This window comes from Schistocerca cancellata, chromosome 9 (assembly GCF_023864275.1).
Source record: "Schistocerca cancellata isolate TAMUIC-IGC-003103 chromosome 9, iqSchCanc2.1, whole genome shotgun sequence".
Classification (NCBI taxonomy): Eukaryota; Metazoa; Arthropoda; class Insecta; order Orthoptera; family Acrididae; genus Schistocerca; species Schistocerca cancellata.
In genome coordinates this window covers 36,123,535-36,195,623 of record NC_064634.1, presented here as the reverse complement: position 1 = coordinate 36,195,623, position 72,089 = coordinate 36,123,535, and the positions used below count along the sequence as shown (strand labels likewise).

Below are 72,089 nucleotides of genomic sequence, written 5' to 3'. Positions count from 1 at the left end.
ATTCACTTTTGGGGTGGGGAAGGGGAAGTGGGGATGGGAAGGCCGGCCTGAGTGGCCGAGCGGTTCTAGGCGCTACAGTCCGGAACCGCGCTACCACCACGGTCGCAGATTCGAATCCTGCCTCGGACATGGATGTGTGTGATGTCCTTAGGTTAGTTAGGTTTAAGTAGTCCTAAGTTCTAGGGGACTGATGACCTCAGAAGTTAAGTCCCATAGTGCTCAGAGCCATTTGAACCATATTTTTTTTTGGGGGGTGGGGAGGGGAAGGAGTGGGGCTGGCGATGTCTATAATGCGACATTCCCACTTCTACCCCCATGAGGAAGACGTGGGGGGGGGGGGGGGGCGGGACCGCCACCATCGTTGATAAATATGGTAACAATGTAGACTGGTGTCACTTTGGCTTTGTTCCACTGCTGAGGTATAATGATTGAGAACTTAATTGCTGAGTAATGGGAGGGTGGGACAGTTATCCATAAAACGCATTCATTAATAATTGATGTTAGGGAACCGCCACAGCCTAGATCACGATGGAATTATTCATTCAACTTTTAAAAATCAACGACCGATTGAGGTTTCTTCTTCACTGATATTTACGCAAACTGCCACGGTTTTCCAGAAAAATCAAGCGGAAAGTAATACCAGCGGAGTTGGTGTTCCTCTCCGCAGGTTCTCCAAGCGCTTTGCATTACATGTCAGTGAGTGTTCATAGAAATCGTACTCCAGCAGTCAAAGTATTGGTGAGGATAATTACCTGGTAATTAAGTCTGAGCTGGGTAGTAGACCTAGAATCGAACAAAATTTTCAAGTAACCATAGTCTGAAATGCACTATTGTAAAGTAGCAATGGCCAGTCAGCGAAGGGGCGGGTGGTAAACTAACGGGTGTAGGTGTGTCAAACAGTACTGCTCTGCGGTACAATTTCTTGTCTTACACATTAGTGTCCTTACAGCACCTTTAGTTCAGCTGATTTGATAGTCAAGTTTTAAACAGTAAACATCACAGAAAATTCTCGTCTAACTTAACCAACCACGGAAAGGAAATGAAAAGTAACGTAGGATTTATTCGGTCTTTCGCGACTGTTGATGGTCGTATCTGGAACGGATTCATTATGCTTTATTTAAAGCACCTTCAGTGGTCACTATGACGATTGTGGTTTGGTTTGTAAGTCAGTTTAACGATATCGTAAACACACACACACACACACACACACACACACACACACACACACACACATACAGGCACATGGAAACCTACAGACATAGCAACATAAGGCGGAATATGTGGCAGACGCTGCCCCAACAACAATAACAAAACAAAAGACGATCGCGTTCCACTCGATGTAAATTAAGAACACGGGGTGAATGTAGATACATAAGAACATCCAAACGAGGAAATACTTTCTGTTAGTGCAGTTCAAAGTGTTTGAAATCGAAAGACTGTGTAGAAGAATGCATCGAAGTAATATAGGAGCTATGTAACGTAAGTAATGAAAGCGGTTTTAAACATGAGAACGGTCTGAGGTCTCGTTAAACCGATGTGTAAACAAAATCGCAATTATTATAGTCAGCATTAAAGATGTTTAAAATAAGTGAAACGCTTCTGGCCCAAATAACATCTTGTGTTGTTGTTGTCATCTTCAGTTCCCAGACTGGTTGGGTTCAGCTCTCCATGATACTCTATCCTGCTTCTTCATGTCTGAATAACAATATCCTTCTGAAAATACTTATTGTATTCGTCTGTTGATCTCCCTCTACGATCCAATCAACTGATACCTTCTTTTAGTCAAGTTATGGCACAATTTTCTTTTCTCCCCAATTCTATTCAGCACCTCGTCATTAGTTATGCGATCTACTCATCTAATCTTCAGCGTTTTTCTGTAGCACCACATTCGAAAAACCTCCTTTCTCTTCTTATCTAAACCGTTTATCGTCCATGTTTCGCTTTCATATATGGCTAAACGCTACACTCCAGGCAAATACCTTCAGAAAAGACTTCCTAACAAGATTGTATTCGATGTTAACAAATTTCTCTTCTTCAGAAACGATTTTCTTGTGTTTACCAGTCTACATTTTATATCCTCTCTACTTCAGCCCTCATCAGTTACATTTGCTGCCCAATTAAGAAAACTCCTATACTACTATCCTAACCTAATTCCATCACAATCATCTGATTTAATTCGACCATATTCAGTTATTGTTGTTTTGCTGTGTTGATTTTCGTCTTAGATCTTCCTTTCAAGACGATGTCTGTTTCGTTCAACTGTTCTTCGCAAGTCCTTTGCTGTCTCTAACAGAATTACAGAGTCATTGCCAAAACTCGCAGTTCTCATTTCTTCTCCATGAACTTTAATTTCTACTCCTAATTTTTCTTTGGTTTCTTTTACTGCGTGCTCAATGTACAGAATGGATAATATAAGAAAAATACCTTAACCTGTCTCAAAAAACTAGGGACCTCATTGCTTGTAAAACTGTAACTGTCTAATCGAGGCCTCAAAAACGAAAAGACAACATATACAGCAATTTGAAGTTTAGTTCACATTGATTGTTCAGCTGAAAATATTATCGTCAGGTAATTTCATTACTAACTATGCTGTTTAGCGTAACGGGTATTAGCTAGGGCAAGTTAATTTAAATTGATACATTTCAGCACACATGGCGCTGATTTGCGGTCGTTTTACGGCCATTTGGAGTATTTTGCTCTATTCGATACCCTTACCTTGTTCTGACCTTATTGTCAGCTTGTTTTCCTCCAGGCTTTATTAAAGAAAGTTGCAGGTTATCCCTACACTTGTCAACAGTGACCGTAAAACAGGGGATGTGATACAAATTCTATTTTACGATACTTCTTTCTTAAAATGTCTGTAAGTAATCTGGTATGCTTTTAATTCTAAAATCAAATAAGGCGAAAGATAGCCTCAGCGACAGCTAACGTGAAGAAGTAGAAGTTATTTCAGTAGTATCAAGCACAAGAAAAAATTTCTTGGTGATAGTTTTGTACTCACGATATATACCTCCTTCTGATATCAGCTTCCTGTGATGTATTCCCTTAAACAGATCTGTAACGGCGAAATTATTCTTTTCTGTTTCGCCAGCTTGGTTAAGTGCCTCATTTTGTTAATCAGCGATCTATTTTTCTTCTTCTAGCTCCTTTGGAACTCATATCTGATATTACCACTATTACGGAAAAAACTTTCCATTGGTATTTCTTTTCTATTTCCTAATACATAAATCTGTCTGATCGCTATTGTACAGCTCCAAAACCTTATTTACTTTCTCATTCTATTTTTTATAGTTTCTAATATAACAGAGAAACAAAGTTTATTTCAGCAACACAATATAAGGTGATTTTAGTAAAATAACCAAGACCTATGAAATTCATTTTTCAGCCAAGTCTAATTGTCTGCAATCGTCATATACATTTGAAATTATTAAATAAAAATCTCTCGTTTATATACTAATAAGAAATTCCTAAAGTACCGGACATACGCTTCTAAGTATTACGTTTTCCGAGACTTAAAGTTTACACAGTTAACGCGACCATAATTTAGGATCGAAAACTACATCATTGCCTCTTAAATTACCTATGTTGCCTACTTGTGACTACTTTTTGTTGTTGTTCCGTCTTTGGCGGCAAGGCTTTCTGGCTGTGGCCTTCTAGGGTCATTGGGCTAGTTGTAGTCCTTCAGACGTTCATTCCTCTATTTTTGATTCAATTTTTACGTTAAGCAATGACTAAAAGTTAAATTCATCGTCTGTGTTACTTAGTTGCTGAGTGTGTTCTCTTATTGGTTATATGACACGGGAAATGTTCTGTTCTGCGTGCAGTTGTGCGGTCCTTGCCCATCATGGGTGTTTAGGTCGAAGATGTCTGTTTCGTAGCACTTGTAATATTTTCTTCTTTCTTATGCTTACCATTTCTCACGGTGTGCATCCACAAAGCTTCATAGAGGCGGCGTTTAGATCAGCTGATTAGGTCTCCGCTTTTGAGTAAGGGGTATAGAATGTGTATTGTTTATGTGATTTTCGTTTTCTTCATCACCACACACATTTACATCTACATACATATTCCGCAAGCCAAGTCCGGAATCTGGCCTTTAAATATTAACTTCTTGTCAGTTGTTGCTCCAAGGTATTCGGTTTTATCGGTCTAGTCAATTTCCTTACAAAAATTCGTCAGTTGTGTTCCCATTATTGACCTTCTGCTGAATATGATTGATTTAGTCTTATCTGCACCGACTTTAATTTTGATTTTTGTTAACCAACGTTCTAAGATGTCGATCTGGTCTTGCAGTTGCTTTGTTGTACAGCCACATCTTCTGATGGCGGTAAACAGTACTGTAAGTTCGGCGTATTGTGCTAACAGCATATGTTGTGCCGCGGTAAGATCGTTGACGCACACTGAAAACCAGGTTGATGACAGGACCAAGCCTTATGGTATACCTTCTTGAAACTGTTTTGTTTCAGATCTCTGTCCTTCGATATGCTTGATGAATTTTTTATCTACGATAAAGATGCAAACTGAAGAAATGAATTAAAATTTGTGCCGCGGCCGGAACTCGAACCTGGGTCTTGTTGCCTATTAGGCAGAAAAGCTGACCATACACCAGTGCAGCATTGTGGGCAACATTTCTGCTCGGACTACTGAAGTCGAGTACCCTCCCCAACACAAACTTCATATCTTAAGCTTATTTTCCCTCTAAATTGACACTATTTTCTATCTGCTAGATAACAGTCAAGGATCTTCAGGTAACAGTTTGGTATGTTGGCGGAATGTTCTATTTTCACTAGCATTTCATCTCTCCATACTCTTTCAGTCGCTTTTTACTCATCTACTCGTAGAAAGATTGCAGCTGTGTAGTACTTTTTGTTAATATTGTACGCTGTGAATTCAGTACGATCAAAAGTTCAAGGTTTTTTAGAAAGCAATTTGTTCGGTCAACTGATGTATCCCTCAAACTGTGGCAGCCAAATCCTCAGTAGTAACGATCTTCCTAGAATTATTGATAATTTGATAACAGTTTAATGAATCGAGAACATTCCATCCCCATCTCTTCCTGATTTCAGAAATGGGACAGTATTTGATATTTTTGAGGTTAATTGAAAATTATCGTTAGGTGAGCTGGGATGACCAGATGCAGACGTATAAAAAAAGAGGACAAACAATACGTTCAAGTTTCATGAATGAATGAATTAATAGGCATAACCTACATTCTTTGACTCTTATTGGCACTTCTATGAAGACCTAATTTTCTGTAGAAGTGTAGGCTTGCTTAGCAGATAGCTGTAAAAAGATGTACAGGAAACCTCTTTTAAATTTTACTGGAACATCAACATACGTTTAACAGATTCAAGGTACAACCTATTCCTGTAATCATTCTACTCTGATGTAATGACAGAAAATACTCTTTCTTAATTTGCGTTGTACCCTGATATACTGAAAAAGTATTAGGCAAGTTTTAACAATTTTGAATGACAATTTTCACAAAAATACTTGGCCCATTTTTACTACAATATAACCCACTAAATTCAGGATCGTTACTATTCTGTTTCAGAAATTGCCTAAAATTACAGAATTGGACAAATCGTTTTACATCTTCAGTTTAAAAAATGTACATTTATCTTTCAAATACAAAAAGGCTTCTTTCAGCATCTTTTTAAGAGACATCCATTTGAAACAGGAAGATTTGTCACATATACTGAGCCATAGTTTTAAATATTCATGGCAAGATTGATACAGCAACACAGCTACCTTCATAAAAAGTTTAACTTCTGTATCAAAGCCTTCCTTTGTTGTTTTCAGCTTCTGTTTAACCTTTGGGATGTAAATTTTTCATATAATCGGTCCTCTAGCACTTTACAGACAGAATCTAAAATTTCAGTTGCTTCAGGCACAGAATTGTCTTCCTTTTCTAGTTACAGAATATTTGAACTGAGCACAGACTTCAGTGAATGCAATTGTCATAAGTAGGCTTCACTTAACCTATTCTCAAAAAGCTGAAAGAAACCCAAACCTTCAGTGGCTTGCTTTCAGACAGCAAGTAAGATTTCAGAGCAGTATATATTTCCAGTGTCCTTTCAATGGTTGGGAAAAGCGACAACCATCAAGTTTTCGTATGAGACAGGAATTGTTTGTAATTTACCTCGAGAAACTCACAGAAAGAGTCTAACTGTTCCGTTCTAAAACTGTATGAATTTTCAGAATGACACACTTCGAATCAAGGGAAAAATATCTGCTTCATGGTGAACTGCGTTATGTGAAATGTTAGCTGGATACCTGACACCGATTAAATTCTCATTGTTCAGAGACATCTTTAATTTCCTGTATATAGCCGGCCGGTGTGGCCTTGCGGTTCTAGCGCTTCAGTTTAGAACCGCGTGACCGCTACGGTCGCAGGTTCGAATCCTGCCTCGGGCATGGATGTGTGTGATGTCCTTAGGTTAGTTAGGTTTAATTAGTTCTAAGTTCTAGGCGACTGATGACCTCAGCAGTTAAGTCGCATAGTGCTCAGAGCCATTTGAACCATTTGAACCTGTATATATTCTTGCCTTATTTGCGATTTGTACCCACAAGGTACGTGTTAGCATTATCACTGGTAAATGATACACACTTTTAGCAATATTCAAATGTTGTAGTATTTCTGTAATACACTGTGCAATAGTCTCAGATGTTTCATTTGGAGTAGATTTTAACTCATTTACTATTGTTTTTAAACCACAAATATTGATAATCAAAATATCCACGGGTATGCTGCCGGTCTATAGTGTCCAACGGGCACAATATTTCGGCGATCAAACATGTCGCCATCATCAGGTGAACTGACGGACTGAGCTCCTGTGAACGTACCGGCACGGAGATCCGTACGCTATGGCTGCTCAGAGGGAACTGGGTTCGGTCGCGGCGGCGGCCGATTTAAATACCCTCCGCCCGCGGCGCGCTCCCTCCGCCGTCCGCGCCCAGCGCCACGGTCGCGCGGTGGAACAGCTTGCGACGGCGTCTGAGATGACGTCGGTGTGATGGCTCTGTCCGCCGTGGTCGTCACAACTATACGTCTGCTCGATATACTCTTGATTAACCCGATCGCTGGTTCCCAAGCCTTGCTAAGATTATAGCCACAGTCCCGGTTTATGAGGTCGTCATTGGTGCGAATTTCGATGGCCTCTCTAACAACGCTGTCCCAGTATCTCGACGTCTGTACCAGAATCCTCGTGCGGTCATACTCCATGGCGTGATTTTCCGACAAACAAATATTGAAGTCAAAGTACTGAATAAGAGCGTGGAACATTTTTATAATGCCATGGTTATCTCCATCGGTCGACACCCCAAAACAATGTGGTGCCACTCAAAGCTTCCAGGGTTACAATCAAGGTATGAGGAGCAATTGCATTGTTTATAATGCTTCGAGTTTTTGTTCTGGCTGAGATCTTCCTAGCAACATCTGAATCAAAATAAATGGCTTCATTTAATTTTGGTGTGTAATCCGTTGACCTACATGATGCCTAACATAATCGAATGCTCGTGCACCTTCTCCAGCATGAACTCGTTGACTTAAAGCAGAAGTAGATTGCTGTTGGTGAAGTAATGTGTCTATCCTAGACCTATCTGCAATCCTGAAGATTGTTCTAATACTTCTGCGTGCTAACAAGCTGTTCGAAATTTTGGCCACCTAGTGCTAGAAATTTAAAATGTTTCAGTGCATTTCGTTTTATAACATTTAAATATATTAAATAATGTTTATGTAAGCTATGCAGAACTGGACACTTTTATCGCCAAATTTCCTCATACACTTTTCCGAATATAAATAAACTGAACGATTAAGAAACCATTAAATGAAACCACGACAATAGAACAATATGTCGAAAAACTCACTCGGTAACAGTGAACAACAAATCATGCTCACATATTAGTACTGAGTACTTGACATGAAACCCAAAATGCCAAGCCAAGACAATATGAATCCAGAGCTGAAAAAACGGAACGGAAATTTTAAATAACCGATATTTGAGCTCATGGATTTTCCTATGATTAGTAGTGAAAAATCGATAAAATTGATGATCCTGCTGTCATCTTGTAGATAAAGTATTTAAGAAAATAGTAATACAACGGGAATAAATGCAAATATAATTTTGTTACTTTCAGCCTTACGAAAAAGGAAGACAATACAAAAATCCGCCTGGTCCCCCGACAAAGAGATAAAAAGGAGGTCATGTTCGGATTTATTCGAACGTCTGTTCACTATAGGTAAACGGCTGCTATAGATTGTTGTTAAGAGGGGGATCGGTTTTTCTGGGTAGATGCTTCAGCTGTTCGTTGCTGATGTGATTCCTAATTCATTTATAGCGATTAGTTCTGGGTTATATTGTCTTCTGTTCATTCTTATTTGTTATGCGTAAGCCGGGTTCTCACACGCAACAGTAGTGTCACCACAGCCAAAGCTGTGGCATACTGCAGTTGCATGTGTGAAGTCCCAGTTTATAGTGGCGCAGCTTACGAGACGCAACTTTGTCAAGCCGCAAAAAGTTCAGCTTGGTTGTACCTTCTTGCGCCACCTTACCACCTGTGCTCTCTGGCGGGAGTAATACGAAACACGAGCATTCCGTCGCAGTTATCGTACAGTAATTGCTGATATGCTCCATTCGACGTGTTTTTATTTTATTTCTGAAAAAGTGGAAACAATGGCTGGCAGGCACACTTTCGCAGCTTCTAGAACTACAAGAGCAGCAACCTATGTTTGATTGTTTGCAGCAGTGTATGTGTGTGTGTGTGTGTGTGTGTGTGTATTGCAGACCAATGGCATATCCCAGGAAGGGATAAATAAATAAACTTAATATATGTAACCAAAAGAGCGAGTCGTATGAACTTCGTAATTTGTGAGGCCAGATATTGTATAAATTGTGGAAAGCAGGAGATAATTCCCGAGTGTGATCTGGCAGCTGTTAAACCTAAAATTAGTTCTTCAAATTGCCAATATCAACGAATTCAATACGATTCTGTAATCTTGGAATGCTGGTGTGCCTGCAGATGGAATTTACATGTCAGGCTGTTTGCTAGTTTTCCCTTACACGCAGCGTTTTCGTATCTGAGTGTTTTTGCTTTTACAAATCAGTTTGTTTATCTTGATGTATCCCTGTGCGAAGTCTATTTTCGGATCTAGCGTCTTCCTTTTATTTAATTCTTGTCACAGCTCTAACGCTCTATAATGGTCATATCCACTCAAACGATTTCAATTGACGTCATATTGAAAGCTGTGCAACTACGTAGAATTTGTGGTGTCCTGTGTGAACGGTAGCTCACGATGCCACTACAGCAAGCCATAACCTGTGACACCATTAAATGTGTCTGTGAAGCAGGCGTTAGGAGTGGATTCCACTGTTATTGTCGTTGTTTAATTCGAGCTTGTCCATCTTAAGAGTATTTTATTACTCGTACGTCTAGGTATATACCTCAAGTTTCGATAGAGCATCAATATCAGTACGTCACATATCTGAGATGGGTTTGTTATAATTCTGCAATCTTCTTTAGACTTTTGGTGAAGCTCACGCTATCGTCTTCCCGCTGCTCGGATCTCCATTCGATGGCTTGTTTCCTAAATTCCCTGGACGATCTTTTCGTACTACATCGATCTTCATGGTTTCTGTATGTTTCCTATCGTTTCCCTGCTACATTTTTTGATCTTTAATGTTTTGGACGAGTAGAGGAAGTACAGCATATCTCTCTTATTCGTATATTACCGTTGAGGTGGAGTTCTTATATACGCCGGTTATTTTGCCAGAAAGGGTTTTGATGACTTCATTCGTCTTCTCTGAAGATGTGAGGTAGATTGCTGGTTTAATCTTGTTTCGGAGCTACCTGACTGTTGCTCCCAGCCTGCCATCATAATGGTGCTAGGGTTTGGCTGTTTCATGGATTGAGTAATGTGATCAGTTATAGGCGAGTAGTCTGGTTTGAGATGATTTATTGCCTTCACGTGAAGATCAAAGTCCAGGTTTGTGACTGGAGTGATGCCGAGCACATCCGGTTGTCCATTTACAAAGTTTCAGATGTAAGTTGGTTCTGTTTGTCCCAACACCATTACCTGTATTCTGTCTTCGAGTAGGTGAAGTTTCTCTCACGTTTGGTTGTTCTGTCGGCTGTTCCAAATTTGGCAATTGGCATTTAGATCTCCACAAAGGAGAACATTACTGCTGTGATCGAAGATGTTGAAAAAGTCTTGCTCATCGAGGTCGTTTCCTCGGCAGATGTAGGTCGCTACTAGGATGATGTATCCTAATAGCGTTTCTACTGTTACCATTGTGGCTTCCAGAGAAATTAGTTGAGGTGTAGCTTCTAAATTGTGGACGATGTTTGCCCTGAGAAAGAAGACTGTGTCACCGCCTCTGTGTTGGCTGTATTGTCTATAAGCACCAAGTTTCTGAGCTTGAAGGCTTGAGTACTCCCTAGATGAGTTTCTATGAAAAATAAAATAGCCACACGATGTTTCTCCACAAATTCGTCGAGTTCTGCTCCTTTGTTCTTCAGTTCCTTTGCGTTTAGAATACTGGGTTTAACCTTAAATTTCACTAGAGGTTTGCCTGCCATTAAAAAGTGCAAATTGTTCCATTGCCCACCTGACTACGTTCATTAACTTCGATTGCGTTTCTTGTGCTTTGTTGAATATCTTTGCTGTTTCAGTTCTTATGCTGATAATATTGTTTCGTTTCAGAATCGTAATGACGTTTCCAATTTTGGTTATGAACTTTTTATAATCTTTGATGGAACAAATTTTTGTGAGGGGTGTTCATTTTCTTCTTCGTAGCTGGAGTGTCTCACTGTCACTATAGTTTCAATTGTGTGTTGTTTATTGATTAGTTTATTCTCTTCTTTCTGTTAATCGTTTTTGGGCTGGTGTTTGCTTCGATGCCGGCTGTACAATTTTGAGTGTTTCCGTGTGTCCACTGTTTATTTGATGCTTTCCGGTTAGCTGTTGTATTTGGTGAGCCTTTACAGCCTCTCCAAGAGGAAGGGCGTCTATCTTCTTCGCATTTTGCATATTAGAGGTGCGTTACACAAATGAGGGCAGTGTCTACAATGGTGGTGTCCTGCACATCTCACATATCTGGCAGGTACAGTGTGATTGTTGACACTCCATTGTCGAATTTTTGGTCTCTTTTTGCCACTCAACACCGCCGTCTTCATTCACGTAAACATCCATAGTAATTTTTGTATGGGGCAAGTATCGGACGTCGTAAATAGTTTCGTTGGATTTTCCTCGTGGGAAACTGGCACAGTAGAATGGCTGTGGGTTGGGTCACTGATGCATAGGTACTTCTAGTTTGTCAACACATAAAACGTTAGTTGAAGACAGAACTAGGAGAGAAACACCTCTCAAAAACAACGAAGATAAGGTAATCTCGATTTCTTTCTTGCATACTGTAATCCATCACTAACAATAATGGTAGCTGTCATCTCCTGTTGGCCTTTTTTACGAAAATATCAGAGTTCTTTGCTTGATGCACTGCGCTTGGTTTAACCTCTGCACCACATCTAAATGGTCGCTTTCGGCGGCGCCCGACTGATAACTCCCCCCTCCCCCCCCCCCCCTCCCGCCGCGCTTGGGGAACGGGTGGTAAGCACTGAGTTATTACAACGTGACAATGCTTTTCCCATGCAACAATTGGACGACAACCATCATTCAACATATTCTTTAAAAATATATAATTCTTCTACATCGTTATCAATACCGTTTCTATAAATAGCGACAGGCAAAAGCGGCTTCTAATCAAATATCGTGCCTATGTAGTATCGTCTCTGTACTGCAAACGGATTCTTGATTTCCTGTCAGAAAGGTAACAGTTCATACTAATCGACGAAAAGTCATCGAGTGAAACAGAAGTTATGCCTAGTGTTCCCCAAGAAAGTGTTATAAGCCTTCTGCTGCTCTTAATCTATATGCACAATTTAGGAGATAGTCTGAACAGCCTTCTTGTTTGCAGACGATATTGTCGTTTACCGTCTAGTAAATTCAGCATAACATCTAAACCAATTGCAAAGTAACTTAGACACCGCGTATGTGTGGTTTGAAGAGTGTCAGCTGACTCCAAAAAAGGAAAACTGTGAGGCCATCCACACGCGTACTACAAGAAAACTGTTAATTTTGGGTTACACGATGAATCAGACAAATCTAAAGGTTTAGGTGCATCCATTCGTGCTTTACTGAATTGTGGGACAACAGCCCATATGTATGTTGAAAATATCAAGACACTTTCAGCTGTAATTAACATCTCGATTTTATTGAAGACCGGTTTCAACGTTACAATATGCCATCTGTACCAGATGCTGACCGAATTTTTTCAGTGATAATAGTATGTGTGCAATATGTGAAATAACCGGACTCCGCACAAGCTCTTGCTCACACTCCATTTGCACACAACACCTAATGTTTGCGGTACTGTCGTGAGCAAATGACGTGTGAACATGAGCTGGTGCGAAGTCAGATTATTTCACATGTGACGTACACACTGTTGTCATTGAGGAAATTCGGCGACTGTCTGGTACAGAGGGCATATTGTAACGTTGAAACCGGTAACCAATAAGTCGAAGATGAAATTACAACTTTTAACAAATCTAAAGGTTCTCAGTTCAACTAAACAACTACGAACTACACTAACGAACGACTAAAATTGGAACGATCACTTAGATAATGTTGTGGAGAAGGCAAATCAAAGACTGCGTTTTACTGGCAGAACACTTAGAAGATGCAACAGGTCTGCTAAAGAGACTGCTTATACTACACTTGTCCGTTCTCTGCTAGAGTATTGCTGCGCAGTATGGGATCCTTGCCAGATACGATTGACGGAGGACATCAGAAAAGTCTAAAGAAGGGCAGCTCATTTTTACCATCGTGAAATAGCGGAGACAGTACCACGAATATGACAAACGACATGGGGCGGCAACCATTAAAATAAAGACGTATTTCGCTGTGGAGAAGTCATGACATTTCATTCACCAACTTTCTCCTCTGAAAGTGAAAATATTTTCTCGACGCCAACCTACATTGGGAGAAACGATCGTCGTTATAAAGTAACAGCTCGTATGGAAAGATTTAAGTGTTCACTTTTCCCACGAGTTGTTCGAGAGCGGAACGGTAGAGAAATGGTTTGAAGGTACTCCCATGAACCCTCCACCAGATAAATAAGTGTGAATCGCAGAGCAGTCACGTAGATGTAGATGAATAAATCATGACGTTGCTTCCATTTTAGAAGATTACAATATTTCTACCAGGGTACCCATCATATTATACTCTTTGGTGTGAAGCATATTACCTAGGGCACATGCAGTGCAATCTTTGGCAGAGGGATGATGGTTGAAATGCTAAGGTTCACTTAACTACAATACAACAAAGTTGTGTAACGACAAAGTGCTGATACGAACCGTACTTTGCTTTCCCAAGTTCGGTTAACATGGGCCCACGAAACCAAGTGCTTAAAATTAATTAGATGAAATGAGAATCAATCAGCCCTTTACAAGAGAACCCTAAATATAATTTATATCAGAATACACATTGTACGTCAAGGGTTACAGAGCTGAGATCATATTCAGGTATATTATTTCTTGCAAACAACAAAATTAAAAACAAGTGAATAGAAAATGGACATGGTAAAAAACAACTGAAAATAATACTGAAACAGATTTTATTTAATCCAATTATACAAAATGTATAGAATTTGACGTTAAAATCCTAATTAGAAGTTCAAGTGATCATAGTTTCGTAAGGTGTAGGGTAAAACAGACACAAAGCTAGAAAGAAACAGACGCACCAGGCAGGAAGTCAGAAACGAAAATTATGAGAACTATAAAAATAGGTTGGTGTACTGAAACAAACTAAGCAACGAGTTCAGCATCTTAGCATTGAAGATTTTACAGATATAAACAAATTTGGCAATTATTTAATTTACAATAACAGGCACGGAGAGAGCAAAAGAAAAAAATAAAGCTGTGTTGTCTAAACATCACATTTTATCAGTTGGGCTGGCAATCATAACAGTATTAATAGCAGAATGTCATTTTCACAAGAATTCTGATAAAGAAACTGGAAAAATTACTGATATGATTGCAGACGTCAGAAACTGCCTATTTTCAAGAACTCTCCATTACCATTAAAGTAAGCACTGAATCGTGTTGAAAAAGGACACAAGCGCTGCAGTATTGTGCCATATAAAATAGTTAAGGCCATTGAAGATACAAAAGAAAAACTGGTTTCTTTGCGTGTTATCTGTTGTGTACAAAAAACACCGAAATGTTTGAGTTTAACAGTTTACGTTAATTTCTTATTTTTAAGTGCGCATATCAATACATAGACTTTGGTTTTCATTTTAAATATTTTCAGAAATATTTTTTAAAATGGAAACTGAAACATAGTAGGGCATCGTGCCCCACAATTACTGTTATGAATATCTCAGCTGATTTTCCAGCGTTCAGCATTCCTTTCCATATCGTAGCAATGTCATTGTATCAACACATTTGGTCCAATAAAACTTTTTCTACAGCCTTTGCTATTTATGATACTATTATATGTCGTTATAGTTCTGTTGTTCACTGAAATCATTCAGTTGTTAAATTAATTTAACTTTCCTAACATACGAGTAAGGGCAATTTTCGGGTCGTGAGGTACACTGCCTCACGACATTATCCAGCTTTTCTGCCTGTGATACTGAATTGTAAGACATTTCCAGGGGCAGACGTAGACTCTGATCACAATCTATTGGTTATGAACTGTAGATTAAAACTGAAGAAACTGCAAAAAGGTGGGAATTTAAGGAGATGGGTCCTGGATAAACCGAAAGAACCAGAGGTTGTAGAGAGTTTCAGAGAGAGCATTGGGGAACGATTGACAAGAATGGGGAAAAGAAATACAGCAGAAGAAGAATGCGTAACTTTGAGAGATGAAACACTAAAGGCAGCAGAGGGTCAAGTAGGTAAAAAGACGAGCATTAGTAGAAATCTTCAGGTAACAGAAGAGATATTGAACTTAATTAATGAAAACAGAAAATATAAAAATACAGTAAATGAAGTAGGCTAAAAGGAATACAAACGCCTTAAAAATGAGATCGACAGGAAGCGCAAAATGGCTAAGGTAGAGGCATATATCACTAGGGGTAAGAAAGATACTGCCTGCAGGAAAATTAAAGAATCCTTTCAAGAAAAGAGAACCACTTGTATGTATATCAAGAGCTCAGATGGAAAACCAATCCTAACGAGGGAACCTCCATATCGCACCCCCCTCAGATTTAGTTATAAGTTGGCACAGTGGATAGGCCTTGAAAAACTGAACACAGATCAATCGAGAAAACAGGAAGAAGTTGTGTGGAACTATGAAAAAAAATAAGCAAAATATACAAACTGAGTAGTCCATGTGCAAGATAGGGAACATCAAGGACAGAGTGAGCTCAGGAGCGGTGTGGTCCCGTTGCTAGTGGGGGCAGCTGCGGAACGAGAGGTCCTTGGTTCAAGTCTTCCCTCGAGTGAAAAAGTTGACTTTTTCTAATTTTCGCAAAGTTATGATTTGTCCGTTCGTTCATTGACGTCTCTGTTCACTGTAATAAGTTTAGTGTCTGTGTTTTGCGACCGCATCGCAAAACCGTGCGATTAGTAGACGAAAGAATGTGCCTCTCCAATGGGAACCGAAAACATTTGGTCGCAAGGTCATAGGCCAACCAATTCCTCCACAGGAAACCACGTCTGATGTATTCTATACGACACTGGTGACGGTATGTGCGTCACAGGACAGGAATATTTTGCCGACCCATCTAACTTGTGCACTTGGCGAATGGATAAAAAGATTCTTATACCTTGCCCAATTTATATTTTTTTTCTCGTGGATGTAGTAATCACTCCCATAAAGTGATGAAAACCTAAGAGTTTGTGACATAAACTGCAACAAATGAATGCAACAGTTTCACAGTCGCACAATTTTCCCTGTGCTCTGTCAAAACCTGTTTTTAACGTTTTCAAATTTTTCCGTATGTAGACCGTCAAATGCTGTATATGTCCAAGCAAATCTGAACATGTCCTGGAATTATGGAGAGCGAAGTTGATTATGTGTGAGTGCCTGAACTTTGATAATTGTCTGAAAATAAAAAGTTTAATTTTTCACTCGAGGGAAGACATGAACCATGGACCTCTCTTTCCGCAGCAGCTCACGCTAACCACGGGACCACGGCGTTCCTGAGGTCAGTCTATCCTTCATGTTGCCTATCATGCACATGGACTACTCAGTTTGTATATTTTGCTTATTTTTTTTCATAGTTCCACACAACTTCTTCCTGTTTTCTCGATTGATCTGTGATCAGTTTTTCAAGGCCTATCTACTGTACCAACTTGTAACTAAATCTGAGGGGGGTGCGATGTGGAGGTTCCCTTGTAAGCAAAGAAAGGAAAGCAGAAAGGTGGAAGGAATACATAGAGGGCCTATACATGAGCGATATACACCCCTGGAAATGGAAAAAAGAACACATTGACACCGGTGTGTCAGACCCACCATACTTGCTCCGGACACTGCGAGAGGGCTGTACAAGCAATGATCACACGCACGGCACAGCGGACACACCAGGAACCGCGGTGTTGGCCGTCGAATGGCGCTAGCTGCGCAGCATTTGTGCACCGCCGCCGTCAGTGTCAGCCAGTTTGCCGTGGCATACGGAGCTCCATCGCAGTCTTTAACACTGGTAGCATGCCGCGACAGCGTGGACGTGAACCGTATGTGCAGTTGACGGACTTTGAGCGAGGGCGTATAGTGGGCATGCGGGAGGCCGGGTGGACGTACCGCCGAATTGCTCAACACGTGGGGCGTGAGGTCTCCACAGTACATCGATGTTGTCGCCAGTGGTCGGCGGAAGGTGCACGTGCCCGTCGACCTGGGACCGGACCGCAGCGACGCACGGATGCACGCCAAGACCGTAGGATTCTACGCAGTGCCGTAGGGGACCGCACCGCCACTTCCCAGCAAATTAGGGACACTGTTGCTCCTGGGGTATCGGCGAGGACCATTCGCAACCGTCTCCATGAAACTGGGCTACGGTCCCGCACACCGTTAGGCCGTCTTCCGCTCACGCCCCAACATCGTGCAGCCCGCCTCCAGTGGTGTGACAGGCGTGAATGGAGGGACGAATGGAGACGTGTCGTCTTCAGCGATGAGAGTCGCTTCTGCCTTGGTGCCAATGATGGTCGTATGCGTGTTTGGCGCCGTGCACGTGAGCGCCACAATCAGGACTGCATACGACCGAGGCACACAGGGCCAACACCCGGCATCATGGTGTGGGGAGCGATCACCTACACTGCCCATACACCACTGGTGATCGTCGAGGGGACACTGAATAGTGCACGGTACATCCAAACCGTCATCGAACCCATCGTTCTACCATTCCTAGACCGGCAAGGGAACTTGCTGTTCCAACAGGACAATGCACGTCCGCATGTATCCCGTGCCACCCAACGTGCTCTAGAAGGTGTAAGTCAACTAAACTGGCCAGCAAGATCTCCGGATCTGTCCCCCATTGAGCATGTTTGGGACTGGATGAAGCGTCGTCTCACGCGGTCTGCACGTCCAGCACGAACCCTGGTCCAACTGAGGCGCCAGGTGGAAATGGCACGGCAAGCCGTTCCACAGGACTACATCCAGCATCTCTACGATCGTCTCCATGGGAGAATAGCAGCCTGCATTGCTGCGAAAGGTGGATATACACTGTACTAGTGCCGACATTGTGCATGCTCTGTTGCCTGTGTCTATGTGCCTGTGGTTCTGTCAGTGTGATCATGTGATGTATCTGACCCCAGGAATGTGTCAATAAAGTTTCCCCTTCCTGGGACAATGAATTCACGGTGTTCTTATTTCAATTTCCAGGAGTGTACCTTAGGACGGTATTATGGAAGTGAAGGTGGCGTAGGTGAAGGTGAAATTGGAGATATGATACTGCGAGAAGAATTTTTCAGAGCACTGACAGACCTAAGTCGAAAGAAGGTCCTGGGAGTTGACAACATTCCATTAGAACTGCTGATAGCCTTGGGAGAACCAGCCTATACCATCTGATGAGCCAGATGTATGAGACAGATGAAATACCCTCAGACTTCAAGAAGGCTATAATAATTCCAATCCCAAAGAAAGCAGGTGTTGAAAGGTGTGAAAATTACCGAACTATGAGTTTCATAAGTCACGGCTGCAAAATACTAACACGAATTCCTTATAGACAAATGGAAATACTGGTAGAAGCCGACCTCGTGGAGGATCAGTTTGGATTCCGTAGAAATGTTGGAACACATGAGACAATACCGACCGTACGACTTATCTTAGAAGAAAGATTAAGGAAAGACAAAAATACGTTTCTAGACTTAGAGTCTTAAGAAAAGAGACACAGAGAAGGCTTTTGGCAATGATGACTTTCAAATTATGAAGGTGGCAGGGACCAAATACAGGGAGCGAAAGGCTATTTACAATGTGTACAGAAACCAGATGGTAGTTTTAAATGTCGAGGGGCATGAAAGGGAAGTAGTGGTTGGGATGGGACAGGGTTGTAGCCTATCGCCGATGTTATTCAGCCTGTATACTGAGCAAGAAATAAAGGATACAAAAGAAAAATTTGGAGTAGGAACTAATATCCATGGAGAAGAAATAAAAACTTTGCAGTTTTCCAATGACATTGTAAATCTGTCAGAGACAGCAAAGGACCTGGAAGATCAGTTGAACGGAATGGACAGCATCTTGAAATGAGGAGATGAGGTGAACATACACAAAAGCAAAACGAGGGTAATGGAATGCAGTCGAATTAACTCGTGTGATGCTGAGGGAATTAGATTAGGAAATGACACACTTAAAGTAGTAGATGAGTTTTCCTATTTGGGGAGCAAAATAACTGATGATGGTCGAAGTAGAGAGGATATAAAATGTAGACTGGCAATGGCAAGCAAAGTGTTTCTGAAGAAGAGAAATTTGTTAATATCGAGTACAGATTTAAGCGTCAGGAAGTCATTTATGGAAGTATATGTATGGAGTGCAGCCGTGTATAGAAGTGAAACATGGACGATAACTAGTTTAGACAAGAAGAAAATAGAAACTTTCGAAATGTGGTGCTACAGAACAATGCTGAAGATTAGATAGGTAGGTCACGTTACTAATGAGGTGGTTCCGAATATAACTGGGGAGATGAGGAATTTGTGGCACAACTTGACTACAAGAAGGGATCGGTTAGTAGGACATGTTCTGAGGCATAAAGGGATCACCAGTTTAATATTGGAGGGCAGCGTGGAGGGTAAAAAAGCATAGGAGGAGTCCAAGAGATGAATACACTAAGCAGATTCAGACAGATGTAGGTTGCAGTAGGTACTGGTGGATGAAGAATTTGCACAGGATAGAGTAGCATGGAGAGCTGCATCAAACCAGTCTCTGGACTGAAGACCACAGCAACAAGAATACTCTTGCCTTAATGTGTTACACATTTAACATAAGATTATACATCTTAATGAGTAATTATGACAACATTTTAAGTTTATAAATTAGGACAATAACTACACGAAATATTGAAAATCAGTTTTTTGTGGTCCCTGGAAGCCATCAGATAGGTCACTTGCAAATGGAACTGGGTGACCCTCTCCAGAATTAGTCGCTAAGTATAAGATAGTGTGGGAATAAGAAATATTTGGTTTTATTTCTTGAATAGCTGTTCCCAGCCATTCTTTGTTGTGGCTCATTCTCGTTAAAAAGGAAAGTAAGAAAAGAGTGAATACAGGTTCCTTGTATGTACGGGAATTGGATAAACGTTCAAATTTCCCCCCCGCCCCCCCCCCCCCCGGCCCATCTCTGTCCGTCTCCTCCTCCCACTGTCTTTGCCCATCCCCTCCTCCTTTCCACTGTCTTTCCCCTTTGTCTGTCCATCGGCTCTCCCCACTCTCTGTGTCCACCTTTCCACCCCCTCTCCCTCCATCTCCTCCTCCTCCTTCCCCTCCCTCTGTCGATCTTCTCGTTCCCTCCCTCCCCCTCTTTCTGTCCATCTCTTCCTTTCCCATTTCTGTATTCTTTTCCCCCACTCCTATGTCCATCTCCTCTACCCTCAGCCCCCCTGGTCGCTCTCTGACCGTGAGCCTTGTTTGTTGTTAATGCAAACTCAGATAATGTGGTAGTCTTCTAATCATAATCCGACAAGTAACAAACATAACTTTTCTGTTTTTTGGAAACGTTTCATATATATATCCGAATCCCGCTCCAGCTACTGCCGGGTCTGGGTATATATATATATATATATATATATATATATATATATATATATATATATATATATATAATTATAGCGTATATATGTTTGAATCTTCATTAGAGTATTGTGAAAAAAAATTTGAAGTAAACTGGTCCAGAAGTTCTCTAGATTTTTGGTGATAACTTTCTCCATTTTGTGTTACATGTTTATTTGGGGTATATTAAAGAGAGGTATGTAGAAACACTCGCGGATTCGAGTGCAAGATTCTGTCAAAACTTCAAAGCATTCTGTAAAGAAGTTTTGGAGATTTGAATGTCAATAAACGAGCATTTATATTTTTATTTATACAGATTTACAAAACATCTTCTTGTCACAGCGTTACCACTACCGTCCTATTCGCGATAAACTGTACATTGTGCAGTTATGTATTTTTTTGTAGCTTAAGTGGAACTTCGTTCGTTTTATGAAGGCAAATTTAGTAGTAATGCTTCGTCCCTTGAAATGAATCCTGTAAAAGTCGTTTTCCTATCCAGCGCCAACAGATTGACGTTAAAACTTTTCGGTCTTCTTTCTGTAGGTACTTGTAATTAAAACTGAAGGTTGAGTACGGTTAAATGTCACTTAAAAATAAAAGTCATTATTTTAGACGGGGACCGAATCGCTATTAATTAAGCAAATCTTATTACGTTCCCCTCAGGCAGCATAAATGTGACTCGCCCGTTAACTTAATTAAAATATTCAATGCCACTCTGTGAACACAGAGAAGTTCTTGTAAAGGACACGAGAAAAGTGCCGCCGCCGACCTAAGCTGCGAGAAGGGATGCCTGGCCTGGAATGCCGCTTTCAGCGAGGGGAGCTGTACAGACGTGCAGACGTGCTCTTCGCCGTTGTTAGCAAGGTGCTTTGTGTGCATCTGTTTTCTGCAGCTATTTATTCACTTTCAGACCTGGCTGTGAGCTTAGCACACAGAATAAGACGGACAAAAGTCAACAATACAGCATGTGCCAATTTGGAAACCTAAGTTTGGAATATCTATCGAAGACGACCGAAATGGAACACGGTAGATCTTAGAAGGCAGAGAGAGAGAGAGAGAGAGAGACTGCACCCACCATTGTATGTGGGACTGCAGCTCGTATCTGGCTTCCTGATTTCAGAGTTGTTGACTTTCTTGGAAGTAACACAAAGGACAGGAATGCAATCCCTAATATACCAGTCCTCTTCCTCGGAGGCAGTTCGGTAACAATCTCTTGTAAACAAATCTTTAACTGTGATTTGAATGATGAACTTAAACTGAGTGACACGTGCTGTAAAATGAAGGTAACAATGTGTAACCGTACCCCCTCTTTTTACCTTGACTTATATAAATATCGGACTGTTTTGAATGTCGTCTTAACGCTATAATTTATGATTAAGAAGTGCATATCGAAGACTGCGACATGCCGGATGTTTTCTCTTTTCATTGACTCATACAATTATTTGTGGACTGAAAGAGTTTATATCTAACGTTTACAATAGTGACAGTTCTGAAGAACTCATAGTTGTTGTTACCGTACTCACTCTGGTTTTTTCATTTCAGACCATTTATTTTTAATTATCTCTTCTACACTTAGAGCTAATTTTCATCTTAGCAGATTCATGTAACGGATGTTGATACTCATGGTGCAGCCGACGTTCCTTCGACGTTGGCGTAAGTTCTCAGGCAACTAATTTCTAGAACAAGACACAATGCGGCCATGTGACTCCCCATCCACTCAGGTACTAGAGGAAATATGCATGACAGTGACGAGCAGCTACCAACTAAAGAAGGGCAAATTTTTAAAAACACCGGCATATATTGTGCCGACTTTTATAAAGGACATCGGTATTATTGGTCCGGAAGTATCGATATTTCGGTATATCGGTCGATATTTTAAATATTTAAGAGGGTTTTAAAGAATGGTCAGAAGTCACAGAAATTATTAACAAACATTTAAAAATTGACGAATACTTTATTATATCCAACATTATCCAATAAAAGACATACAACGTGCTATAAAATCGCTTAGTTGCCAAAACTAATGAAACCAACAATCCTCACTGATAGACATCAACTGAGCTCTTTGTTTAATAAAGTTCGCTGTCAGTCATCTTCTCTTATCTGGTACAACCAAGTTTAATATGTAAGACACTATTACGAACGAAACTTGACATACTATGCATTTTTTCAGCAATTTCTGACGAAACAGGTACGAAATGATAACTAAACATTTCAGACAACAGAGTCCATTTGAAAGCGGGCTGTCCTATACGCCACGTCGATTTTCATTAAGTTTTGGCCATAAATGTGAATAAAGTTGCGAATTCGATAAATGTACCGGACCACTGTAATATCGATTTAATGACGACTGTGTTTGAGACCAGAGATGTTGGTCAGAGTAACTCAGAGAACAGCAGTAGCAGTGTGTGCTGGACGGTATAGCAGTAATGTTGGTTTATAAAGGCTGGAAGCTCTGTTTAGTGGAAGCTGCCGTTTAGTGGAATTATTGAAAGAAGAGTCTGTAATTGTACGTTTTGAGGAAAGATACTGAACAAATGAGATTATATTAATGGAAGAATAACAAAAGCCAACTTATAAGCTACGTCAATTTTTATTTTGTATTCTTACTGCTAGAACACTGCTTATGGTTGAAGTTTGCTGTGTAGAGATTTTATAATAAAGAACATAGCCCTGTATTATACACTCCTGGAAATTGAAATAAGAACACCGTGAATTTATTGTCCCAGGAAGGGGAAACTTTATTGACACATTCCTGGGGTCCGATACATCACAGGATCACACTGACAGAACCACAGGCACATAGACACAGGCAACAGAGCATGCACAATGTCGGCACTAGTACAGTGTATATCCACCTTTCGCAGCAATGCAGGCTGCTATTCTCCCATGGAGACGATCGTAGAGATGCTGGATGTAGTCCTGTGGAACGGCTTGCCATGCCATTTCCACCTGGCGCCTCAGTTGGACCAGCGTTCGTGCTGGACGTGCAGACCGCGTGAGACAACGCTTCATCCAGTCCCAAACATGCTCAATGGGGGACAGATCCGGAGATCTTGCTGGCCAGGGTAGTTGACTTACACCTTCTAGAGCACGTTGGGTGGCACGGGATACATGCGGACGTGCATTGTCCTGTTGGAACAGCAAGTTCCCTTGCCGGTCTAGGAATGGTAGAACGATGGGTTCGATGACGGTTTGGATGTACCGTGCCCTATTCAGTGTCCCCTCGACGATCACCAGTGGTGTACGGCCAGTGTAGGAGATCGCTCCCCACACCATGATGCCGGGTGTTGGCCCTGTGTGCCTCGGTCGTATGCAGTCCTGATTGTGGCGCTCACCTGCACGGCGCCACGCATACAACCATCATTGGCACCAAGGCAGAAGCGACTCTCATCGCTGAAGACGACACGTCTCCATTCGTCCCTCCATTCACGCCTGTCGCGACACCACTGGAGGCGGGCTGCACGATGTTGGGGCGTGAGCGGAAGACGGCCTAACGGTGTGCGGGACCGTAGCCCAGCTTCATGGAGACGGTTGCGAATGGTCCTCGCCGATACCCCAGGAGCAACAGTGTCCCTAATTTGCTGGGAAGTGGCGGTGCGGTCCCCTACGGCACTGCGTAGGATCCTACGGTCTTGGCGTGCATCCGTGCGTCGCTGCAGTCCGGTCCCAGGTCGACGGGCACGTGCACCTTCCGCCGACCACTGACGACAACATCGATGTACTGTGGAGACCTCACGCCCCACGTGTTGAGCAATTCGGCGGTACGTCCACCCGGCCTCCCGCATGCCCACTATACGCCCTCGCTCAAAGTCCGTCAAATGCACATACGGTTCACGTCCACGCTGTCGCGGCATGCTACCAGTGTTAAAGACTGCGATGGAGCTCCGTATGCCACGGCAAACTGGCTGACACTGACGGCGGCGGTGCACAAATGCTGCGCAGCTAGCGCCATTCGACGGCCAACACCGCGGTTCCTGGTGTGTCCGCTGTGCCGTGCGTGTGATCATTGCTTGTACAGCCCTCTCGCAGTGTCCGGAGCAAGTATGGTGGGTCTGACACACCGGTGTCAATGTGTTCTTTTTTCCATTTCCAGGAGTGTAGTTGAAACAAATCTCAAGGAAGACAACTGTACACAGAAGAGTTACTAAAAATATTTTTGCTATCTTGTCTAAGTGTGAGAACTTTTGGAAAGGTGTATTGTTGTCATGGCTTAATGATGCGCAGTCGAACTTGGACTCTTTGGTCTCATGTATCAGTCGTTAAGATTATTTCTCCATTTTCATTTTTAGTTTCATGACTTTGTGTGTATACTGGCACGGTGAATCGCAAGTTTTATACTGAGACAGTGGCGTATTTACATATAGGCCCACTAAGACAGGCCAAGGGCGGCACCTTAAGGGGGGCGACATTTTTTGCTCTGTACTCATTCTAACCTTTCACGTTTTAAAATAACTGCTCTTACAAACGACAAAGATTTTTTATATTGTTAAACAACTTGCTAGTTTAAATAAGCCTTAAGAATGAAATTCGACAATACAAGCTTGGAAATATACGTAGTTCACTTGGTGACTGAATGGGAATTTCTGTCTGGTATCAACTTCAAGACACAAATGACAACACACCACATCGACTGCCAACAAGACTAATTAAACTTTGAAGACTGTCCTCTATGCCCACAAAAACCGCTAAAATCTTATAAGAATAAGTGGGATAAGAGTCGATCCAGCACACCTCACTGCAAGTAATTGCGGAAATTATTTGCTTTTTAAATTAGAAAGACAGTGCAATGAATATTCAGAACATATTTGATTCCCAGTTAAAATTCCTGCCTCGCGGGACACAGAAACCAAAAAAGGAGTGTCCCGTTTTTTTTTTTTTTGTTTGACAAATTCCAGCCGGCAGGTCTGCTTCTACGGTTCACCGACAACAGAGAAATAGACAACAATGAAATTAAATTATTCTACATTGCCGTTCTTTCATATCACATTACGTCGAGTAATCCGAGTTGGTCAGTTCATCGCTCCGTGTTTAAAGGAAAATTCTTTGTGCTCGTGTGATGTCCTTAGGTTAGTTAGGTTTAAGTAGTTCTAAGTTCTAGGGGACTGATGACCTGAGAAGTTAAGTCCCATAGTGCTCAGAGCCATTTTTTTGTGCACGTGTGCCGTTTTTAAAGTAAAAAGCTTTGTGTTCATGTGCGGTGTGGCATGATTGGAACTGGATGCAGTCTTTCTTTCTTTCCTTTTACAATTTTTTTATTCTGTTTTGCCTGTTGATGACAATTTTGTAAGTTCCTTAACATGAATAACAGTGAAAAAAGCAAACGTACAAAATTAAGTGGGGCGGCATTTCGGAAATTATCAAAGGAAAGACGAGAACGTGAAGCCAATGTTCTAAAAACGCTTGGCAGAGTAGATAAATTTTTCGCAAAAAGTGTTGCAGGTTCGATTTCAAGTTCAAGTAGTACAGATGATATTTCTGTGATGGTTCAAATGGCTCTGAGCAATATGCGACTTAACTTCTGAGGTCATCAGTCGCCTAGAACTTAGAACTAATTAAACCTAACTAACCTAAGGACATCATACACATCCATGCCCCAGGCAGGATTCGAACCTGCGACCGTAGCGGTCGCTCGGCTCCAGAGATATTTCTGTGATTTCGAGTTTCATGAAAAACTAAGAGTCGAGTCAAACGTTACGAAAAGATATAACCTCGTTAGTGATGATCCTGCAGAATGGTATGCCAGTGAATCAACGATCGGCATTATCTTACAACGCGGCATTAATCAAAATTGTAACGGTGATTTTTATAATTCAGGAAGATCAGTGGGTGATAAAACCAGATATTTGAACAAAAATATTTTTTACTGTAACCTTTTAAATGGCGAGTCAACTTCGCATGATTTTCTAATATACTCCTGTAGCACTGGTGCTGTTTTTTGTGCCCCATGTGAATTGTTTGGAGGTAAGACTGCGATTGCTACTAATGGTATTGCAGATTGGAAAAAAATATTTCTAATATTTTATCTCCTAATAAGAATTCACTTGAACACAAAAATTCAGAGTTATCACTCTTCACAAGAAAAAAGTCACTTGGAACAATAGATAACCATTTCGAGTCATACGTTGCGACAGAAAAAATTGTACTTGTGCGGTGTGTTGAAAAGGGTGCTTCCAGTAGTGAAGAAGCTAACAAGTCGTGGACTTCCCCTATGTGGTCACGTTGAAAGAATCCATTAATTACATAATGGTCAATTTATGATATCTCTTGAACTTATAGCCGAGTTTGATCCTTTTCTCGCAGAGCACATTGAACGATACGGAAATCCAGGGCAGCGGCACACAAGTTATCTTTCTTCAACAATCTGTGATGAAATAATAGAGCTTCTTTGTGAACGAATAAAAAGAATTATCATAAGTGTAATAAAACAGGCCAAATATTTCTCTATAATAGTAGATTCTACTGCGGACATTTCACATACTGATCAATTATTTTTCATATTAAGATATGTGAACGAGAATGGTGAACGTGTTGAAGGTTTTTTCCTTCTGTTTTAACCAAACCCAGGATAAAAGTCCGAAAACTTAACTGAGGCCATACTGAAAGTCCACTCTACAAATTCCATTGATATTTCTGACTTAGAGGCCGGTCATACGACAACGCAAGCAATATGTCAGTATGAAACTTCCTGGCAGATTAAAACTGTGTTCCCGACCGAGACTCGAACTCGGGACCTTTGCCTTTCGCGGGCAAGTGCTCTACCAACTGAGCTACCGAAGCACGACTCACGCCCGGTACTCACAGCTTTACTTCTGGAGTATCTCGTCTCGTACCTTCCAAACTTTACAGAAGCTCTCCTGCGAAACATGCAGAACTAGCACTCCTGAAAGAAAGGATATTGCGGAGACATGGCTTAGCCACAGCCTGGGGGATGTTTCCAGAATGAGATTTTCACTCTGCAGCGGAGTGTGCGCGGATATGAAACTTCCTGGCAGATTAAAACTGTCTGCCCGACCTAGACTAGAATTCGGGACCTTTGTCTTTCGCGGGCAAGTGCTCTACCATCTGTGCTACCGAAGCACGACTCACGCCTGGTCTCATTCTGGAAACATGCCCCAGGCTGTGGCTAAGCCATGTCTCCGCAATATCCTTTCTTTCAGGAGTGCTATTCTCCAAGGTTCGCAGGAGAGCTTCTGTAAAGTTTGGAAGGTAGGAGACGAGGTACTGGCAGAAGTAGAGCTGTGAGTACCGGGCGTGAGTCGTGCTTCGGTAGCTCAGTTGGTAGAGCACTTGTCCGCGAAAGGCAAAAGTCCCGAGTTCGAGTCTCGGTCGGGCACACAGTTTTAATCTGCCAGGAAGTTTCATATCAGCGCACACTCCGCTGCAGAGTGAAAATCTCATTCTGGAATATGTCAGTAACCTACACTGGTTTGCGGGCACACAGTGAAGAACGTAATCCGAGAGTGCATTGTGTGCCTTGTGCAGCACATTCTTTGAATTTAGTCGGCACTAGTACTGTCGATAAGCATGTTCATTTTTCATTGTAGTGCAGAACCTTTATAATTTTTTCTCTGCTTCTATACAGCGCTGGGATAAAGTTCTTTCCTTCATGAAACCGGGAATCAAAATGCTACAAAGCTTATCAAAAAGACGTTGGTCAGCAAGAGAAAAGCGTGTGTAAATCTATATGAAAACTGGGAGGGCGTTATCAATTCCCTCACACATATTGACAATAATATGTTTGAAAAACCACTTGTGCGAAATGAGGCTTCAGCTTTATCGAATCAACTCAGCAGACTAGAAACAGTATTCATGATAAGAGGTTGGAAGGACATACTCCAGAAATATAATAGTGTAAATTTGAAATTGCAAAGTGTAAATATCGATACTATAATAGTGCATGAATTATATGAATCACTTGTAGAATTTATTGCATCTATTCGTGGTATGTTCGATTATTATGAAGTTAAATCCATGGGGATTGTGACTGATATAGACTATGAATGTACCTACAGAAGATCACGAAAACGCAATCTTCATGACGACGAAGAAGCGGACTTTGAAGAAATTTTTCTGAGTGGAAGGGAAAAATTTAGAGTGGAAACATTTCTCCCAGTGCTCTACATCGTGTACGCCGAATTAATGAGGAGGGAGGAAAGCTATAGAACATTGGTGGACTCCTTCACAGTTTTCAGTAAACTTAAGAACAGTTCACCTGACGGTATTGCTGAGCGTGCAGCAAAACTCTAAGTGTCATATGAGACAGATTTAGCGCCTTCCTTCCCTCGTGAATGCGTAAATTTCGCAGAACTGCTGAGATTAGTGATATACCAGTCGAAAAGAGTAATTTTTTTTACGAAATGAGAGGTTGCAGCTCGTGTTTGCGAATATTGACATTGCTCTTAGAATATTTCTATGTATGGCACTTAACAAATTGTTCAGCAGAACGCTCGTTTTCGACTCTTAAAAGACTGAAATCGTACCTACGTTCTACGTTGTCTGCGGAGAGATTGAACGCCTTGTCTTCACGTCGAAGCCGACCTCCTAACTGATAACCATCTGAACTATGAAGATATGATCAACGAGTTTTCTGTCGTTAAAGCCAGATGAAAACTTTGCTGACTGGTGAGTTTGTTTACTTATTCATATTAGTTTTAAAAATTTAAGATTATAATGTGATTTTTATTATATCTTAGAGCTCATTCATTGGATTTACAAACTACTTATTACCTGTTTATTTTACAATTGCCGATGGCAGAACGCGCACCTGAACCTCGTTTACGTGCAGACGTGACCGAAGGCACCAGACAGTACTAAACAATACTCGAATGACCCAAGCCGCTCGGCGCTGTACAGTCAAGTCATACTGATACTGTACTATATTACAACTGATGCGTATTCTTGGCTTCTGCTGAAATGAATACTTTTCGCGGAAATATACGTTATTGGAGATTACTCTCAGATGAAAAAGTGTTAATAAATAACGTAGTTCGGTTCTATCGATAAATACGTAAAAGCTTTGCTAATACCATTAGAAAGATCTATGGTGAGAGCAGTAGATGTACCGATACGCAGTACAAAATATAAAATCAAGCGACGACAAGTCGGACACAAAACAAAGTAAATTAAAAATTGTTAAAAAATCTCTGAAAATGCGCGTGCAGTTAGCTGTGATAACGGTAATTTATAATCAAATGAAATAATAATGGTACAGACAGACCTTATAAGATAACTGTATAGAATCTTTGTGGTAATTAATCGTTCTTTTACTTACTGGCGCAAGAAACCAAAAAGACCAACGTTATTACTCACTATTTGCTCTAGTCTCGAAACTAACGCATGCTATGACGGCCATTTCGCATTGCAAGTTAAATATACTGAACTGAATATACTGAACTGAATAAATATACTGAACTGAATAGTCCAGGTGACCAATTGGTCTAACTTTCTGCATGGGGGGACACTGGCTACATGAACCCTACTGAAATATAAAGGACCGCACACAAATGCTGTAGAAATAATTGACGAAATAGTTACACTCGTCAAACAATGCGACAGCAAACCCACCATTATTGCAGGCGATCTCAACTGCAGAATAGACACAGAAAACTATAAAACAAAACTAGTCGTTGAAACCCTAGATAGGCAGATACCTACATACATATGCCACAATGGGAAGAGCACCATTGATATCGCATTAATAAGAGGAGGCATAGAAGGAAGTATTCAACCAATATGGCATGACTCGATTACTCCCATACGAAAGCACATTCCAATGAAGATAAAAATAAATATCGTCACGTCACCGCCAACAAGAAAGACCCACCAAATCACACAAAGAAAAATTGATATAGAAAAATTAACAAACGAGCAAGAACAATTAACAGAAATAGAAACTTTCATAGAGGAAGGAGACCTTGAAAGAGCAACAGACGAAATAGAAGACGTCCTAAAAAATTCAGTGATACAAACAATCCCCAAAACAAGGACGGCCAAAAGATGGTTCGATGCTGAATGCTACAGCAAAAGGAACACTGTTCTCAGAATCCTCCACAGACTAAGAAACCAGCATGACGAGGAAACAGACAAACTGTACGTAGAAGAGAGGAGAATCTACAAAAAACTAATAGAAGAGAAGAAAAAAAGAATACATAGAAAGTGAGGCAAAAAGAGAAGCGGATGAAGCAGAGAAAGACTCATACATAGCAGCAAGACCAAGAAAAATGGCTCATACACCAAATATAGACCTGAAGGAATGGGAAGACCACTTCAGTAAGATACTGAACAAACAAGGACTCAAAACACCGCCAAAGAAAGAGAAACAACATCAAACTAAGGAAAAAGACAATACATGGGAACCCCTAAATGAAGATGATGTGAAAGAAGTAATAAAAGCACTGAAGAACAAGAAAGCAGCAGGACCTGATAATATATACAATGAACACATAAAAGATGCAAAAGAGGCCCTCCAACACATATGGACCAAACTGTTTAACAAATGCCTGGAACTTGGAAGAATTCCGACACAATGGAGACTCTCGACAATAAAGTTCTCTACAAAGGTATTGGAGACCCAATGGACCCAAAGAAGTACAGAGGCATAGCCCTGGAAAATACTCAATTCAAGATGTTTTCGAAGATAATAACACAAAAAATCCAAGCCTCTGTGGACAGTCATCTCCCAGAACGACAAATGGGTTTCAGATCTGGAAGATCAACACTTACGGCAGTCAGGCTTCTTCTAAACAACATCGATGATGCTCTACAAAAGAAACAAATGTTCTACACAGTGTTCATAGACTTTACCAAAGTCTTTGACCTATTGGAAAGAGAGCTCATAGTCCGAAAACTGGAAAACACAATGGGAGAAGATAGCGTATGGGCAAGAATAATCAAATCAATCCTCGAATACAATTTAATTACAATATCAGACAACCTCTCTTTTTCGAACCCCATTCTGCAATCGAACGGAGTCTTACAGGGTGACCCAATGAGCCCTTTGCTATACATTCTTGCCACTGAAGAAGTACTCCGAATTGGAGAAAATGAAGATGTGTATGTATATGCATACGCTGACGACATAACCGTAGGTTCAACAGATACACAGAAGCTGCAGAGAATCATTGAGAAAATAGACAGATGGTGCAGTGAACACAAACTACACATAAACATAGCAAAGACAGAAATGTTAATTTTCAGAAAAGGAGGCAAAACACCCAAGAATGCGGAAATCAGTATCAGAGGACAAAAAATAAAAATCTCATCGGACTTTAAATACCTAGGAGTGACATTGCAGCCAACAGCCAAATGCTTCACAAAACATACAACAGAACGTGCAGCCCAAGGAATAATAGCAATACAGGACATCAAGAACATCCGCCTACTCAGTCTAGAAACGGCCATGACATTATTCAACGCAAAAATCTTGCCAATCCTGGCCTATGGGATGGAGGTTATATGGGACCACCTGACAGAAAAAAATCTAGAAACACTAGAAAAGGTAAAATCGACCTATCTAAAAAGAGCACTAGGTCTCTCAAAGACAACAAGATCTAGACTAGTGTACCTGCTAACGAGAGAGACATTCCTAATTGAAGACATCAGACTTCGATATATGTTGCCACACACCAGGGCTTCCAGAAAGCAACTGAAGATCATGGAGGACAAACGAGAAAAAATATGGTCGGAGTTTTACGGCACCGAAGCAATGACGAACCGCTCATGGACAGCACCAAACTTCGAACAGCGACATGTTGTAACTAGACTTTCTACTCACGGCTTTTATCATCTAATCTGCAAAAACAAAACTTATCACGACCCAACCGCAACATGTGTATGTGAACTGTGTAACGAAGCCTGTGAACGATATCACATAGAACTGTGCAGTAAAAGAGTGAAATCGATAAATAAATATGCAAAAATGTAAAATGTAAATGTAAAATATTAAGCAAAGTAACTGTATATGGCTATTTGGCTGCAATTTTATTAAATAAAAAAAGACTATATTACACAGACCTACGATGGAAAAACTTTTTTGCTGAAAACTCCTTATTCTTATGTTTTTTAGTGTGGGAAATCCAAATACGATACTTAAAAGACTGTATCACCCACCATATCTTCACATTTTAGTTAAAGTTATTAAATTAAGCCATTTTTAGAATAAAACAGCTTTCATATAGTTAAAAAATTTTAAAAAGGATGTCCTAATGAATGTAGATGACGTTGGTAGCACTGCTGAAAAACATTTGCTGGCATAAAAAGGTCGATTCTTTGTTTGTGTTAACAGATGGTGTTTCGTTTACTGATATTACTGATCATAATTCGAAAAATAAGAAGGCGATAAGTTACCCTAACTTTCCGTCCGCCATCCGACCAGTAGGGCATGGTGTAGATTTCCCAGTTTCTGAACCACCAGATGATTTAAATTCTATTTTAACAGAAGTATTTTCCGATGTACAATGTGATTTAGATGAAGCAGATGATGATGAATTCCATTATAATACAGAAAGTATAGAGCCCAAATTGTTTACTCAGACCGAGCTTAACGATTTGGTTAGGGATCAGGGCTTACCGAAAGAAAAAGCTGAATTGCTTGGCTCTAGATTAAAAGAAAAGAGCTTATTGGCAGTTGGAACCAGCATATACATGTATAGAAAGAGAGAGCAGCAATTTTCCAAGTTTTTTGAACAAGGTGATTTAGTGTACTGCTCAGACATCCCTGGTCTGATGAATGAGTATGGTATTGAAGACAGAAAGGAAAAGTGGAGGCTGTTTATTGATTCATCTGCATCTACATGGATACTCTGCAAATCATATTTAAGTGCCTGGCAGAGGATTCATCGAACCACCTTCACAATTCTCTATTATTCCAATCTCGTATAGCGCGCGGAAAGAACGAAGACTTATATTTTTCCGTACGTGCTCTGACTTTCCTTATTTTATAGCGGTGATCGTTTCTCCTTATGTAGGTCAGTGTCAACAAAATATTTTCGCATTCGAAGGAGAAAACTGGTGACTGGAATTTCGTGAGAAGATTCCATCGCAACAAAAAACCCCTTTCTTTTAATGATGTACAGCCCAAATACTGTATCATTTCAGTGACACTCTCTCCCATATTTCGCGGTAATACAAAACGTGCTGCCCTTCTTTGAACTTTTTCGATGTACTCCGTCGGTCCTATCTGATAAGGATCCCACACCGCGCAGCAGTATTCTAAAAGAGGACGGACAGGCGTAGTGTAGGCAGTCTCCTTAGTAGATCTGATACATTTTCTAAGTGTTCAGCCCATAAAACGCAGTTTTTGATTAGCCTTCCCCACAACATTTTCTCTGTGATCCTTCCAATTTAAGTTGTTCGCTATGGTAATTCCTAGGTATTTAGTTGAATTTACGGCCTATGTATTTGACTGATTTGTCGTGTAATCGAAGTTCAATGGCTTCCTTTTAGCACTCATGTGGATGACTTCACATCCAAAACTAGTTTAAAGGCTGAAACTTACTGGCAGGTTAAAACTGTGTACCGGTTAAAACTGTGTACTCGGGACCTTTGCCTTTCGCGGACAAGTGCTTGGTAGAGCACTTGCCCGCGAAAGGCAAAGGTCCCGAGTTAGAGTCTCGGTCCGGCACACAGTTTTAATCTGCCACGAAGTTTCATATCAGCGCACACTCCGCTGCAGAGTGAAAATCTCATTCTAGTTTAAAGGCTGCTTTATTACACAATGTTAACATGTATGCATCTATAGCTGTTGGACATCCTGTACATATGAAAACCGAAATAGTGCTAAATAAAATAGGCTATTCTGCTCATGCTTCGATGATATGCGGCGATCTAAAAGTAACATGCGTGCTCCTTGATCAACAAGGTGGCTTTACCAAGTTTCCATGTTTCTCGTGTGAATGGGACAGCAGGGCTAGGGATCAACACTGGTGCAGAAAGTACTGGCCTCTGAGGGAATCTTTAAAACCTGGTGAGAAGAACATTCTACGCAGAAACCTTGTAGATCCAAAAAAAAACGTACTCCTACCACCTCTACATATAAAGTTAGGCCAAATGAAACAGTTTGTAAACACTTTGCCTAAAGATGTACCATGTTTTAATTATCTCTGCCAAACGTTTCCACACCTTTCAGAAGCTAAACTAAAAGAAAGCGTCTTTGTCGGACATGACATTAGAAAATTGATGGTTGGTGTTAACTTTGAATGCACAATGGCGTTAAATGAATAAGAAGCATGGGTATCATTCAAGCAAGTCGTTATAAAGTTCTTAGGTCGTTAGAAAGACCTAGAATATGTTTCTGTTACAGCTACACTGTTAAAAAAGTTTAAAATTTTAGGATGTTTAATGAGCCTGAAATTTCACTTTTTGAACAGTCACCTCGATTACTTCCCTGACAATGTGGGAGATGTTAAGTGAGGAGGAAGGAGAGCGTTTTCACAAGGACATTAAAGTGATGGAAAAACGCTACCAAGGCCGCTGAAACACCAACATGTTGGGGGACTACTGTTGGTCATTTCACCGAGAAGTTCAGCAAGCGACTCATCGTAGAAAAAGCTACACAAGAAGCTTCAAAGAAAAAAGAGAAAGAAAATACAAACCAATTCCAGCTGACAAGCTCTATTAACACATGTCATTGTTTTAAGTAGCTTACTGTAAATACAAATCATGTTTATGTTGTAACAAAGCGTTTCATTTATTTCCCCATTTACCGTATAGCATAGGATTTTTATACCATATAGTAAAAGGCATATTGCTCGAAAGCTATGGGTGATACAAAAAAACTAAGGCTAGATTTGGATTCCGCTCATAAAAATCTATAAAGATCAGCTATCAAAGTAAAAAAAAAAGTTTCTAAAAAAATTCGTTGGCCTGTGTTATTGTAAAAATGTACAATGTGTGCTACATAATGCAAAACTGAAAGGGCTTATAATGGACTCTTCACACGTACAATGCACAAACTGTGTGCGAAAAGTGCATTTTAAGTGTAGAACAATCTGGACGCTAAAGTAGCGGCAGTAGGAGGTCAAAATCTTTGAACAAACAAAAGACAAATCCACGAACTGTGTATGTGGAAAAAGCAGTGAGCGCAAGCACAGCATGGAATAACTATGATACACAGAAAAGACTGTGAATCTATAAATAGTACGTAAATTTATGGATAAAGTCTGTAGCGTGTGGAAATGTCTAAGTATTAATGTGAAGTTTCACGTACAAAACAATGATGTGCAGTGTACAAAACTGTTGAAATATCACCTGCAGAAAAGTGTTAGATGTACTGTCAAACTGCGGAATCCAAATACGGCAGTGAGTAACGGGAAAACACCGAGTTTCTGAACGCTTAAAATGACAGGTGGACACAACAGAAAATCCTAACTTAACACGACGACTGTATGAACGCTCTGGGAAGTGGAAATGCAATGCGTGTGTGACGGGAGGTGTTGACAAGCTATGAGCTGTGCATTTATTAAACAGTCTAATCCTAGGTGCTGTAAACTGCTGTACTAGTGACATCAAAAACAAAGTACATACACAAACAACAAGAAAGTGACACATGTGACTGATGAGTGATTGTGAAATGACCAAAACATTATTTCAGCTTATATGTACATATATCTTCATGACAAGAAAGCTGATGCGTGGTGGACTTGTTTCATGTTTGCTTCGTGGGGACGCCATGACGGAGGCGTCCAACAGCTGATCAGCGCGCGGTGGGAGGGACCCGCAACTACGACAACGATGCGCCGCTGTCCGGCGTTCAACGACGGGCGGCAGGACTCGAGGTCCTGATTGGTTGCCCAGCGTTCCAGCGGCACAGAACAACTAAGTCAACCGACGAGAGCATTGTCATAAATTCTTATAAAAACTATGTAAAATACTGCAACCCAGAATTATTGGTATATTCTGCAGTATTGACTGCGAGATACATGAATGCAAAGGTTTTTGTGCTATATGTATCTCCTAAAAACTTTCTTACATTTGTAAAGTGGATGTGTATCGAAAGTTGATGCACTAGAAAAGTAAAAGAACTTAGTAAAATTAACCATCAATTGCATATTTTCTTATTGTTTACCCGATAAAATGAATCAAATATGTAACTTGTAATATTTGTATAAAGCTGTTTACTGTAAAAATGATCGTCTACAGATCACGTGAATCAAATGATAACATCATTCACAGCCAATACTTGATAGTAAACGGAGTGTGAACAGTTAGAAGACTCCGGGCGGAGTTTTCTTAAACCGGTTTTTTCCCGTCGCCCGTAACCTGAATAGGGGAGTAAAGCTATTGTTTACCGGGATTGTTCAATCATACCAAGCTGTTCTCACCCGTTCGTAGTGTAAGGGCGTAACGTAGAGCAATGCCCATAGTCGAAATAGATGAAACCTCGTAAAAAGGGGAAATGTTCTTTGTAATAAAATGAATGTAAATTATCAGGCATTGTAAAGTTATATAAACTGTATATATATGCATATGCGTAAAAAACGAAAGAGATGTAAAGTGACATGTGTCTAAAAACATACGTGTGAGAAGTAACGTGTTATTATAAAGATGGTATGACTGTTCGCAAACCGCAAGTGTTTTTTTCGCCCATTCATACCAGGGGCCCTTGTACCGATACGCACTATAAAATATTTAATCGTGCGAGAACAAGTCGGACACAAAACAAAGTAAAATAAAAATTGTAAAAAACTCTGAAAATGCGAGTGTAATTAGCTGTCATAACGGTAATTTATGTCATTGTTCTCTTACTCGTTGGCGCAAGAAACCAAAAAGACCAGCATTATTACTCACTCTTTGCTCTAGTCTCGAAGCTAACGCACGCTATAGCGGCCATTTTGGGTTGTAAGTTGTAAATTTTAAACAAAATATGGTAATTTATGCCGATTGTGCATTTTTCTTTCATATGCATAGTGACTTTCATGCAGATATAAAAATATTATTTGTAAGGTGTTCAGCACACAACAAGAACAACCGACCATTCTTGACAGACATCTTGTTTAGGAATAATTTCATTGCGTTGCGTCATCAACGGACGCCTTAAAAGACTCACATCATAACTATCAAGGAAAAGAAAGTGAATATATTAATTTAAGTCGCATTAAAGTAAAGACTAAGAACATTCAGTTCAGACATTGGCCGCTTCTCGGCGAAACAAAGATTATTACGTTTAAGGAAAGGGACAAACTTTCTTTAATTGAAAAGATTCTGTTAATTAAATTTCGCTGCAGTGAACATACTCTGCAGAAATATTTTAATGTGATAACACGAATTACAATCCCTGAGATTATGTTTACGTTTTTTTTTTCCAGTATAAACGCTCCACGAAAGACATCACTTTTAACAAATTCTAAAAGCGCCTCGAGCAATCCTATATTGACAAGGCGGTGAGTCGGGTGCTGTTAAATAATCAGAGCTCAGAGAACTATTTTACGCAAGTACAGATTCCGGTCCCTCACCTTATCGTCATTCATTCTTGTGTCCGCTCGGCCAAATAAGAGCTCTATTCACGCTCTTGCCGGGCGTAAATATCAGTAATGTTAAGCGGTAAGATCTTCTTACACTCTTTTCGGCACATTCGTTGTGTACAAAGTAAGTATATTTGAGATAGTGTCCGGACCCGGGCGGTAGCGGTACATACCTGCAGTACAAAACTGTTCCCCCTTACATGGACTAAAGGTATTGTGTACACTTATTATGCAGCCTCTAGTTACACAGACCCTAATGCTTTACACGTTAACCATTAGATTATAAAGCAAATTTGATTTTTACACACTAGTCTGTTAAATTATGTAATAGCAAATCCAGGTCTGTGTTTGGTCCTCTGTATTTAGTTATTAGTTCGTTCATCAAAATCTCTATTTCATTTTCGTTTCTTACGCTTTCCTATGGATTCACGTATTAATACCGAACGTGTTTTTTTTCTCTGCCACACATTCAGGTTATTAGATCGTAAAACGACAGTTTAATTGTAATTTTGAATGCATCTCTGTTGAAGTATGTATTAATTTATAAAGTATGACACGTTCGCTTCAATTTTTAGATCGTAACACAACTTTTTCAGTTTCATTTTTAACGGTTTCGTGTAAAAGAACATATTAAAAGTGAATGTATAACAAAACTCTGCTGAATTTTTAGGCCATAAAAAGTCATTTTCCTTGGGTTCGTTTCTATTGTCTTTCGACAGAAGAATATGTTAACGCAATGCAGTTTTAAGTTTGTCGTACCCGCTGCCGTACACCAAGTACAGTTCATGAACCATATACACTTTGATTCACTGTGACTAGACCGCTGACAGTCCTTGAGAACAACAAATAGCAGAGTACGGAAACAGCTCACTTAGCTCCCACATAAAACGGCAATTGTGAAGTGATCGGATAATAGTTATTATTTAAAACATGTTTTTTTGGGGCGGGCGCATATAATATGGAGTTCCTAATGGCGCAAAATTTTTTAATCCGCCACTGTACTGAGAAGCGTTTTATGAAAGCTGGTAAGACACCGTCTTGCATTGCACATCGCAAGTACGACAAATGAAATTGTCAGTCACATAATTATTCCTAATAGCAGTAAGTTGCACAGCAGAAGAGCGTCCAATACGCACAGGCGGGCCAAGAAATTTAATTACCAACGAAGTTCATGTCCTGTGTAAGGTACAGTGATTGTACAGTGTATTTGTGAAAATAATATCGTATTAGTTCAGAACCTTAGTATCAGTAGAACATAGCACTAAAGTGCTACCTAGAGAATTTTCAAGCAATTTTATCAAAAATTCATATGCGTTAATTTTTATGTTCTTTTGCTGTGTAATTACAATAACACTTCTGGTATAGCGATTGGTTGCAAGACTAAAGATAAAGATTAGCAGTATTCAGGGCCAACATTTTAATCTGAGCGATTTTGTTTTGCAGTCAGATGGTATATGTAAATTTAATTGAAAACGGATTGCTTTCTCGCAGACGAATTCTTTGATGTATCGGCTAGTCTGGATTTCGCACCGGATAGCGAGAGCTCCAATATTTCCGTTCAATATTAATTTTTCACTTAGTTCTGTTGCCCTGCATTGAGATTTACATATTTCTATGTCACAATAGGTTTTACACATTTATCAGATACCAACTTGACACATACGAACACGAATGTAAGTACAGAAGAAACTTTCACCATACGCAATGTTATAATAATAAGAAACCACTCAGTTACAAACAAAAAATAAATTGTATTACCTTAAAAGTTAGCTCTTGTCATTCTTCCACAACATCTTTCCTCAAAATATATTATTACAAAATCATTTTTAAATAATACTGCCTCCACTACACAGCTGACCAGGTTCTATGCTTTTCAACCGACTTCATTGCCAGGCTGTCGAACACACAATGCTATTGCTACTCTCTGAGTTACTGCTCTGACCAACATCTCTGGTCTCAAACAATTACAAAGAATATCGTTACACAGTTAGTGCAGAGGTTGAATACATTTATCAAATTCGCAATTTCATTCACATTTAAGGCAAAAACTTCCCGAAAATCATCTTTGCAAATAGTACAGCCTACTTTTACATTTTCCATTAAACCCCAGTGCAGTTATGTGTGTGGTTTTTGTGCTGAATATACGTTACTTTCACAGTGCGCGTATCTGTTCTTTTTCAGGTAGCAAAGGGGTAAGAGAAGCGCACATTGTACCTTATAGTTGGGAGCAGGGAGTGAGTGATAATTTCCACCAGTCTCATACAGTACTGTCATCAAATTTGTGTTCTCTGCACACTGTATCTATCGTTTGCGATGGTAGAAATGACACATGGCTGTAACAAGCTTTCATGAATATTCAGTATAGATACATTCACGTTCAAATCTGGTGTTCGTTTGTAGTATTGAGTATAGTATTGAGTATGAGATTAAACTAAGTCAATTGTAAGACATTTACCATCGGATTGCAAAGATTGATAGTTGGAATGGGCAAGAAATCTGCTAATGAGAAACAGTGCATATGAATCGAGAAAAGACAAACAATAAAAATATTGCTTGCGATATTCTATATTAATTATCTACCAATCAATATATCGATAATGTAAAGATTGCCGAATTATATATCGTTAACGTTCCTACGAAGTATCGATATATTTATGTATCGATATTTTTTGTTTATCCCTACGATCAAGTACTGGTGTGTCCATACCCATAATCACAGCGCTACCACAGTGAAAGAACTCTCAGAAAAATATCCAAGCAAATAAGAACGCTCAGGGCAAAGAGATTAAGAATGCGTGATACGGCATTCTTACAAGGAGAAAACTGAGAATTTTAAATGGGGATCTGGTCCAATTGTATTTTGTTCAGTGGAATTCTCAAACACAAAAGTTATTATCAGTAAAAATGTATAATGCTTAACCAAAGAAACATAATATAACAAATACTATACACAGTTAGTAATGTTAGTTTTAATGTTATAGCAAGGGAAAAAACCTTCCTGTTTTAAATTCCTCTTAACACTAATTACTTCAGAATTAAAAACGAATGTAAGAGCAAATATGTTCGCCACATATATACAGATAATTTTTCGCTGGTGGTCAAGTATACAACGAATTAAAAAGTTTTGGTGGTTGATCGATGAGCAGAGGGGATTAACTTGAGTTAGTTCTTACATACAAATCAAGGCCACAGTATATCAGCAGACTTATGTAATGACAGATGACATGACAGACCGAATTCGGGAAGCGTGCAGGACGCAACTGGATGAAGACATATTTCGGGATACAGAAAGTACACGAAGACAGGACACAGCACAGAAATATACTTAGGAAATTGAGGAACGCACTATACATTGGTAAGGCAGAACGTTATGACCGGCCACTATATATATATATATATATATATATATATATATAGTGGCTGGGCCAAATATCTCACGAAATAAGTATCAAACGAAAAAACTAGCAAAGAACGAAACTTGTCTAGCTTGAAGGGGAAAACCATATGGCGCTATGGTTGGCCCGCTAGATGGCGCTGCCATAGGTCAAACGGATATCAGCTGCGTTTTTTTAAATAGCAACCCCCATTTTTATTACATATTCGTGTAGTACGTAAAGAAATATGAATGTTTTAGTTGGACCACTTTTTTCGCTTTGTGGTAGATGGCGCTGTAAAAGTCACAACCATATGGCTCACAATTTTAGACGAACAGTTGGTAACAGGTAGGTTTTTGAATTAAAATACAAAACGTAGGTTCGTTTGAACTTTTATTTCGGTTGTTCCAATGTGATACATGCTCCTTTGTGAACTTATCATTTCTGAGAATGCATGCTGTTACAGCGTGATGACCTGTAAATACCACATTACTGCAATAAATGCCCAAAATGAAGTCCGTCAACCTCAATGCATTTGGCAATACGTGCAACGACATTTCTCTCAACAGCGATTAGTTCGCCTTCCGTAATGTTCGCAAATGCATTGACAATGCGATGACGCATGTTGTCAGGCGTTGTCGGTAGATCACGATAACAAATATACTTCAACTTTCCCCACAGAAAGAAATCCGGGGACGTCAGATCCGGTGAACATGCGGGCCATGGTATGGTGCTGCGACGACCAATCCACTTGTCATGAAATATGCTATTCAATACCGCATCAACCGCACGCGAGCTCTGTGCCGGACATCCGTAATGTTGGAAGTACATTGCCATTCTGTCATGCAGTGAAACCTCTTGTAGTAACATCGGTAGAACATTACGTAGGAAATCAGCATACTTTGCACCATTTAGATTACCATCGATAAAATGGGGGCCAGTTATCCTTCCTCCCATAATGCCGCACCATACATTAACCTGCCAAGGTCGCTATGTTCCACTTGTCGCAGCCATCGTGGATTTTCCGTTGCCCGGTTAACGGTACCGCTGTTGGTGAGTGACGCTTCGTCGCTAAATAGAACGCGTGCAAAAAATCTGTCATCGTCCCGTAATTTCTCTTGTGCCCAGTGGCAGAACTGTACACGACGTTCAAAGACGTCGCCATGCAGTTCCTGGGGCATAGAAATACGGTACGGATGCAATCAATGTTGATGTAGCATTCTCAACAACGACGTTTTTGAGATTCCCGATTCTCGCACAATTTGTATGCTACTGAAGTGCGGATTAGCCGCGACAGCAGCTAAAACACCTACTTGGGCATCATCATTTGTTGCTGGTCGTGGTTGACGTTTCACATGTGGCTGAACACTTCCTGTCTCCTTAAATAACGTAATTATCCGGTGAACGGTCCGGACAGTTGGATGATGTCGTCCAGGATACCGAGCAGCATACGTAGCGCACGCCCGTTGGGCATTTTGATCACAATAGCCATACATTAACACGTTAACGACGTTTTTCCGCAATTGGTAAACGATCCATTTTAACACGGGCAATGTATCACGAAGCAAATACCGTCCGCACTGGCGGAATGTTACGTTATACCACGTACTTATACGTCTGTGACTATTACAGCGCCATCTATCACAAAGCGAAAAAAGTGGTCCAATTAAAACATTCATATTTCTTTACGTACTACACGAATATGTAATAAAGAATGGGTGTTCCTATTTAAAAAAAACGCAGTTGATATCCGTTTGACATATGGCAGCGCCATCTAGCGGGCCAACCATAGTGCCATCTGGTTTCCCCCTTCACGCTAGACGAGTTTCGTTCTTTGTAGTTTTTTCGTTTGATGCTTATTTCGTGAGATATTTGGCTCGGTCGCTATCAATGGACCACCCTGTATATATAGTGTAACAGATTTTTTCGGCCAATTTCGGCTGAAAAAATGCGGAATTTGTTGTGGACATCGTGCTATTTTCCCGTTTCAGTTTCAGCCCTTATAGTGTCATGAAGTTCTGGTAGTTGGCGGCGCTATACGCATCCTTGAAAATGGCGTGTGTAACGGAGGTGCGTTCCAAGCAGAGAGCTGTCAGTGAGTTTCTTATAGAGGAAAACCAGAGCTTCGCAGATATTCGTAGGTCCTTGCAGAATGCCTGTGGAGATGCGGCAGTGAACAAAAGCACAGTGAATCGTTGGGTGAGGCATCTATCATCATCGCAACAAGGTTGCTGCCAGCTCGTCGCTCGCAGCTGTGAGTCCAGAAACGCTCGAACGTGCGGACATTCTCATTCGAGGTGATCGACGTATCTCCATCAAGCACCTCGCTGCTCAACTGAACGACCCTGCGCGGACTGTTCTTCCTCATCCACTCTACAGCTCCGATTCCACAACTTCCGACTTCCATCTGTTTGGACGTTGACTCCGACGTCGACCAGTAGAGTGATACCGTGATGGGGTACAAGCCCTCCCACTAAGGTGGCGTAAGGCGGTCGCATTGAATTGGTTGTCAGATTACGGTGAAATATAGGGTTTTGTAGCCACAAGAGTGGGGAATAATGTGTTGTGTTGGAATCCTGAATAAAACCAGTTTGCTTTCAGAAAAAAACTGCTGCATTACTTATTGAACGCCACAAATGTATAGTTTGCAACAAACGTCTGGGGAGACAGATCTCGTCTCATTATTAGTTTCCCCTTGGGAGGCGGCTGCAGTATGAGTTGCCTGTAATCCAGTCATTTGCTCCGCGTGAAAGGGTGTAGGCCGAGGAAAATTAACGTTCTTGATGTGCTTCTAAAATATGTTTTTCATCTTAGTGATTTTCAAGAATAAAACCTTCAGAATGAGTGTTTCTATCAATTTACTGGATTAGGTAGTGTGCAGCACGCCTGGTTAGTACAATCCGTTAGTTCCGTGAAATCTCATTGTCCCAGAGCTGACGAATTGAGTAAAAAAGACTACGTGTGTCACCAGGAAGCTTCGGGGAACATGTTGCCTTTAACCAAAATTGTTCCCCATGACGTCATCCATCACCCATAGACGTTAGATGCGGAGGCCCTGAAACACCCTGTATACGTATTAATACTAAAGAGCGCGATCAAAATGCAAAATGCTTCACCCTTGTCTGAGAACCCTGTTAATGATGAAAGGTAATGCCAGCTCTGTGCATAATTAACACTATTGTTGCGGTTTCACATAGTATTTTTAAGGTGTGTATTAAATGGAATGGCTGTTCTCTTTTCTTCGTTATGCACAACAGTGTTTCTCTATTAATTTTATCGAAGTCATTTTTCAGATCAACAAATGCGAACTCTATCTCTCGATTAAATTATCTATTTCATCACAAGTACTGCTTCAGTGTCGTTCTCCTTCTACAGAATCCCATTTGTTCTTTATTTAATAAACACCCTAATTTTAGTTTTAATCCGCTGTTCAGGAATCTAGCGCAAGTTTTATATGCTACGAACAGCAAACCAATACCTCTATAATTTTGGCATTTACTTCTTCTCCTTTTTTAAACAACGATATAACTTCAGCTTGTTGTTATGCTCCTGATTTGATACTTCTTTTCGAACACATGTTGAATAGATTTAGCAGCCTCAAGCGGAGAGACATTCGTTGTTTACGATGTCCATCCTCGCGAGGTTATGTATTTCATTTCCCCATTTTTTGACTGCCTATCTGCATTCAAAAGAAATTCACAATGTTCGATCATCGCCACTGTTCGATGCTTTTTATCTGTACTGTTTTTATGTCTGACTTGTTAAACGTTTTCAAGATTTTATAGACAAGTCCGTATCTTCAGTGGACTTCGTTTTCGATTATACTTCAGACCGTCCCCAAGATTCTTGGTGGACATCTCAAGACACACTGTACAATACAGTTCTAGTTTTTAAACATTATGTCATCTCTAACGCAAAAACCAAAGATTTCAGTACTGATAACATCTCAAAAAATACGTAAGTATATTTAAAATTAGAAATTCAAGAAAACATTTATTCCATATTACAGCTTAGAAAGTAGTTTAATATTCACTCTCATACAAAGATAATATTCCTTTCGTTAAGCCCTTATCAAGTCGTAAAAACTAGTAGTTTCTATTGATATCGAAGCTGCAAAACCGACCAGAAACTTTTGTGAAAAGAAGTGTTAGTATTAGAGAACTTTGCTTTTTGAAACTAATTTTGTGCCTTCTTCCCACTTAAAATTCTGAAGTTTACGAGTTTTTTTTTCAGTTTACAGCAGATTCCAGGGAATTTGAAGTTCTCGTTAAAAAAGGAAACAAATGCTTGTCAAGAACAGTTTTGTGGTTTGTATTTCTTATGAGATATTTCCGGTACTGTTATTGTCTGACACATAACATAGAACTTTATCTGATCAGTCAGTACTTCTCTTCGAAATGTGGTATTTCATTGTCAACGAATACTGTTTAGAGAGTTGTAAATATCTATAAGAGTAGCGAAACTATCTTTTCCCTCCAGCTGGACTACTTCAGTACACCGATAATCTCTGTTGTACACCCTACAAGTTACAAGCTACTGTGCGTGGTTTTGAACCACAGGAGAAAAGTATTGGAAGACGTAACCTGCACGTCGAGGCTGCATGTTGATTTAACAGATAACTAACTGACCAATGAAGGAAAGGACAAACAAATAATTTTTATGTCTTCTTACTTTCTGCAGTATTTGTGTTCATTTTGGTAGCGAAAAGACAGTGACCTGAACTCGATGTCATGATGCTTTCATTAAGCATTTCTCCAGCTTTTCCTTGGATCTAATGCTCGTGTGAAGTGTTAATCGACCTGTTGCCATAGCCCACAAAAAATAAAAAAGGACACTTGTGTTTGAAATTACATTTTTGCGAGTACTAGTAATCTCATGATACACCGAGTGCAATGGCTCCGAATTATGGAATGGGGAACGTAACAGATCACCAAATGTGAAAGTGGCTGAAATACGGCATGAAGTTAAGGTACTGCACCATTCAGAAATGGACCTCCAAAAGAGCTACACAACTTCCTTGGTTAATTTGATAAACTATGAATTAAGACATATAGGCACATCGCATATGTATTAGTAAGATACAGTGGACTATTACATAATGACTCAGAAATAAGGCATACCTTTCGTGAACCGGGATTGTGTCTTGTGATGTGAGCTTCGTTCGCAGATGGGAATTCTTTGCGTACACAGATGAAGTCGTTAACGTTTCCTGAGCTTCAAGGCTCATGCAGGAAGAGATTATCATCATGTGCCATCGCCCACCAACAGTTCGAAATCCGCCTGGTTTTCAGACGGTGAAATGGACTCTAGGAACGCATGTTATTTGATTGGTTCTGCATTGGCATTCGATCCCACATTCTGTGTCCACATTTACAGGAAACATAAACAAAGAGTAACAAACTGAATGAAGGTAATGGACAAGTAATATACATAATATATACTAAGCAAAAAAAAAAAAAAAAAAGACGCTCCACGAAGGAATTATCCGAATGGGACGGAAATCGCTGGATGTGATGTATATGTACCGACAAACAACTGATTACAATTTCAAAAAAAAATTTGGAAGAGTGATCGAGAGGAAGGCCTTCAAAAACTAAGTCAATAACGCGTTGGTCCACCTCTGGCCCATGTGCAAGCAGTTATTCGGCTTGGCATGATTGACAGAGTTGTTGGATGTTCACCTGGGAGGTATCGTGCCAAATTCTGCTCAAATGACGGGTTAGGTCATCAAAATCCCGAGATGGTTCGAGAGCCCTACCCAAAATGCTCCAAACCTTCTCAACTGGGGAGAGATCAGGCGACCTTGATGCTTAAGGTAGGGTTTGGCAAGGACGAAGACAAGCACTAGAAACTGTCGACATGTGCAGGCAGGCATTGTCTTGCTGAAATGTAAGCGCAGGACGGCTTGACACGAAGGGCAACAAAATCGGGGCGTAGCATATTGTAGACGTGCCGCTGTGCCTTTCAGCCGCAGATGACAACCGAAGGGGCCTTGCTAGGAACAGAAATGGCGCCACAGACCTTCACTCAAAAGTTGGCGCGTCCCATGGCGGGCGACAATCGGGTTGGTATCGCACTGCTCTCCAAGGTGTCTCCAGACACGTCTTCGGTGGTCATTAGAAGGACCCATTACTGAAGACTATTCGACTCCAGTCAATGAGATTCCAGGGCTCTTCATTAGATTTATTCGATTCTTTATTAGCTTCTATAGCCGATTTTTTAAAGGACGGCGAGCAAATAGGAGATCCTTAACATCAGCAATTGTTTCCTTTCCGTAGTCACATTAGTGTGTCTCCTGAAGTCAAAAAGTAGTATAAATGACTTCGAAAATTCCCATAGTTTAGGCTCATACACATTAAGCCGGACGTGTTCCTTCTGCTGTAATTTGTTTTTTTTTGTAGCAAAGTTTCTGTCTTCTTGAACTGCTGCGTTGTGACTGTCCTTTAATTATTTTCATAAGCTCTTGTCTTCTTGCCAAAGAAATTTAATAGTATGTTCTTTATGGAGTAATTTTCCCTTTAAATATATCTTTATTAATATTGCTTCCTTCACAAGGACACTCACTTCTTCACTGTATCTGACTTCATAGTGTGCTGTCACCAGAGTTGTTTACGTGACTTTCACTTTTCTGTCGCATTTAAGGCACTCTCCATTGGGTTGATGCTATAACTATTAAAAAATATCTTCCACTTTTATATTGTCATAGGACATCGGACATTTGTTGTCACAAGATCAGTGCAAATCAGAATTTTGTTTGGGGCTTTGTACGTACTATCACGCACAAAAGTATCCAAACGACCGAATTGCGTTTACATAGAATCGTAATGTACATATAAAATACATAAACGCCTATTTGCGGAGTTTAAAGCTCAAAAGGTCATTTTTATCCACAACCAGTGTTTAACAGATAGAATGATAAGTAAAACAGAAATATTTATTGTATATATTAACACTACTTCTTAAATTTAACTATAATCGGTACAGATAAATGAACACATAAGTCCTACAGATTTTTCCCTATACTCTTAAGAAAATTGCCAATCACTTCATGCAAGCAAATGACTTTTGAAACAAGAAGAGACAAAGCTGATTGAGGGAGGATGTAATCCATACTGAACGACGTCCTCAGAAATTTCAGTTGTTCATTGGCAAGTGTGGGGCACTAATACCAGACGCGGTTTACATCAGATTATGACTCGGAATCACTCTCACATGCAGGGGAATCGTAAATGTTGAATCTGTACAGGTGTACAGGAAACGTTGCGTGGTTAAAGCGGAGTCGAATGACGGTGGAAATCATAGACCGTCCTAATGCGTCCTTGTATATCACAGCCTTGTAGCAATTTGAGGTTGTAATACCGCATAATATTCACCTATCGTTCGTTGGGTAACATTCCACATCCATTGCCATTACTGTTTTCCGTGGCTCATGATTTCACGTAAGTATTCTGTATACGGTAATCGAGAACAGTTGCTGCAGATGCAGCTTGCTTCGCTAAGAAGTCAACTCCCTCATTAAGGTAGGTCCAGCGTGTGATTGCACCCACAGTATTGTCTGCCCTCTCTGTTGACAACGAATGAATTCCAACACCACATCAAAAATACGAGTGTTGGTTGTTTTATTCCATCTTTGGTGTTGAATGCTTTTCAGAACACTCTGGGAGTTGTACACGTGTAACACCTTGAAGAAGTAAGTTAAAGATAAAATTGCTTCGAAAACAACCACAGTCCCGCGGTAGAAAATCAGTTTTAGGTTGTTTGTAGGCTTTTATGATTTGGATCTGAGGCATAGAGAAGCATATTAAGTATACTCCCCTTGGGAAATTTTGGATCCATCAGTGTATATACAGATACAGCCAGGCCACTGAGGTTCAATAACGCAATTAAATCCGCAGTTTACGTCAACACTCAGCGAGCTTATCATAATAATAGACTGGAATCTGGCAGCTGAGTGTGTCAAGATCATATTTAAAGAAAGGGAAATGTGAATAACGTGGCGTAGAATGTATGACAGAATATCAAGATTCAAAGTTTGTGCAGACGGCTGGAACTGTAATTCTTCGATGAGGCCTTCCGTAAATGGTAGATGCAGTCTCTGCTCTTAGACAGGACTTTCCAGGAAGACTATTTCGTCAATGAAAAATTTGTCTTTCAGCATTTGACTTTTAACGCTTACGGGCATCTCTCCATCCTCCACTAAAAGAGCGCTTGTTGACGTATAAAGTACGGGTCCTAGGAAAGTAGTAAGGGCTCTGAAGAGTATCTAATTTGTAGAGATAAATCTTAGGCCGACTGTGATACAGCGTACAATCATAGTCCAGTCTAAATCGAAGATCCATCGGTGCATTGTGAGTAGAGTACTTTGATGCGCTCACCACACACAGGTGAGAGAGAAAAATACATTTACTCCTTTCTCGCTTTTATTAACAACAGATAGTACTGAGGCGCCCAGCTGAGTTGGGAGTCAAGTATCATTACGAGGAATCGAGCGTGAGATTTTATATGGAAAGTATACTTCCCGCGTATGGCCTGTTCATCAATGTGAACAGCATTCAATTGGTGAAAAGGTACACTCACCATTTCTCGGCCGAGATCTCCAACCAGCTTTTAGACAGCCATTCATCGTTGTGTTCTGTAGCATTGAGTAATTTCGTTTGAGCCTGAAGATATGAGTTTGTGGTTGAATAAACCACAAACATCGTCTGCATATTCCGACAATAATTAACCAAAGTATGGTATCAAACGAAGTTTGTGGTTGGACGTATCAGTATGAAAGTGGCAGCATCTTCTTTTCGATAGAGAACCATCAATAAACGCAGAAATCAATAGAGGTGTTAACCACGGAAACGTGTTGGGAAATTTTGTGCTCCTGTTGTTTATTAATGAATTGGTAGACAGCATTAGCAGCAGCCTCAGACCTTTTGTAGGCGATGCAGTGCTTAAGGTGAAGTATTGTTTGAAATAAGACGCACAAATTTGCGATCAGATCTTGATTATATTCCTATGAGACACACAAAGTTCGATCAGACCTTGATTAGATTCCTACGTGATGCACAGATTGGAAACTTGTTTTAAATGTTTGGAAATGTAGAACTGCGCACTTTGCAAAGTCCTGCTTCATTGTTAGAATATTGGGAAAAAACAAGAGGTCTAATTAACGTGACTCATCGTAAACTATTGCTCAGGGATGTGAGATATGTACCATATAAGAGTAACTGCGGTTGTTAAGCGTATACAAAGAAGGACAGCACGAATGGTCACAGGTCTGTTGGATCCACGGGAGAGCGTCACTGAAATGCTCAAGAATCTGAACTGGTAAACGCTTGAAGATGGGGGCCCACAATCACTTAAAAGTCTATCTGCAAAGTTTATAGAACAGACTTTAAGTGATGAATTTAGGAATGTTCTACAAACCTCATCGAGTCGCTTGCATACGGATAGTAAAGATCAGATTAGACTAATTGCAACACGCTCGGAGCCATTTAAGCAGATATTCTTACCATGTTCCAATCGTGAATGAAAGGGGAAGAAAATGAAATACGGAATTCAGTGAGGGTAACGATCTGCTTCACAATTCACAGTGGCTTGCAGAACATACACTGACTGACAAAAAGAGTGGAGCACTTGACATGGTAGAATATCAATGAAATTTGTCACGTGCACGCCATTGTCAGGTATACTCGTTTAAATGGCGAGAGCTGGAATTCTGCTTGTGGTCTCATGGTGTGAGGACCAATTGTGTATGGCTTTAGGTCTTCGCTGGTATTGATTGAGGGAACTCTGACGGCTCAACAGTTCGACACAAACATCTTGTGGTAAACCTCATGTATCATGGTGCCATTTTTCAGTAGGATTTAGCAATTGAGTCTATAAACTGGCTTCCTGATGCTGAGCTACCCCCTCGGCCAGCAACGTTCCAGACCTGTCCCTGATAGAATATGTGTCAGACCTGCTTGGACCTCAGCTCTGTCTCAGTTCTAGTATTGTTGCTAGTACTAGTATTTCAGAGGAAGGTAATTTCAGCTCACACATCTACTCACAGCGTCCATTGCAGTTCCAGCTACAATTATATACAACCGCTGCAGAGAACAGCACAGTCTACAATTTTGTATACAACACCAATAGATGTCTTAAGAGAGTTTCTTATTCCCCAACATCCTCCCCACCCTGGTCTATCGTAAGTGGAATGACCTGCTGAACTGGTTGACAGATCTTCGTACCACCCGGCTGCCAGAGAATAATGCATCTTATTTTGTCATCTCTTCTACTACTGCTCTCTTCCACAAGTGTCGTGGTTGATATCCTCCTGAAGCAGAACGATTTCTTCAACTCTTGATTTTCTTCTAGAGGGGTATCGCATCACCTTGTGGTAGCTTGTTAGCATCCGGAGGGATTCGTTTTTCCACCTAATCCCAATGTCCTTTTGTTTCACCCAGAACTTCTTGGTAAAATCCATTCTAGCTGCTGCTTCTGGCCCACTTGGAATAGTTACCAGTTAGGAAATGAGATGGTGTCAGTGCTGTATCACTCTCTCCTTGAGTTATGGGTCTTGAGTTCATTGCGGTTTCTACCCCAGTCAAAATGGTCTCTCTATCCGTCTAAGAGCGACCAAGTCATTCTGCGCCCATATTCTTCACCTTGTAAGCGTATTGTCATATCGCTGGCTTAGTTGTGGAGTATCTTTGCGGGCAGCAGCGTCTGTAGTGAGTCGAGCACGGGACACGAAACTGTTATGTTGTGCAGTGTGTAGCTCTGAATGTAGAAGCATTGTTAGTATTCAGGTTGAAGTGTTGCTACAAGTGCTATTATAGTAAACTGATGACATATGGAAATGGTTCAGAGGAAAGTGCGTCAAGAAGTAATTGAAAATGAGCAGTGGCATTAATAACGTATTTATGTATCCTTTCGTTGCGTGTCGCATAGCATCGATCATCCGCGCAGTGTTCGGTCTCCAAGAATGAACAAATGTGAATCAGTAATACTATTTACCACAAAAGAATGCAATGAGGTCCAGGGATTTTTAGCGAGCGTGATAACGTGCGTTCGATCATCGCGTTCCGCATCATCAACAATCAGCCGCGCCGCGACGGTTACGCGCACGCTCGTACAAGTGAGAACTGAGAACTGAAAAATTAACTTTACGAACAGTGTTATATCATTACCAGTGACAAGGAGGACTATTACCTGATATCTGTATGTGTGACGAGCGTAAGAACTTTCGTTCGATCATTGGGCTTCCGCATCATCAACAATCACCAGCGTCGTGTCGGTTACGCGTAGGCTCGTCTGAATTGTATTTTGGACAGTTAATCATCAAGATTGTTAGTTGGGATAAACATTTACGATTTAGAGTGTAAACAGTGCAACCTGTGGTTTCTATATCGTCTCAGACTGTAGATGTTCATACGAGACAGTGTTGTGTATTAATGTTGAGTGGCTCCCCTAAACCCGCTTGCATGTTTCGATAGATAATTTCAGGCAAGCCAGCAGCAGTGTGGAGCAGAACAGTACGACCACCGCGGGATTATCAGGTACGTGGTGTGGACAGGGCTCACGGTCACGAAACGAGAAGCCAGTTTAAGGGGTCGCCCACCCCCATTTGTACTCCCGGGCGTGTTACAACCTGATCTTGTAGCCTCAGATTTTCATCTTTTCCTCTCTCTAACGAACAACTTTCATGGAACTTCCTTTCTGGATGAAAATAAGCTCCAAATATGTCTCGACGAATTCTTCACCCCAAATCACATGATATCTACAGCCACGGAATCGAGAAGTTACTGCAGCGTAGGCAGAATCTTATGAATAGTGAAGGAGAATATGTTACTGAGTCCATAAAACGCTACGAACGTATGCACCAACCCAATGCAAACAGAATCAACCAGTAACGTCTGTGAGTGAAGTACAGCAAATGCCGCGACTTAACCTGCATGAGCTAAACGTGGCGTGGCATGATCGTATTTCGATATTTAATTTACTCAACAGCTTCTCCGTCGGTTTAGAATACTCTTGAATGTGTAGTAGAGTTAATCTCTTCATACACTCGCAGGTTTCTGGACCTACTACTACTACTACTACTACTACTATTAATACTAGTAGTAGTAATATTTCAAAGGAATTCAACACAGAATTCAACACAGTAATTTCAGCTCACACAATTATTCACAGTGTTCATTAGAGCTGCAGTCACCTTTATACATGGTGGTTCTTATTAACATTTAAAAATACCCGAAGCGACGTGGGTGGGACCGAGACAAACTGTGCTGCGGTTTCTTCATTTTCCAAAATGGTCTTGTGCAGTTGCGGCTGCCCCGTAAGAAGAATTCTCCGAAATTTGATATACAGGGTGTTTCAAAAATGACCGGTATATTTGCAACGGCAATAAAAACTAAACGAGCAGCGATAGAAATACACCGTTTGTTGCAATATGCTTGGGACAACAGTACATTTTCAGGCGGACAAACTTTCGAAATTACAGTAGTTACAATTTTCAACAACAGATGGCGCTGCAAGTGATGTGAAAGATATAGAAGACAACGCAGTCTGTGGGTGCGCCATTCTGTACGTCGTCTTTCTGCTGTAAGCGTGTGCTGTTCACAACGTGCAAGTGTGCTGTAGACAACATGGTTTATTCCTTAGAAGAGAAGATTTTTCTGGTGCTGGAATTCCACCGCCTAGAACACAGTGTTTTTGCAACAAGACGAAGTTTTCGACGGAGATTTAATGTAACCAAAGGACCGAAAAGTGATACAATAAGGGATCTGTTTGAAAAATTTCAACGGACTGGGAACGTGACGGATGAACGTGCTGGAAAGGTAGGGCGACCGCGTACGGCAACCACAGAGGGCAACGCGCAGCTAGTGCAGCAGGTGATCCAACAGCGGCCTCGGGTTTCCGTTCGCCGTGTTGCAGCTGCGGTCCAAATGACGCCAACGTCCACGAATCGTCTCATGCGCCAGAGTTTACACCTCTATCCATACAAAATTCAAACGCGGCAACCCCTCAGCGCCGCTACCATTGCTGCACGAGAGACATTCGCTAACGATATAGTGCACAGGATTGATGACGGCGATATGCATGTGGGCAGCATTTGGTTTACTGAAGAAGCTTATTTTAACCTGGACGGCTTAGTCAATAAACAGAACTGGCGCATATGGGGAACCGAAAAGCCCCATGTTGCAGTTCCATCGTCCCTGCATCCTCAAAAAGTACTGGTCTGGGCCGCCATTTCTTCCAAAGGAATCATTGGCCCATTTTTCAGATCCGAAACGATTACTGCATCACGCTATCTGGACATTCTTCGTGAATTTGTGGCAGTACAAACTGCCTTAGACGACACTGCGAACACCTCGTGGTTTATGCAAGATGGTGCCCGGCCACATCGCACGGCCGATTTCCTGAATGAATATTTCGATGATCGTGTGATTGCTTTGGGCTATCCGAAACATACAGGAGGCGGCGTGGATTGGCCTCCCTATTCGCCAGACATGAACCCCTGTTTCTTTCTGTGGGGACACTTGAAAGACCAGGTGTACCGCCAGAATCCAGAAACAATTGAACAGCTGAAGCAGTACATCTCATCTGCATGTGAAGCCATTCCGCCAGACACGTTGTCAAAGGTTTCGGGTAATTTCATTCAGAGACTACGCCATATTATTGCTACGCATGGTGGATATGTGGAAAATATCGTACTATCTACATCTACATCTACATCTACATCTACATCCATACTCCGCAAGCCACCTGACGGTGTGTGGCGGAGGGTACCTTGAGTACCTCTATCGGTTCTCCCTTCTATTCCAGTCTCGTATTGTTCGTGGAAAGAAGGATTGTCGGTATGCCTCTGTGTGGGCTCTAATCTCTCTCATTTTATCCTCATGGTCTCTTCGCGAGATATACGTAGGAGGGAGCAATATACTGCTTGACTCTTCGGTGAAGGTATGTTCTCGAAACTTTGACAAAAGCCCGTACCGAGCTACTGAGCGTCTCTCCTGCAGAGTCTTCCACTGGAGTTTATCTATCATCTCCGTAACGCTTTCGCGATTACTGAATGATCCTGTAACGAAGCGCGCTGCTCTCCGTTGGATCTTCTCTATATCTTCTATCAACCCTATCTGGTACGGATCCCACACTGCTGAGCAGTATTCGAGCAGTGGGCGAACAAGCGTACTGTAACCTACTTCCTTTGTTTTCGGATTGCATTTCCTTAGGATTCTTCCAATGAATCTCAGTCTGGCATCTGCTTTACTGACGCTCAACATTATATGATCATTCCATTTTAAATCACTCCTAATGCGTACTCCCAGATAATTTATGGTATTAACTGCTTCCAGTTGCTGACCTGCTATTTTGTAGCTAAATGATAAAGGATCTATCTTTCTGTGTATTCGCAGCACATTACACTTGTCTACATTGAGATTCAGTTGCCATTCCCTGCACCATGCGTCAATTCGTTGCAGATCCTCCTGCATTTCAGTACAATTTTCCATTGTTACAACCTCTCGATACACCACAGCATCATCTGCAAAAAGCCTCAGTGAACTTCCGATGTCATCCACCAGGTCATTTATGTATATTGTGTATAGCAACGGTCCTATGACACTCCCCTGCGGCACACCTGAAATCACTCTTACTTCGGAGGACTTCTCTCCATTGAGAATGACATGCTGCGTCCTGTTATCTAGGAACTCCTCAATCCAATCACACAATTGGTCTGATAGTCCATATGCTCTTACTTTGTTCATTAAACGACTGTGGGGAACTGTATCGAACGCCTTGCGGAAGTCAAGAAACACGGCATCTACCTGTGAACCCGTGTCTATGGCCCTCTGAGTCTCGTGGACGGATAGCGCGAGCTGGGTTTCACATGACCGTGTTTTTCGAAACCCGTGCTGATTCCTACAGAGTAGATTTCTGGTCTCCAGAAAAGTCATTATACTCGAACACAATACGTGTTCCAAAATTCTACAACTGATCGACGTTAGAGATATAGGTCTATAGTTCTGCACATCTGTTCGACGTCCCTTCTTGAAAACGGGGATGACCTGTGCCCTTTTCCAATCCTTTGGAACGCTACGCTCTTCTAGAGACCTACGGTACACCGCTGCAAGAAGGGGGGCAAGTTCCTTCGCGTACTCTGCGTAAAATTGAACTGGTATCCCATCAGGTCCAGAGGCCTTTCCTCTTTTGAGCGATTTTAATTGTTTCTCTATCCCTCTGTCGTCTATTTCGATATCTACCATTTTGTCATCTGTGCGACAATCTAGAGAAGTGCTATCTTCCTCTGTGAAACAACTTTGGAAAAAGACATTTAGTATTTCGGCCTTTAGTCCGTCATCCTCTGTTTCAGTACCATCTCGGTCACAGAGTGTCTGGACATTTTGTTTTGATCCACCTACCGCTTTGACATAAGACCAAAATTTCTTAGGATTTTCTGCCAAGTCAGAACATAGAACTTTACTTTCCCAGACCGCAGCGCCATCTGTTGTTGAAAATTGTAACTACTGTAATTTCGAAAGTTTGTCTGCCTGAAAATGTACTGTTGTCCCAAGCATATTGCAACAAACGGTGTACTTCTATCGCTGCTCGTTTAGTTTTTATTGCCGTTTCAAATATACCGGTCATTTTTGAAACACCCTGTAAGAGACATGGGGCCGTAGACATCAGAGAATGCCCGAAAAGTGAATGACAAACGTTTAACATGCGACGTGGCCAGATAAGGTACCGATGGTGGAGCCTAGGGGTCTGTCGCATCCGATCATCTCAATCAAAGTCAAGCATTCAAGTTGGTATGGCGACATTAGCGCGTTGGCTCGGGGTTCGAGTCTCGAGTCTGGCAGGCAGTATTTATCTGCGTTGTGTTAAACTATCGTGTGTTTACATTATTTTATTTGCCGCTGGTTAGTTGTGATACCTCACAACAAAGGTAGGGATAATTTTCAGGAAAAACACACGGTAGGTTTAGCAGTAAAATGAATTACAAATGACTGCCAATAAAGGTACTAACAATTACCAAGCATGGTTAAAACTTTAAACAAGTAGGCAACGCCCACACAAAGTACAGAAAGGATAACAAGTCATGCCACTGATTGTGGCTGTTGGAAAGCCCTTAATAATTTATAAACCTTAATAAAATCCCTTAAGCAATAAAATAGACGATCCCTCAAGATGCAAGAAAAGCTGACAAGGCATACAATTAAAGGTGACTCCCAACTGATACACGCAGTAATAATGACACTTAAACAAATAATCCCTCAAAATACGAGAAAAGTGACCAATTACAGCAACCAGTTATCACAGCAAAGTGGCAGCAACCACGCAAGTTTTATAATTAATTAAGTTAGCTAATGACTGTAGATCAAAAAGTGAACAGTTCATACTCACATATAAAAGCCTTTAAAACTTAACACGCTCATGAACTAGCAAAATAGGACCTGCAAGATTAAAACAAGTTGTTAAAGAGCAAATATAGTCACAAGGAACTTTGGACTTGCAGAACACACATTAAGGCTTGTGTGCTTGCTCAACTGTCAACATTTGAACAGATTAAGGGTTCCGGAATTAACTGGGCGACACTCCAGATTGGCATGTACAAAAACGATCAAATTTAATTTGTTTAACTTGAACCAACACTAGGCAGCTGATAGAGGCGCTTTGCTGCAGCCAAACGTGGAAGACGTACGACGACAGACGTGTCGCCCCCGTCTCTGTTCTGGGCCCAGGAAACAGGAACGCGTCGTCGCTGTCAGAACTACCCTGCTAACATGCACCAGAAAGGAAACAAGAATCTGCTCGAATAAGATTACAAACGACAGTGTCTAAGATGTAGGAAATATTAAGTTGTTACGAAGTGTTACACGTACAAGTCACGAGCTTGGTGTTTCCTAGTATTACATGAAAATTAACGACGAGAACCACAGCCACTTGCAAATCAAAATACCAGGGCACACCCTCTTTTAACAGTGCACTGCCTTCGACACAGACTATGTTGCAGTCGCAACTACATCAACTCAATTTACGACACAGAGTATTCATACACTTGCAATGTGATCTGGACCAAACATATTAAAATCAGTTATACTGACTGGTGACCATCTAAACAATCACTCGGAAGCGTAATGAACATGACGAGTCTACGAGTGTAATTCAACGTTAACACAGACGTGGGCTTACTACACTACTGGCCATTAAAATTGCTACACCACGAAGATGACGTGCTACAGACGCGAAATTTAACCGACAGGAAGAAGATGCTGTGACATGCAAATGATTAGCTTTTCAGAGCATTCACACAAGGTTGGCACCGGTGGTGACACCTACAACGTGTTGACATGACGAAAGTTTCCAGCCGATTTCTCATACACAAACAGCAGTTGACCGGCGTTGCCTGGTGAAACGTTGTTCTGATGCCTCGAATAAGGAGGAGAAATGCGTACCATCACGTTTCCGACTTTGATAAAGGTCGGATTGTAGCCTATCGCGATTGCGATTTATCATATCGCGACATTGCTGCCGCGTTGGTCGAGATCCACTGACTGTTAGCAGAATATGGAATGAGTGGGTTCAGGAGGGTAATACGGAACGCCGTGCTGGATCCCAATGGCCTCGTATCACTAGCAGTCGAGATGACAGGCATCTTATTCGCATCGCTGTAACGGATCGTGCAGCCACGTCTCGATCCCTGAGTGAACAAATGGGGACGTTTGCAAGACAACAACCACCTGCACAAACAGTTCGACGACCCTTGCAGCAGCGTGGACTGTTGGCTCAGAGAGCATGGCTGCAGTTACCCTTGACGCTCCATCGCAGACAGAAGCGCCTGCGATGGTGTAGTCAACGACGAACCTGGGTGCACGAACGGCAAAACGTCATTTTTTCGTATGAATCCAGGTTCTGTTTACAGCATCATGTTGGTTGCATCCGTGTTTGGCGACATCGCGCTGAACGCACATTGGAAGCGTGTATTCGTCATCGCCATACTGGCGTATCACCCGGGATGATGGTGTGGGGTGCCATTGGTTACACGTCTCGGTCACCTCTTGTTCGCACTGACGGCACTTTGAACAGTGGACGCTACACTTCAGATGTGTTACGAGCCGTGGCTCTACCCTTCATTCTAACCCTGCGAAACCCTACATTTCAGTAGGATACTACACGACCGCATGTTGCAGGTCCTGTGCGGACCTTTCTGTATACAGAGTATGTTCGACTGCTGCCCTGGCCAGCACATTCTCCAGATCTCTCACCAACTGAAAACGTCTGGTCAATGGTGGCCGAGCAACTGGCTGATCACAATACGCCAGTCACTACTCTTGATGAATTGTGGTATCGTGTTGAAGCTGCATGGGCAGCTGGGCCTGTACACGCCATCCAAGCTCTGTTTGACTCAATGCCCAGGCGTATGGAGGCCGTTATTGTGGTCATAGATGGTTTTTCTGCGTACCAGTTTCTCAGGATCTATGCACCCAATCAGCGTGAAAATATAAACACATGTCAGTTGTAGTATAAGATATTTGTCCAATGAATACTCATTTATCATCTGCATTTCTTCTTGGTGTGGCAATTTTAATGGCCAGTAGTGTGTAACAAGTACCAATAAGAGATCGAAACTTAACTCCATTCAGGTGCGAAAGAGCCAAGACTTCTAGGATTCCAAGCAGGGGTGTTATTGCCTCCAATCCGTGCAATGACCCACAGGTGCCATAATGTTTAGGCCGCCAGATTGGACCCGTTGCTTGCTGACCAGGTTGCACGTGGCGTCAGCTACGTTTCCTGTATCTCGCCGCTATCGATCCTTTATCCTGCCGGAAGTCTTTGGCTGCGACCAACTTAACAACTAGCGGCTTCATGAACTCCATCCCCAGGCAGCAACACTGCCGAAAAAACCAACTTACCACCCACGTGGCCTCCCGCTAGCTGCCCGTACCACTGCCCGCCAAACCCAACAACGTTCTCCTTAATCCAAGACCATAGCCGTGGCGTTTGACCGAGATCGATATCGGCTGTACGAGTGGTTGGTGGCGCCAGTGGAATGGCATGGTCGCCAAAATTAAAGCCGCCATGTGTCAAGTTGCAGAATACAGCACAACAAAAATCTACCATACTGCGTCACAAGAAAATAAGTATAAACTTCCAAACTGCATCGCTACCAGTAAACGATCTATACGTTCTTTACCGAATAACGTGTGCAAACAAAAAAGAAGGGACGAAAGGAAAGAAACCCAAAACAGTACCGGCCGGAGTGGCCGAGCGGTTCTAGGAGCTACAGTCTGGAACCGCGTGACCGCTACGGTCGCAGGTTCGAATCCTACCTCAGGCATGGATGTGTGTGATGTCCTCAGGTTCGTTAGGTTTAAGTACAGGGCTATTACAAATGATTGAAGCGATTTCATAAATTCACTGTAGCTCCATTCATTGACATATGGTCACGACACACTACAGATACGTACAAAAACTCATAAAGTTTTGTTCGGCTGAAGCTCCACTTCAGGTTTTTGCTTCCAGAGTGCTTGAGAGCGCAGTGAGACAAAATGGCGACAGGAGCCGAGAAAGTGTATGTCGTGCTTGAAATGCACTCACATCAGTCAGTCATAACAGTGCAACGACACTTCAGCACGAAGTTCAACAAAGATCCACCAACTGCTAACTCCATTCAGCGATGGTATGCGCAGTTTAAAGCTTCTGGATGCCTCTGTAAGGGGAAATCAACGGGTCGGCCTGCAGTGAGCGAAGAAACGGTTGAACGCGTGCGGGCAAGTTTCACGCGTAGCCCGCGGAAGTCGACGAATAAAGCAAGCAGGGAGCTAAACGTACCACAGCCGACGGTTTGGAAAATCTTACGGAAAAGGCTAAAGCAGAAGCCTTACCGTTTACAATTGCTACAAGCCCTGACACCCGATGACAAAGTCAAACGCTTTGAATTTTCGGCGCGGTTGCAACAGCTCATGGAAGAGGATGCGTACAGTGCGAAACTTGTTTTCAGTGATGAAGCAACATTTTTTCTTAATGGTGAAGTGAACAGACACAATGTGCGAATCTGGGCGGTAGAGAATCCTCACGCATTCGTGCAGCAAATTCGCAATTCACCAAAAGTTAACGTGTTTTGTGCAATCTCACGGTTTAAAGTTTACGGCCCCTTTTTCTTCTGCGAAAAAAACGTTACAGGACACGTGTATCTGGACATGCTGGAAAATTGGCTCATGCCACAACTGGAGACCGACAGCGCCGACTTCATTTTTCAACAGGATGGTGCTCCACCGCACTTCCATCATAATGTTCGGCATTTCTTAAACAGGAGATTGGAAAACCGATGGATCGGTCGTGGTGGAGATCATGATCAGCAATTCATGTCATGGCCTCCACGCTATCCCGACTTAACCCCATGCGATTTCTTTCTGTGGGGTTATGTGAAAGATTCAGTGTTTAAACCTCCTCTACCAATAAACGTGCCAGAACTGCGAGCTCGCATCAACGATGCTTTCGAAGTCATTGATGGGGACATGCTGCGCCGAGTGTGGGAGGAACTTGATTATCGGCTTGATGTCTGCCGAATCACTAAAGGGGCACATATCGAACATTTGTGAATGCCTAAAAAACTTTTTGAGTTTTTGTATGTGTGTGCAAAGCATTGTGAAAATATCTCAAATAATAAAGTTATTGTAGAGCTGTGAAATCGCTTCAATCATTTGTAATAACCCTGCAGTTCTAAGTTCTAGGGGACTGATGACCACAGAAGTCTCATAGTGCTCAGAGCCATTTTTGAACCCAAAACAGTAACAGCTTTTGCTTTGTTGCAGCGTAGCCAATAATTCTGTAGTTTCGACGCTTGAAACGCATCACATTTACGAAAGGTGTTCGAAAACAGAGTAGCCTATCGGAGTAATGTTAGCACTGCCCCCTACCGGCGACGGTAGGACAGATAAGTCCAGTCTCTTCGGTTTTTTTACTCGGTAGTTAGAATGACCCTCTACACACATGCATTTTTGGTATACAACACCAACAGGTGGCGTCAGAATCTCTTATTCTCCAACAGGTATCCAGGATATCAAAGAGAATACATAGAAAGAAACATTCCATATCATTTACCTACAATACAGCAGGTCAGCAACTGGAAGCAGTTAATTCCATAAATTATCTGGGAGTACGCATTAGGAGTGATTTAAAATGGAATGATCATATAAAGTTGATCGTCGGTAAAGCAGATGCCAGACTGAGATTCATTGGAAGAATCCTAAGGAAATGCAATCCGAAAACAAAGGAAGTAGGTTACAGTTCGCTTGTTCACCCACTGCTTGAATACTGCTCAGCAGTGTGGGATCCGTACCAGATAGGGTTGACAGAAGAGATAGAGAAGATCCAACGGAGAGCCCAGTGGAAGACTCTGCAGGAAAGACGCTCAGTAGCTCGGTACAGGCTTTTGTCAAAGTTTCGAGAGCATACCTTCACCGAGGAGTCAAGCAGTATATTGCTCCCTCCTACGTATATCTCGCGAAGAGACCATGAGGATAAAATCAGAGAGATTAGAGCCCACACAGAGGCATACCGACCATCTTTCTTTCCACGAACAACCGTCAGGTGGCTTGCGGAGTATGGATGTGGATGTAGATGTAAATGTAGACCAACTGCAACATTTCCTCAAGAGACAAAGCAATGGCTTTTTCACATCATTCCCAACGGAACCAGCCCTTGCATAAGGGCCAGATGGGGGAGGGAAGTGAGGCGTCAAAAAAATGGTTCAAATGGCTCTGAGCACTATGCGACTTAACTTCTGAGGTCATCAGTCGCCTAGAACTTAGAACTAATTAAACCTAACTAACCTAAGGACATCACACACAACCATGCCCGAGGCAGGATTCGAACCTGCGACCGTAGCGATCGCTCGGTTCCAAACTGTAGCGCTTAGAACCGCACGGCCACACCGGCCGGCAGGTGAGGCGTCAGAATCTCTTATTCCCCAACAGCTATCCAAGATATCAAAGACCAGTTACAACATTTTCTCAAACGAGAATACGATGGCTTTATGACATCTTTCCCAACAGAACCAGCCCTTGCACGAGGGCCAGATGTAGGAGGGGCTGAGGTAACGTCATCATAACAACAGGCCTCATACTGCCAAGTTATTTGTAGATTTCTCTCGATACTGTAACCACTGAAATAACAGCAAGTACCCTCTCAACACACGAAGTTTCTTCTCCATTCCTCCACCCCTTCCGCGCGCAAGACGTTGTTTCTTGTTACGCTGTGTGCATGCTGGTTTATACGCAGTTGAGTTCTGTATGTCGCAGATGTCGTTCCCGCTCCGAACGTGTGAAGAAGACAGCACCTTGAAAGCTGCGCAGGAATTTACTTCGCGGACGCAAGGTGAAAGGTCGCACTGCGAGTTCCTTAGAGTCGGCCGCTGGCGACAGCAGTGGGCGCGGGGGGGGGGGGGGAGGGATGCAAGTCGAACTTTCCCGCGCCGCACCTCCGCGGCGGTGTTCACCGGCCTCCCGCCCTCCGGGTCGTCACTCCTCTTACGACTTGGGCGCTAAATCAATTTCGGAGCGCCGGCACGCCCCGGCGTGGGAGCGTCTAATGCGATTACTTGGCCGCGCGCGCGCCGGCAGTCTTTCTTCGTTACGCCTTCGCGCCATATCGCTTTACGCGGCCGACTCCGGCGGGGCAGAAGGGCGCGCTTGTGTAACGCGAGGCGCCCCAGTAATAGCCCCATCAGTTCACTTTATCACGCAGGGTGCTCCTTCATACCGCCCCTTATACTCTACTGCCAGTTGCTGCTGCCTCTTGCGTTGCCGCCCGAACTTAAACGCGGGACGGTTGAGAAGTCACTAACTGACTTTATCTGCTGCGTAAATAAATTATCTTAGGTGGTCCAGACAAACGAATGCAGTCGGCGAGACGAGTAGGCCTTCGAACTGGTCTCTCTGCACCGATCCCAGAAGCAGGTGATACTCCACTACTGGCCATTGAAATTGCTACACCTCGAAGATGACGTGCTACAGACGCGAAATTTAACCGACAGGAAGAAGATGCTGTGATATGCAAATGATTAGCTTTTCAGAGCATTCGCACAAGGTTGGCGCCGGTGGCGACACCCACAACGTGCTGACATGAGGAAAGTTTCCAACCGATTTCTCATACACAAACAGCAGTTGACTGGCGTTGCCTGGTCAAACATTGTTGTGATGCCTCATGTAAGGAGGAGAAATGCGTACCATCACGTTTCCGACTTTGATATAGGTCGGATTGTAACCTATAGCGATTGTGGTTATCGTATCGCGACGTTGCTACTCGCGTTGGTCGAGATCCAATGACTGTTAGCAGAATATGGAATCGGTGGGTTCAGGTAGCTAATACGGAACGCCGTTCTGGATCCCAACGGCCTCGTATCACTAGCAGTCGAGATGACAGGCATCTGATCCGCATGGCTATAACGGATCGTGCAGCCACGTCTCGATCCCTGAGTCAACAGATGGGGACGTTTGCAAGACAAAAACCATCTGCACTAACAGTTCGACGACGTTTGCAGCAGCATGGACTATCAGCTCGGAGACCTTGGCTGCGGTTAGCCTTCACGCTGCATCACAGACAGGAGCGCCTGCGATGGTGTAGTCAACGACGAACCTGAGTGCACGAATGGAAAAACGTCATTTTTTCGGATGAATCCAGGTTCTGTTCACAGCATCATGATTGTCGCATCCGTGTTTGGCGTCATGGCGGTGAACGCACGTTGGAAACGTGTATTCGTCATCGCCATACTGACGTATCACCCGGCGTGATGTTACGGGGTGCCATTGGTTACACGTCTCGGTCACCTCTTCTTCGCATTGACGTCACTTTGAACAGTGGACATTACATTTCAGATGTGTTACGACCCGTGGCTCTACCCTTGATTCGAGCCCTGTGAAACCCTACATTTCAGCAGGATAATACACGACCGAATGTTGCAGGTCCTGGGCGGACCTTTCTGGATACAGAGTATGTTCGACTGCTGCCCTGGCCAGCAAATTTTCCAGATCTCTCACCAATTGAAAACGTCTGGTCAGTGGTGGCCGAGCAACTGGCTCGTCACAATACGCCAGTCACTACTCTTGATGAACTGTGGTATCGTGCTGAGGCTGCATGGGCAGCTGTACCTGTACGCGCCATCCAAGCTCTGTTTGACTTCATGCCCAGGCGTATCAAGGCCGTTATTACGGCCGGAGGTGGTTGTTCTGGGTACTGATATCTTAGGATCTATGGACCCAAATTGCGTGAAAATGTAATCACATGTCAGTTGTAGTATAATATATTTGTCCAATGAATACCCGTTCATCATCTGCATTTCTTCTTGGTGTAGCAATTTTAATGGCCAGTAGTGTAATTAGTTGCAATGTGAATTCTAGAAAGTCCTGAAGAGGCCTGAAGATATTAACAACTGCTTCCCAATATGTTTATTCCCTAATGGAATGTGTCATAAAATATATATTTCTCAACCCGATAACTCCTTTCGCGGAATCAGTATTATACGGTCCAGTCACATTAATGTAACCACCGTCCATGTTCGATGTCAGTGTGGAGTAACCAGACGACAGGTGATAGCACTAGCAAAGGAGGGCATATAAAGCGGGCCCGGGAAGGGGGGGGGGACACGGAAACGGTGCGGTTGTGGTCGTAATGTGGAAACGGAGCGATTTACCTGACGTCGAAAAGGTCACGATCATTGGCCTCCGTGACAGGGGTAAAACCATTTGCGAAACGGCTAAATCTGCAAACTGTTTGCCGGCCGGAGTGGCCGAGCAGTTCTAGGCGCTATAGCCTGGAACCGCGCGACCGGTACGGTAGCAGGTTCGAATTCTGGCTCAGGCATTGGTGTTTGTGATGTCCTTATGTTGGTTAGGTTTAAGTAGTTCTAAGTTCTAGGAGACTGGTGACCTCGGAAGTTAAGTCCCACAGTGCTCAGAGCCATTTTGCAAACAGTTTCTGTGCTGCCGCCATTGAAGTATACTGTGCATGGCAAAATGATGCTATCCAAAACTGGCTCCAAGGCAACTGTGGTGTCCCACAGGCCATAGATGACATGGTTGAAGACGCTGCAGAAATGTATAGGGACGAATAGACGAGCACCGGTTGAGAAACTAAACGCCTACATGCTCGAAAGGGGCTACCAATTGTGTCTCCTCAACCATCCTTCAGCGACCTTTGCTGCGTGTGGACCTCCTTAGCAGGCACCTGCTTCAGGCGCCCATGCTGAGTGCTGCTCATTGGCGACGAAGGCTAAAAATTTGCACATCAGTACCACAAGTGGACCTCCACTGAGTAGCCTTTACAGATGAACCACTTTCTGAACTCCATCAGACTGAAAGCAAACACTGCTGCAGCAGTCGTCGTAAATGTCCAGCATGGAGCTTTGTGGTCTGGGGAATGTTTTCGTGGAATTCTCTGGGCGATCTCCTCTTTCTGGAAGCCACAGTGCATCAACACAAGCATGTGCTAATGAAACTGGTGGAAATTAATTTTGAAAAGGGGTAAAGTTAATAAAGAAAGTAAATGTGCAGCCGTTACGTTAACAATTAACTAGCGGTAATTAGGTATTTGAGATTTGGGGGAAATCACGGTCGCCAGTCCTAAGGACAATTACTATAGTAACTGAAAAAGAAAGGTTATTACACATATAATTAGCACTAGAAGCGTGGCAACTGAAGGTTGACACGTGTAGTGTGAAAACTGAAAGTTTGTCAGAAGTAATAAATTTCGCTACACCCTGACTTAATTTAGCAAAAGAATTAATAAAACCGGAAAATCGAAAGTTAATTTAGTGACTGAAGTTAATAGTGAGCTTTCTTTCTGAAGCACATCGAAATTCAGTAAAATACGGTTAGTCTTGGACTACCTCAACAATCATTTCAAAAACTACTTGAATCTACGCAATTTAGAAATAAGAGATTTAACTTTGAACTTGAATTAAATGATTCCGAACAATTAACAATAGAAAAATTTAGTACGTACCAAGCACAGCTGCAGTCACAGGTAAGCTAAAATATGCTAACAAAACTCGCACTCTTAATTTGTGCTTGTGTAATCTGAATATTGTAGCCAGCTAACTGAACTTTGAAATTAAAGCAGTGAAATAGAATTAGCTATATTACTTTAGTGCTGGCGTTTAAATTTCAACGACACTCGGGTTCATTTCGGAAAAGGAAGGGACCCTGCTTGGTAATGCAATTGGGACAATGAGCAACAAAGGTTCATGCTAAGTTGCTGTAATTATAGTTACGAAAATGGTACAGTATGAAAGCTGAGGTCTGCCATACAGTTCTAAAACTTTACTTGCTTCCAGTCTTCCTTGTTGGTGGATTGAAGGTTTGAAGCCGTCGATCGAGGAGGTGGCGACAGTCACTCATTATCGGCCGTCGCTGTTGCAGAAGCTGGATGTTGGCGCGCCTTCTTCTCGACACGGTCACCAGACGAAACGGGCTCTTGATGTGCACTAGTTAATGTTTCCCGTCCGCGACACCATGTCGGAAACTATCATCGCAAGTCGAGCGCAATTACATGCTGCCAAACCCCGAAAGCGCGGCAACTCGCGGGAGCGTCACACAACACACCTGCTCCACTCGCTACTCCAGCCAGACTCCTTCTGCTCAGCCCGCGCTCCACGCGGCAGAGTTCACACTACCAAAGATCCTACACACTTTGATTCTTCACACGACCTATCGACGTAATCGTTCGATAGCAGTCTTCCCTAGGCAAGACCCAGCGTAAAAATACAAATAATATTTACGAAACAAACCAATTATACATCGACATAAATGTATAAATATATATATATATATATACAAACAGTAAAACAATTACAATATACAAAGAGACACAAATGTCATATCTTGAGGTAACAAAGCAAGGAAAAAAAATATTTGTACAATAGATGGAAATAGGAGGATATGCATTTCCGGTGTTACACGTGCCCCACATTGTCTGAGGATGTTCGTGTAACGTAAACAGATTTGGAAAATGTCCCAAAAAAGAAACAGCGGAAATGCATATGCTCAAAACATCAAAAAAAAATTTAGCATTCGTCTAATTAACCATAAACCAATTTTTAGACAACAATAATTGTGTGGAGACACTCCTAATCTTATTCCACTCTGTCATCTTGCACAAAATAAAACAGGTTGACAACATATCAAAATTCATAGAAAACATAGAAAATGGTTTAGCTATTCCAAAATCATTAAAATTCGTAACACTATAAGAAATGGAATACTATTTGCAAAATTAATCAGAGTACATGGTCATAAAAAACAGGTATATCAAAATACGCAAACTAATGATTAATTACATAGAATACACATTTTTATGTAACCTTTTCATAATTAATTTTCTCGTCATGTCCAATTAACGCTAAACAAGAAAATAATATTCAGCAGATCGAAAAAAAAAACATAAATATTGACAACAGAATTCTTTCACATCAGCTGTCCAGGAAGAAAAACAATTCCGCCTTTCGTACTCGCAAGTACAAAGGATGCCGACAGCGGCACAAGAGCCGACAGCGGCACAAGAGCCGACAGCGGCTTCGCCTCGCAAGTATTGTTGCGCCCGCCTGTGCGGCACGCTTGATCTCACTCGCCCTTGTAACGGCGTTTCCAGAACGTCCGTTTCACTGAATTCTTTCGGAAAAACTCACTCCCGAGTAATCTCAAGGAGTCCATAAACACTATCACAGCGGATAACTCAACACTGTCCATCATGACACGCATGTACTAGCCTGAAACTTAAAACAGCGTCTAAGTACATCGGCAATGACTAATAAAAACACACATTCATGAAATATTCCAGCAAGTTACAATATCATATTTACATTCCTTAATCTACTGTGACTCAGCTGAAAACTTAAACTAGCAGCTTGGATTTTTCAGATGATTACTAATCAGTTACTCTTAAATCATTTAGTCAAATTTAATTACTTATTAATTACAACTTCTTTAATGACCTCTAGGTCAGGCAAAAGCATCGTAACATGGCACATCCTTAAATCTTACACTCTATATTTACATACTGTACAAATTACCCATTGTGTGGTATTAATCGATCCTAGGTTGGTACAATTTCAAGTCTACAATATTCCGTATACCTAATCGTTTTCCAGAGCTTGGATACTCTAAGCAATAAGCATTTGTGTGAGGTATACCAATGACTTTATATGGTCCATTATAAACAAACTTAAATTTAGAGATTTCATTGTCTATCTCGTTCGATTTCTCATGAGCTTTTACAAGTACTAAGTCTCCGATTGCAAACTTAGCAAAACGCGCTTTAGCGTCATGACGACGTATGCGAGCGTCGGCTTTTAGCTTCATTACTTCTCGCAAACGATCTTTTTTCACACCAATACTAATGTCAATCCGTGGAGGGAATTTGATTATCTCTTCCAACTCACTTTCTACACTTTTGTCAATGCCGAAATTCCTCACGTTACGGCAGTTCAAATTCATTCCTACGTCAATGTCATCCGGCCAGTTAACAATGTGTATAGGCTGGTATTGCTTATGCACACCGTCTCCTGCCTCGTCAAAACTAACTACTATTGTTTTATCTTGTGACGTACATGTCAAAGTTTTGCTTTCGCAATTAATCACTGCACGGTACTTTAATAGCCAATCTAACCCGATAATTACTTCTGTAGTCAAGTCTGGCACGACGACAAACTCTTGTTGAAATCGTGCCCCACATATCTCGAAGTTGACAAAAATCTGTTTTGTGACCGGTTTACTGGCCTTCCCAGTAGCACCGATAATTTTCACTCCTGTTACTGGCATAACTACGATGCCAGGTCTGTCTTTCAGTAACTCAAATATTTTCCCAGATACAGCACTCAATTCTGCACCGGTGTCAATCAACACGTTTAGTTGTAGGTCATGTATATCAACAGACACTACTATCTGTCTACACTTGTCCTCGACTGTTTCTTTATTTTCCCACAGTAAATCCTCGTCTATATCCAGGTCATTCCAGAAAAAACCATCTGGCTTTGACCCTAAATCCGGCTTATCTGGCGGCTTTTTCAGCCTCTGTTCACTTACAGTTTTAATTTCAACACGTTTGTCCTGAGGCTTAGTCTGTAGCTTCGCCTCCAATACCGAAACCTTTTCCTTTAACTCGTCAACTAGTGAGTGTTGCTTTGCTATCAATTCATTAACTGTCACCTTCGTTGATTCCTCTTTGGTCAGACTGATCTCATCTGCCAATCTACCTGGAGGAATGTGCCCAGTAGTTTCTGCAATTACTTCCGCTAGATCTGCGCAACCCACACTGCTATCGTCTGACCGTATAATGTCAGCTCTAACCTCATACACGTTGTAATCTATGTGCTTTTCTACCAATCGTGTCCGGCTATCACTAAAATTTTCGCAATCTTTCTCCTTAATACTTTCACAATGTTTAAACTGGAGGTTTGCGTCGGATGGGTCGGCTACTTCTACCGCTACAACTTTCGGTAAGGTCTGCCGGTTAGGGCCAGAACTTTCCGTTACTACTTCAACATCCAACCCTTGCGGGACGAAACACGACGAATCTTGCTCGTGCTCCCCATTAACATCAACTATTTCTGGTAAAGTCTGCCGGTTAGGGCCAGAACTTTCTATCACTTCACAAACACTATCTTCCTGCGGGACGAGACGCGGCAAATCCTGCACGCACTCCCCATAAACACTTCTCCCATACAGACCCCTATAATCTCTTAGTTCGCCGTATAAGCGACCGAACTGCCTTAACCAGACCTCATCCCTCTCTGCATCCCCTCGCTCGATGACGGACGTGTTATCCGACATCTGATCTTCTCTCAACAATTGCGAATCGTTCTTAAACTCAATCCCCAGTTCCGCTGTGGGTATTACAGCTGCCACTTTATAATCGATTTCCGGAACACTACTTAAATTGTTCTCACTGACAGTGAATGTACTACCTGCTGCCGTGTATACAGCTGATCTACTACTTGTGGGCGCACTCCTTTCTCCTAACACTGGCACACACTCCCGCCGTTGATTATTCCACACGGAATCTTCATAATGACGATACCTGGGTTTTCTCCTGTTATTGGGCCGCCATAATTTCTCCACGCCCGCTCGGCCCCTCACCGGCGCGGCTAATGGTTTCCCTGTCTCGTCCCAGCAGATACAGTCCCCGGATGCTGCTGAGGCGCCTGATCACACCCTCTGGCGTTATTACTATTCTGTGAAGCCCGTATCACGTTAGTACGATACTGGTTCCCGTCATTCCTGTTATTATTTGCATTGTACCGATTGTTATTACGGTCCGAACCATTATTGTTATTGCTGCCATGGTTATCGTTGTTATGGTTGGGGTGGTACCCGTTGTTGTTACCACGGCCTCTACCACTGTCGCGATTATTGCGCCAATTGTCCTCGTCCTCAACTCTTTCCAGGAAATCATTGATTGTCCTGTAATTGCTTCCTACGTAGCGTTTTGTATCATCTGGAAGCTTCTTGTAGAGTTCCCAGACTATTTCGGATTCCGTGCGGCGATCACGCAAATATTCCAACTTGCGGATCCAGCCCTCACAAAACTCCCTCATCAAACCGCGCGAGTTCGCATCGAAAGGCCTCGATACGACAAATTCGCGCCAGACACTTTGCTGTTTTTGCTCTGACCAGTATTCAGCCAGAAACAAATTTTTAAACTCGTCAAAAGTCAGGTTCGTAATGTTGAGGTTTAAGCCCCAACGCTTGGCATCACCAGCCAGCACATCAATAACCGCATTAATTTTTCTCTCATTACTCCATGATCTGGGTAAAACTCTTTCACAATTTTTAATGAAATCCGTCGCGTGTATACCGCCTTTTTTCAAGGGGTCGAACCGTTCCTCTTTCGTCAACAATTCCGAACTATGTGCATAGATTGGCACATAGCTCTGTTTTTCGTCAAGTTTCTTTTCTAATTCCGACACTCTCGTAATTACTTGGAAAGTGGTTGTCGCAAGCGTTTCCACTTCCCTCCTTTTCTCTTC

General features: G+C 41.8%; 1 non-coding gene across 1 annotated transcript; it reads right to left on the bottom strand.

Annotated features, from left to right (window-relative positions):
* Positions 1-26,958: 26,958 nt before the first annotated feature.
* On the bottom strand, positions 26,959-27,033 carry Trnas-cga (transfer RNA serine (anticodon CGA)). Its single transcript has one exon. It is a non-coding gene; the product is annotated as a tRNA-Ser (tRNA).
* Between the last annotated feature and the right edge of the window lie 45,056 nt (positions 27,034-72,089).